The 72,089-nt window shown below is 39.0% G+C and overlaps 1 long non-coding RNA gene across 1 annotated transcript; it reads left to right on the top strand.

The window, feature by feature from the left end:
• Positions 1-20,427: 20,427 nt before the first annotated feature.
• On the top strand, positions 20,428-40,024 carry LOC118571407. The gene is made up of 4 exons (XR_004943364.1): positions 20,428-20,481; positions 25,589-25,657; positions 29,071-29,199; positions 39,705-40,024. It is a non-coding gene; the product is annotated as an uncharacterized LOC118571407 (long non-coding RNA).
• The last annotated feature ends 32,065 nt before the right edge of the window (positions 40,025-72,089 follow it).

Below are 72,089 nucleotides of genomic sequence, written 5' to 3'. Positions count from 1 at the left end.
GCGGCAGTACGAGCCTCCTTCTGCCGCCGCCGCCGCAGGAGAGGGGGCCCGGGCGGGCGGGCACGAAGAGGACGCGCGGCGAGCCCAGGGCCGCGGCTGGGGCTCCATCCCGGAGCTCGGGTAGCCACGCGCCGGCCTCGCCTCGCCCTCCGCGCCCCGCGCCTGCCCTCCGGGCGCTGAAGCCTTGGCAGCCGCGGGTGAGCAGCTCGCACTCAGCACAGCCGCGGGAGCCGGCGGCTCGACCCGGGAAGGTGTCGCCGCCGGCGGATCGTAGAGACCGCGGGCCCGGGAGGCGGGGACCGAGAGCGGCGAACTGCCATGGCTCAGGCGGCCAAACAGCTGAAGAAAGTCAAAGACATCGATCGAGGCGCAGGCCCTCCAGGAGCAGAAGGAGAAGGAGGAATCCAACAGGAAGCGGTGCAACCGCTCCCGTGACCGCAAGAAGAAGGCTTTGATCAAGCAAAGAAATGGCTGCTTCTCAACCCGACCGAGAGGAGGAATTTGTGGGGCTGAAATAGCAGAATTTTTGAGAAGCCGTGGTTGCGCTGTGTGCCGACTGAGTCAGGGTGGCCTGTCAGTGTTGTGTTGCAGCTCTCTGTTGGCAGCTTTGCCCATCCATAGCTTGGCAAGTCTCTTTACTGTTCTCCAGTGGTGTTCCGGGTGATCAGGCAAGCTCCTGGAAGGCCTATCCAGTTTCCCAACATTCCCTCAGGCACCCTAAGAGGACTCTATCCTAGGGAATGTCTTGTGACTTCACGGGTTGGCTTCCACCATATTTGGAGAAGATGCTGACTTTAAGGGCATTACCCATTGGTGCATCTTCACCTCCAGGGATTCTCTGAATAACTCAAGAAGTTCCCTTGAAATTGAAAGTAAAAAATGTCCTCATGTACAATTTCCTTTGGAGAGAGAAGAGATCCGTTGCTTTTATCCCTTTCTCAAAGCAGTGAAGCAAGAACGGGGATGATCCAGCTGCTTCCGTTCTGGAAAGGAAGTTACAGAGAGCGCTTTGATGTGTTATTGACAGCCTGTGGAGCTGAGGATGGCTGTGTGAGGCCATGGAGAGGCTGAGCCACGGGAGCATCTGTAATTTGAGGGGCGTTTGGTGCCTAGATGTCGGGGAGCAGTCTGCAGTGGCAGAGGGAAAGCGGGGAGCATGCAGACTGTGTTTCCTAGCACCTTTTGATCCTGGAACTGTGCAATCTTTTGTGCTGATTTTACCTCCAGAGAACCCTGGATCTGGATCTGAAGGTTTAGAGGCTGGTTGCAGGATGCGGTGTGGCCAGCACTACCTGCTCTGCCACTCTACTTCTCTTTGCTTTTCTTGGGGGGCTGATGAGAAAGGAAGAGAGGGGAGATAGACAGAATCAGGAAGCAACATAGCTCATGCTGTTAATATAGATGAAGACCTGCCAGTTTCCTTCTGTGAACTTTGGAGCTGTGGCACTGGTCTCTGAGTGCTAATGTAGTAACGGAAGACAGACATATCACACTCCAAGGTTAGGCAAGCAGGGTGTCTCCAATGCTGGCAGGAGTTTGAGCGAGAAGACACAGCTAAGATGGCTGTGCAGAGGCCTCTTTCCCGCGGGTCACCAAAGTCCCAGCCAAGGACTTCCTTCATGGCAGTGAGAGGTGGGAAGGCAGCAGGGTAGGGTATGGGGTTTTACTTAGGCCTGTACAGATTGACAGGAGATACAATGTGGATGCTTCCAAACAGGATCCAGAGATCAGTAAGACAATGTTGAAGTTTAAAAAAAAAAAGACCATGCCTCAAAACAGAAAGAGTGGAGTAGAAGGAAGGAGAGGAGGGGGTGTGGAAGGGGAGGTCCATCCATACCCAGACACACTCACATACCTCTGTTCCTGAGTCAAAACCCCACGTTCAGTTGCCACTGATGACTGGCTCAGGAAAGTGACCCTGAGGTACACTGATCAGCCTAGGTCCTGCTAGCTGTCCCTGTCTGCTCCCTGACTGCTCTGCCTGTAGCTTTTGTCACCTACCCCCTGCTCCACAGAGCTAGTACCTCAATCTCCTGGTGTTTCCTCTTCTTCAACAATTTCTGAGCAGGCCAGCTGCACCCTCAGAGCCTTCTTCAGCATGAAGATACTTTTGACAGTTCTGTGATAAGGTGGGGGAAAACACTCTGTGAGTGGCCACACCCATCTAGGCATGCACCAGGGACATCTGCACCTCTACTGTAAAGAGTCACTGATTTACGCCAGTAGCCAACCTGACTAGGGACTTTTATTGGTAAAGCCCAATAAAATAGTTCCTAATATGTCTGGGGAGAAAATCCAATGAAATATCTTTTTTGTAGCCCTGCAGGGATTTGAAATCACACTTTGGCATCTATTAACACACAGCCTTGTCTGTTCACATGAAATTGGAACAAGACCCAATATTGCCTGTAGTCCAGGAAATACTTTGTTTCATTAGCTCTTCAACTCCTGGATATCTGTTGGCAAATCAAGTGAAAACTAGAGCCTGAGGCAGCCTGGCCATGCCCAGTAACCATAATCACCATTTGCATTTTAATCTCATTTTATGGGATGTCCACGGTTAACCTTTGACCACCGCACATGCACATGCACACAAAGAACACACACAAAAACCCAACTGTGACCCTGTGAAATGGCTCAGGGTGTAAAGGCACTTGCTGGCATGCCTGTCTCTACCTGAGTTTGAACCTTGGGTCCTACACGGTGGAAGGAGAAAAAAGATTCAGGCAAGTTGTCCTCTGACCTCCATATATGCCAGCACTGTCCCCCACATTAATAAATATGTAATTTAAAGAACATTAAAATGTTAGGTGGAAAACAGGTTAAAATACTGGCTAATGATCCATTTTGTGTCTATGTGACCTTGTGTGAATGGCCTCATCACTCTGTGCCTATTACCTTAAATAGGGATAATTAGAGAGTACATTAAGGGCTGAATTCTATTACTATGGTTACAATGACCAGTTTTGGCATCCACACCAAGTGTGGCTCTATTTATGAATCTCTTTATTCTCTGTGCCCCAAATTCCCATGTTAGAAATGGTCATAAAACCATTTCATAAGACCATGCCAATGGGTAATATGCTCAGTTCTATATAATGTCAGGTTCATGGGCCATGACTGAGCAAGGTGGGAACCCATCTTCTTGTCCTTATCCTTGGGCCTCCTGGGCATAGTACTGGGGCTAGGATGTTCTCTTGAATTTTGTACAAATCCCATAGTGCTGCATCTAGGCTGTGGTAATCTGAGACTGGGCCACATGCCTCTTCTCAGTAATCAATGACTCATGCTGTGTCTGTGGCTCTAGGTGACACAAGATTCTCTGAATATTGATTGTTCAAATAGGCTTAGATACTGGTGCTCTTCCCACCCTTCATGGGAAGCACATGGCTTTCTACCTCAAGGAAAGTTCTGGGTTCCAACTTGACCCAAGAAATATTCTAATTCTGCTATGCTACCTCTGGCTACTGGCTGTGCATCATGTGATAGGTAGTTAAGCCTCTGTGTGCCCTACCTTACTCACTTGGTGGTGCACACTTGTGAGCCAGGTACTTAGATACTGATGCAGGAATGTCAGGAGTTCACGGGCTATAGTATGAGTTCAAAGTCAGCCTAGGCAACTGAGAGACCGTTTCTCAAAACACACACAAATACTCAGACACACTTCTTTGTAATGAAGTTTTTGGTTTGTTTGTATTTTGTTTTGTTTTGATTTTGAGAAGGTCTCAATGTGCAGCTGTGCACGACCAAGTCTGGTATATCAGTGTTTTCAAGCTCAGGTGAATCTCAATGATGGCCCAGCATGCACCAGGCTTCGATGTAAAAAAGAATTATTCATGGAATTTGTCATCCCAGGAACTGGTGAAAGCAGGAGGGTGAAGTCCTCAAGCTTGGCTGTATATACAAGGGTGCATGTGTAGAGGTGAGAGCATAGTGTTCTGGAGTTGATACCTTTTTCATTGCAAGATTGATCTCAAGTAATAAGGCTTGTCTGAGAGTACCTTTTAACAATCTTGGTAACACAGAAATTGGACTTTTAAATTTCTTCATTTCTTGACATTTATAAGCAAAAAATTTTATTGACATAAAGTAACAAAGTCATAGATTCATTATAATGTTTTTACCTCATTAAGGTACAAGTCCAACAAGTGAAACTTACCATTATAAAGTATTTGGTTCAGTGTTCACATGACCTTTTATAGCCATCACTGCTCCAATTCAAAAGAATTGGAGTATGTGAGACCCTATCTTTATAAAACAAAAAGTTTGCAGGCTGTGAGGGCATACCATTGTCTCCTGCTATAAGCTGCAGAAATAGAGTAAGAATTCAGCTGTATATGGTAAAGATATACCTGGAAGAGTCAAGGAATTCTTCCAGAGGAAAAGCCAAATCTCGAGGAGTATTTAGTATTATTCGGCTTTTAATGTACCAGCTATTTCCTGCTCTGAACTTCATGTGCACCTTCATAGTTTTCTCAATTGATTCTTTTTTCTAAGAACTACTAAACAGTGTGGATTAAGATAATTTTTTTGGCATATACTATTAAGGTATTTGGATACAGTCTCATAGACAAGGTTTCCTGCTCCCAGGCCTTCTGCTTTTCATTTTTAGCATTAGAATCAGATATCTCCTTTAGTTAACATCCAAGGACAAAGCATTTCAGACCACCTGGTCTCCAGAATTAAAGTAAATATCCATATGGAGACACTGCCTAGGTCAGGCAGATGTTAGGTATATAGCTTTGTTTCTTGTGCAAATTAAGCTCAGACACCCCTGTACAACAACCCTAGTAGTATTTCTAAAACTTCCTTTTTGACATTTAACTTAGGACAAGAGGAATTTTTGCATACCAGATACATCAAGCTATGGCACAGCTGTCTAGATATCCCTTCCCTGCCAGTAAACAGCACAACCGAGTTACACTGAGACAGTTTTATAAAGTTTTATTTCACTCATAATTTATACTAACATCATAGACTCCTAACATTTTGCCCAGCCACTTCTAGGAATGTAATTTGAGCACATAAATTCCCTTTTTCTGAGCTGTTACCCAATTTTAGCTCTTAGTTGACCTACTCCTTTAACTACTCCCCTTTTGGGTTATAAAAGAAAGTCTGACAGTCACTGTCTGAGGAAAACTCTTATCTGCCTTGATGACCCTGTAAGAATTCAAGCTTGATGACCTTGCCTTAGCCTGAGCATTACTATTGCATGGGTATGTAACTGTAAACCCCAGAGACTTGGGAGAGAACTAGATTGGAGGAGAACTAGGTTGGAGGGGAAGTAGATTGGAGGAGAACTAGGTTGGAGGGGAAGTAGATTGGAGGAGAATTAGGTTGGAGGGGAAGTAGATTGGAGGAGAACTAGGTTGGAGGGGAAGTAGATTGGAGGAGAACTAGGTTGGAGGGGAACTAGATTGGAGGGGAACTAGATTGGAGGGGAACTAGATTGGAGGAGAACTAGAACTAGAAGGATAAGATGGAAGATGAGGAAGAGCCAGACGAGAGGAAGAACTAGGTGAGTAAGAATGAGATGAGAAAGACCAAGATGGGCAAAACTAAGATGAAGGAGTTAAGACAGCACTAAGAGGGAACAGCTGAAAGATGTAGAGAGAGCAGAAAGATGTAGAGAGACTCAAACAGCGGAAAGATGTAGAGAGAGCAGAAAGATATAGAGAGAGTCAAACAGCGGAAAGATGTAGAGAGAATCAGGCAAGAAAGGAGCTAAGTAACAGAGCAAGATAGAAGGTGTGTAGAAAGAGAACTGACGCAGAAAAATAAAGCATATGAACTAACAGTTCTTGTTAGGAGCCGCCAACCGCCATTCCGAGATGGCGCCGGGCCCGAATCGCTAGTTCATAAACAACTCCATATAAAGGTAATTGCAGAGCTCTGTGGCTGATATACACTGCACCTGCACGAGTGTTGGCATCATGACCTTATGTCCCCAAGCCTGTCCCCAAGCCTATCCCGTGGCGCCCCGTGCTTGAATTCTGGCGGGATCCAATCACAGAGTAACCCATTCGCTTGATTTCCCATATAAGCAGCTGCCCTTTTGTTCTCGGGGCCCCTCACCTCCCGCTCTCCCTTAATCAAGAGGCGCTCCAATAAAGTGTGATCTGAGAAGAATCCTCGAGTGGTGGTCGTTCTTCCTCGCTGGTCGAGGAGCTCGCCGCAAGTTTTGTGTACGCAGATTAATTCACCATTCTTAAAAATAGACTTCTCAGCTGGTTGATAGATCCTTCCATGGACCCTGGGAGAGGGCTGTCAAGGGGCTGGACCACAATAGTCCTCATTAGTCTCTCCTCTGCAGGCAGTGGGACCTGGAAGAATGGAACCTGCAAATGACATGACCAGAGTCTCATGTAATAGCAAAAATTATTCAGAGCCCCAGACAACTTTTACTCTATGGGTGAAGAAAGGTCAGTGAGTAAAGTTCTCCTGAGCTTCAGCTGTATACTATTGTAAGACATGCCACACTTGGAAATCATGATTTTCTGCAGGGTATGTAAAGGATAGTTTAAACATTTAATTGAATAACAATAATAAACAATAATGAAAAATCTGAAATAAACTCATTTCCATTTGCTACACCCGAGAGTAGCACAAAAATACATTCCAATAATAATGCCATGTTTTGAAGAAACTAAAGTCACAAAAATCCTGTCTTGTTTACTTGATGTGTTCTTACAAACACCCAGAATTCCCCTTACATGACTCCAGTCCTGGACCATACTCCACCATTTGGCCCATTTAAAAAAATTTTAAATGCAGGGTATCTAGAGTGGTTTTGACTGCAGATGTAGATAAACTTATTGTCATTTGATATATGAGTATGCTATAGGCAAGCAAATTATAAACTTGTTCTGCAATCAAGAACAAGAATCAAAATTATGAACAGTATTACTTGTTTCATTATTCTGAGGGTCAGGACAATCTAGTGAATAGATTGAATAGAGACCCATATGATAAAAAGTTCTGGTATCTCTTGGAAGTTACTCCGTTTTAACTTTACTAGGAATACAAATGCTATGATGTCCTATGCAAATGTGAAAATCCCAAGGAAAAATTCAGTGCACTCCCTTCTTAAGATAAATGAATGACTCTATTACAATCTCAAGATTCAGTCATAAATGCAGAGACATCATTATTATTATTTTTTAATAAATAATTTTTTCTTTATTATTATGTGTTTTAAATTTTATACATCAGCCATGGGTTCCCCTGTCCTCCCCCTCCTGCCCCCACCCCGTCTTCCCCCCCAGCCCCTCCCCTCCATTCCCATGTCCTCCAGGATCAAGGCACCCCTGGGGATTCATTTAATCCTGGTAGATTCAGTACAGGCAGGTCCTGTCACCTCCTTCCAGACTGAGCAAAGTGTCCATGTGTAAGCCCAAGGTTTCAAACATCCAGCTCATGCACTAAGGACAGATCCTGGTCCCACAGACTGGGTGTCTCCCAAACAGATCAAGCTATTCAATGGTCTCACTTATCCAGAGGGCCTGATCCAGCTGGGGGCTCCACAGCCTTTGGTTCATAATTCATGTGCTTCCATTCATTTGGCTATTTGTCCCTGTGCTTTTTGCAATCGTGGATTCAACAATTCACGCTCTTGCAGACCCTCTTCTTTCTCGACAGTTGGACACCTGGAGCTCCCCCTGGGGCCTGGCTGAGGATCTCTGTGTCCACTTCCATCAGTTATTGGATGAGAGTTCCAAGACGACTGTTAGGGTGTTTGGCCATCTGATCACCAGACTAGGTCAGATCAGGCTTTCTCTCTACCATTGCCAGCAGACTACAGAGGATATATCATTGTTGATTTCTGGGGACCTCTCCAGCACTCTGCCTATTCCTGTTCTCATGTGGTCTTCATTTATCATGGTCTGTTATTCCTCATTCTCCCTTTCTGTTCTTGATCCAGCTGGGATATCCTGATCCTGTAAGCTTTCTTTCCCTCAAATCTTGCCCTTCATTACTCCCACTGTCATCCAGGTTGTTCATGTAGATCTCATCCATTTCTCTGTCATTGAGTGATTCTTGGGTCTTTTCTAGGGTCCCGTTTTCTAGGTAGCCTCCCTGGAGTTGGGTAGCAGTCTAGTCATCTTTGTTTTACATCTAGTATCCTCCTATGAGTGAGTATATACCATGCTTGTCCTTCTGAGTCTGGGTTACCTCACTCAGGATGATTTTTTCTAGATCCATCCATTTGCCTGCAAACCTCATGATGTCATTGTTTTTCTCTGCTGAGTAGTACTCCATTGTGTATATGTACCATATTTTCTTTATCCATTCTTCAGTTGAAGGGCATCTAGGTTGTTTCCAGGTTCTGGCTATTACAAACAAAGCTGATACAAACATAGCTGAGCAAATGCCCTTGTGGTATGATTGAGCATACCTTGGGTATATGCGCAAGAGTGCTATAGCTGGGTCTTGTGGGAGATGGATTCCCAATTTTCTAAGGAAGCCCCATATTGATTTCCAAAGTGGCTGTACAAGCTTACATTCCCACCAGCAGTGGAGGAGAGTTCCCCTTGCTCCACATCCTCTCTGGCATAAGCTATCTTCTGTGCTTTTGATCTTAGCCATTCTGAAAGGTATAAGGTGGTATCTCAGAGTTGTTTTGATTTGCATTTCCTGGATAATTAGGGATGCTGAGCAATTCCTTAAATGTCTTTCAGCCATTTGAACTTCCTCTGTGGAGAATTCTCTGCTTAGTTCTATAGCTCATTTCTTAATTGCACTGTTGGGCATTTTGATGTCTAATTTCTTAAGTTCTTTATATATTCTGGATATCAACCCTCTGTCAGATGTGGGGTTGGTGAAGACCTTTTCCCATTCTGTAGGCTGTCGTTTTGTCTTGTTGACCTTGTCCTTTCCTTTACAAAAGCTTCTCAGTTTCAACAGGTCCCATTGATTGATTGTTTCTCTCAGTGTCTGTGCTACTGGTGTTATATTTAGAAAGTGATTTCCGGTGCCAGTGCATTCAAGAGTACTTCCTACTTTCTCCACTATCAGGTTCAGAGTAGCTGGATTTATGTTGAGGTCTTTGATCCACTTGGATTTAAGTTTTGTGCATGGTGACAGATATGGATCTATTTGCAGCCTTCCACACATTGACATTCAGTTATGCCATCACCATTTGTTGAAGATGCTTTCTTTTTTCCATTGTACATTTTTGGCTTCTTTGTCAAAAATTATATGTTCATAGCTGTGTGGATTAATGTCAGGGTCTTCAGTTTGATTCCATTGGTCCACATGTAGGTTTTTATGCCAGTAGCAAGCTGTTTTTATATCTGTAGCTCTATAGTAGAGCTTGAGGTTGGGGATTGTGATGCCTCCAGATGTTGTTTTATTGTACAGGATTCTTTTGGCTATCCTGGATTTTTTGTTTTTCCATATGAAGTTGAGTATTATTCTTTCCAGATCTGTGAAGAATTGTGTTGGTAATTTGATGGGAATTGTGTTGAATCTGTAGATTGCTTTTGGTAAAATCGCCATTTTTTTTTTTTTTACTATGTTAATCCTGGCTATGCATGAGCATGGGAGATCTTTCCATTTTCTGACATGTTCTTCAATTTCTTTTTTCAGGGACTTAAAGTTCTTGCCATATAGGTCCTTCACATGCTTAGTTAGAGTAACCCCAAGGTGTTTTATAACATTTGTGGCTATTGTAAAGGATGATGTATCTCTGATTTCCTTCTCAGCCTGTTTCTCTACTGTATATAGAAGGGCTTCTGACTTTTTTGAGTTGATCTTGTATCCTGCAATGTTGCTGAAGGTTTTTATTAGTTGTATCAGTTCCTTGATTGAATTTTTGGGGTCACTCATGTATACTATGATGTCATCTGCAAATAGGGAGAGCTTGACTTCTTCCTTTCCAATTTGTATCCCCTTAATCTCTTTATGTTGTCTTATAGCTCTGGCTAGAACTTCAAGTACTATATTGAATAAGTATGGGGAGAGGGGACAGCCTTGCCTTGTTCCTGATTTTAGTGGTATTGCTTTGAGTTTCTCTCCATTTAATTTGATGTTGGCTGTTGGCTTGCTGTAGATTGCCTTTATTATGTTTAGGTATGTTCCCTGTATTCCAGATCGCTCCAAGACCTTTATCATGAAGGGGTGTTGGATTTTATCAAATGCCTTTTCTGCATCTAGTGAGATGATCATGAGTTTTTTTTTTCCCTTGAGTTTATTTATATGGTGTCTTACATTGACAGACTTTTGTATGTTGAACCACCCTTGCATCCCTGGGATGAAGCCTACTCGATCATGGTGGAAAATTGTTTTGATGTGTTCTTGGAGTCTGTTTGCCAGAATTTTATTGAGTATTTTTGCATCAATATTCATGAGGGAGATCGGTCTGTAGTACTCTTTCTTTGTTGCATCTTTGTTTGGTTTGGGAATCAGGGTAATTGTAGCCTCATAGATGGAGTTTGGTAATATACCTTCTGCTTCTATTGTGTGGAACAATTTAAAGAGTATTGGTATTAAGTCTTCTTTGAAGATCTGGTAGAATTCTGCAGTGAAACTATCAGGTCCAGGGCTTTTTTTGGTTGGGAGTCTTTTAATGACTGATTCTATTTCCTTAGGGGTTATTGGACTATTTAAATGGTTTATCTGGTCTTGATTTAACTTAGGTATATGGTACCTATCCAGAAAATTATCCATTTCTTTTAGATTTTCCAGTTTTGTGGAGTAGAGGTTTTTGAAGTATGACCTGATGATTCTCTGAATTTCCTCATTATCTGTTGTTATGTCCCCCTTTTCATTTCTGATTTTGTTAATTTGGATGCTCTCCTTCTGTCTTTTGGTTAGTTTGGATAAGGGCTTGTCTATCTTGTTGATCTTCTCAAAGAACCAACTCTTTGTTTCATTAATCCTTTGTATTGTTTTCTTTATTTCTATTTTATTGATTTCTGCTCTCAATTTGATAATTTCCTGGCATCTGTTCCTCCTGGGAGACTTTGCTTCTTCCTGTTCAAGGGCTTTCAGGTGTGCTGTCAAGTCACTAGTGTGAGATTTCTCCAGCTTCTTTATGTGGGCATTCAGTGCTATGAATTTCCCTCTTAGCACTGCTTTCATAGTATCCCATAAGTTTGGGTATGTGGTGTATTCATTTACATTGATCTCTAGGAGGTCTTTAATTTCTTTCTTTATTTCTTCCTTAACCCATTGGTGATTCAGTTGAGCATTGTTCAGTTTCCATGAAATTGTAGGATTTCTGTAGTTTTTTTGTTTTTTGGTTTTTTGTTGTTGTTGTTGTTTTTTTGTTTTTTTGTTTTGTTTTTTTTAAATCTAACTTTAAACCATAGAACACAGTGGGTTATTCCAATTGTTTTGAATCTCTTGAGATTTGCTTTGTGGCCAAGTATGTGGTCGATTTTAGAGAAGGTTCCATGGGGTGCTGAGAAGAAGGTATATTCTTTTTTGTTTGGGTGGAATGTTCTGTAGATATCGATTAAGTCCATTTGAGCCATAACATCAGTTAAGTCCATTATGTCTCTGTTAAGTTTCAATTTGGCCGATCTGTCCAGAGGTGAAAGTGGGGTGTTGAAGTCTCCCACTATTAATGTGTGGTTGTATATGTGATTTAAGCTTTAGTATTGTTTCTTTTATATATGTGGGTGCTCTTGTGTTTGGGGCATAAATGTCCAGAATTGAGACTTCATCTTGGTGGATCTTTCCTGCGATCAGTATGTAATGTCCTTCATTATCTCTTTTGGCTGATTTTAGATTGAAGTCTATTTTGCTAGATATTAGGACGGCTACACCAGCTTGCTTCTTAAGACCATTTGATTGGAAAGTCTTTTCTCAGCCTTTTAGTCTTAGGAGGTGTCTGTCTTTGAATTTGAGGTGTGTTTCTTGTATGCAGCAGAAAGATGGGTCCTGTTTTTGTATCCATTCTGTTAGTCTGTGTCTTTTTATAGGTGAATTAAGTCCATTGATATTAAGGGATATTAATGACCAGTGATTGTTTGTTCCTGTTGTTATTTTTATTTTTTGGTGGTAGTGTGTGTGTACTTCTCTTCTTTGGGGTTTACTGCTGTGGTGTTATCTATTGCCTGTGTTTTCATGGGTATATCTGCCTTCTTAGGTTGGAATTTTCCTTCTAGTGCTTTTTGTAGGGCTGGGTTTGTGCATACGTATTGTTTAAATCTGGTTTTGTCTTGGAAGGTCTTGTTCACTCCATCTATGATGATTGAAAGTTTTTCAGGGTATATTAGTCTAGGCTGGCATCCATGGTCTCTTAGTGTCTGCATTATATCTGTCCAGGTCCTTTTGGCTTTCAAAGTCTCCATTGAGAAATCGGGTGTTATTCTGATGGGTTTGCCTTTATAAGTCACTTGGCCTTGTTTCTTTGCTGCCCTTAATATTCTTTCTTTATTCTGTACGTTTAGTTGTTTAATTATTATGTGCCAAGGAGACTTTTTTGGGGGGTCTAGTCTGTTTGGTGTTCTATAGGCTTCTTGTATCTTCATAGGCATTTCCTTCTTTAAGTTGGGAAAGTTTTCTTCTATGATCTTGTTAAATATATTTTCTGTGCCTTTGAGTTGGTATTCTTCTCCTTCCTCTATCCCTATTATTCATAGGTTTGGTCTTTTCATGGTGTCCCAAATTTCTTGAACATTTTGGGTCTTGACTTTGTTGGTTTTAGTGTTTTCTTTGACTGATGATTCTATTTCTTCTAAGGTATCTTCTACACCCGAGATCCTCTCTTCCATCTCTTGCATTCTGTTGGGTATATTTGCCTCTGAAGTTCCTGTTCATTTACTCAGATTTTCTATTTCCAGCATTCCTTCTGCTAGTGTCTTCTTCATTTTTTCTATTTCCCTCTTCAGGTCTTGGATGTCTCCCTTGCTTTTTCATGATTTTCATTCAAGGATTTATTGTTTTCTTCTGCTTTAATTGTCCTTTCCTCTAGTTTTTTATAGCGTTCTTCCCATTTTTTGTTTGTCTTTTCCTCTACTTTATTTTTGATTTCTTCTATATAAGGCTCTAACCTCTTCATGATGTTACTTATAAGGTTGTTTTCTTCTTCTTCCATTCCGTGATGTTCAGGTCTAGCTGTTGGAGAAGGGCTAGATTCTGGTGATGTTGTATTTTTCTTTATTTTGTTGTATGTACTTCTGCCTTAACATCTGCCCATCCCTTCTTGTGTTCGTTCTTGGTCTTAGCAGTGTACTTGGTCCAGAGAGAGTTGACAGATTTAGGGAGTCTCTCTCTGGTCCAGATGGAAGCTCTGGGCCAGATGGGAGTGCTGGTCCAGATGAGAGTCATGGCTGGATAGGAGCTGGGGGGATGGACTCTGAGTCTTCGGAAGTCTCTGGTGTCTCCTTATTTTGTCTAGATGGGAGCTCCTTTTGTCCAGATGGGAGTTCCTCTGGTCTCTAGTCCAGATGGGAGTTCCAGGGCAGGATGGAAGCTGGGGCTTGGTCTCTGAGTCTCACGAAGTGGCTGGGGTCTCGGGCAAATGTGTGTGGGGGCAGGCTATGGAGACTGCAGTGTCTGCCTGCAGTCTTGGAAAAGGGGAGCCTTCCCGCAGGGCCTGCCCATTGGCAGACAACTGGGGCCAGGTTGGTCAGGTCCTCCAGGAGTGGCCTGTGTCCAGTGGTGGGACCCAGGCGCAGTTGCCTCTCTGACTATATCTCAGGCACTCATCTCTGGTCCAGATGGGAGTTCTTGGTCAGGCGCAGTTGAGACATCATTATTAATAACAAGAGATGCATCCATCCAATCCACAATTTGATGAGTAATACATACATACAAAGGATAAGTAATGTTAGACCAATACACACACTCATGGTTCCCACTGTGGATACACTGTTTAAAGCAGCTAACACTTGCTGAAAAATTTTCTCAGATAACATAGGACTCTGTGTTTCAGAATATTTTCTCCATGGATGTATAGGGTTTTATCTTGACCACTGGTGGGACAACTTGAGCTCTGATGATATGCTCAATATCTCTGTTTTCCCTTTATCTAGAGGGTTGCTATCTTTCTTGTCACTTCCACTGTCAAGTTGCTGTGTACAGTTGTTCTTGATGGCTCTGGGCTGGAAGGACTGAATGATTCAGTGGATCCATATGATTCTGTGGATCCCCCTACAGTGACAGAAGCATATCCCTTTCTAAATCTTTATCCAACTGGAATTCTAACTATCAAGTTTTTAAGCCATACAGCCCTATCTAAAGGCGGTATAGAATACTCTGTGGAGAAATGTTTTGGGATTTTGAACACATATCAGCTTGAGGCAAATTTCAAAACAAGACTAAATGAGGAAAACACAAGTCCCTTGTGGCTCTTTCTCTTTTATTTTTTAATAATTGTTCTTTTAATGTTCAGTGTGCACTTACATTTATGCCTCAGCTCTGATGATTTTAAGTAATGCCTATAATATGATTAACAGTCCACTCTTTACAGAAAGGTTAGAGTATGGACAAGTTGAGTAATAAACAAAGGATAGTTGTGGTTTTCTATCATACATTATAGTCCATGTAGTAGTGAGCACAACAGGATTTGAATATAATTAGAACATTTTCTATTGCTGAAAATGTTCCTACAACATGAACGGAATCTGAAACAGTATTTAAAGATTGATAATTACTGTAATACATGAATCAAAACAGGCAATTTTACCTGTCAAGCTCAGGAAAAAAAAAGTAATAATAGATGGGTGAATCTCTGGACCATGAATCCCTCCTAATCCATTAGAGGTACTACCAATAAGTTAAGTGTTTGTCTGTGGAATAGGAGAAGGTTGTACAATTTTTGTAATTTCAATGTCAATTAGCATAAGAAACTCCCATAATTTTCCAGCTAGATAATCATTTCCTATATATCTCTGGTAATCTGAAAATTATTTGAAAGTCCACAGGGTTCTTTAATTTGTTTAAGCCCAGTTAGTTTAGGGTAATGTAATGTGGCAACAATCAAATCCATATAATTGCTGATATAGGGTCCTGTCCTGATTTACTAATTGAACAAGAAGAGTAAGGAAAGCAATTAGTATGTTCTGACCATTATCCATCCCAAAGGTTTATCTTCTACTGCTATAATTCTTGTAGGAGACATGTTAGTAAGGGAAATAAGTAAAGGTAGGCTCAACATGCTACAGAAATGCCTCTTTTAGTCTGGATTAAAATAGTTGTAGCTGTTATTTTGTCTCTCTAGGCACTATTTGAGGATGATCCAATGTTGTCTCTCTTTCTACAGTTTTAAGTAAACCAGTTAGTGTATAGGAAGGTATTTCTAAAGTATGATGTAGCCAATTAATATGCCCTAAGAATTTCTGAACATCATTGGGTGATTTTAAATTATCTTATCTAATAGACATTTTTTGTTTATCAGTTGTTCTAGTAACTAGTTGTACCAAATATTGTACAGTGTCTAATCTTTGTGCTTTAATGAACCAATTTTATGTAGCATATCCTGATTCATGTCATATATGAATTGTAGCTCTTTTGAAATGGCTAACAGGATATCATCTATATAATAAATAATATAAGCCTGAGGGAAGGACTGCCTCACAGGCTCTAAAATCTGTGTGACTGGGCTGGCATAAAACTTGTAGAGATCCACCTGCCTCTGTCTCCCAAGTGCTGGAATTACAAGCATGCACCACTACACCCAGCTGAAATGTTTTTGAATTGATATTTCTTTGAATTAGATATGAAAGGAAAAAGTAAGATTTATGCTAGAACCATCGTTGTTTGAATGAACAGTGATATTTCCTGTAGCCTATAATATATTAGTTTCAACTGGTAAATCTTGTCCTATGTTATAAATATTTTGGTTTGTTAATTTTAACTCTATAAAAATTTAACTCTTTGTATACACCTGTAATGCAGTGTGTATGTGCCAGTCATAGGACAACTGTTCTCTATTTTCTCCATGTGAGTACTAGAGGTCAAACTGAGGCAGACAATTTGGTTGCAAGTTCCCTAATCCAGTAAATCCAGTAACCCATGGGCCCTTATTTCAAAAGTATTCACATAAGTGAAGGTATGTGGGTGTACATATGCAAAAGCCTAAGTGTCATAATTAAGAAAAACTTTTATGATTAATGTGGATCTCACAGAGACTAAATTCAGGTCATCAAGGTTAGCAACAATCACCTTTATCCCCTGAGACAATTCTTGCTATTCATTTGTGTTTTTGTGAAAGTGGTAAGAACAGGTTTTTAGTCCTCAAAATGAACTAACAATCCAAATAAAATGCATGGCAGTATAAACATCATTTTCACTTATGATAAGGGTTTGTCATTCAAATTCCTAAGTTCCTGTATTCTTGGATGGCAATATGTTTATGATCTTTAAATGAGACAATATTTTAATGATGGAATAGTTCTACTAATATTACTTGAGCCTAATGAGAGGGCTCAGTTGGAAAATGCATGTGTTGTACAAGGCATTAGTTCATTTAGTAGGTTCATGAGATTTTTTTCACCTGAATGAAGTCTTTCATGTTTGAAGGCTACTTTTCTTTGTGCAAAGGCTTTATCACATTAATTACATTCATAGAAATTCTCTGCTGTATGACTTTTTTCATGAATTTGAAGATTACTATGATATGGAAAGACAGCACCACATTGTTTGCCTTTATAGTGTTTCTCTCCATTATGAGTTATTCCATGCCTTTGAAGACAACTATTACATGCAACAGCTTTAGCACATTGATTACATTAATAGAATTTCTCTCCTGTATGACTTCTTTTATGTCTTTGAAGGTGGCTGAGAAGTACAAAGGCTTTAACACATTCTTTATACCCAGAGAGTTTCTCTCCAGTGTGACCCCTTTCATGTATTTCAAGATATTACTGTGATATGGAAAGACCTTACCACATTGATTACATTCATAGGGTTTCTCTCCAGTATGATTCTTTCAATAATGTGAAGATTACTTTTATGTGCAAAGGCATTACCACATTGATTATATTCATAAGGTTTCTTTACAGCATGACTTCTTTCATGTACTTGTAGATAACTTTTAGGTGCAAAGGCTTTACCACATTGATGATATTCATAACTTGTCTCTCTAGTATGAGTTCTATGTACTTGATAATGACTGTCACATGCAAGGACTTTATCACCTTGATCATATTCATAGGGTTTTATTTCCAAATAAGTTCCTTTGTGAAACTATGAAGAAGAGTCAGGTACAAAGCATTATCATACTGCATACATTCATAGAGATCTACTTCATTATTGGTTGATTTTTGTCTATGAAGATACCTGTGATGGTTAAAGTTTTTAATACATGGCTCACCTTTATTTCTTCCATTTCCAGTACTGTTTTTTCATGTCTTTGAAGAGAAGTGGAAGAACTAAGAGCTTTACCACATGGATTGCATTCCTGACATTTTTATATCATGTGAGTCATACTACATGTGCTAAGTGAACCAGAACAGACAGAAGAATTTTCATATTCCTTAAACTCAAAAGACTTTTCCCAGTGTAATTTTGTTGATGTATTCCAATTGAAGTTAGAAAACTAGTTAATTATAAACTTGTATCAAATTTACAATGTCTTATCATAGTGGAGACTACTATATATCTTCTGACTTTTGTAGAAGAGAGAGTGGTACATTGCTTCTTTCCATATTTCTTATGCTCACATGGCTTATATCCAGTATGACAGATAATATACCTATTAGAGGATGAATAACAAATAAAACGTTTTCCTGGTGCATTGACAGAGTTTAATTTTTTGTTACTTATAGAGATATGGTATAGGAATTAAGGTCTCTTCTGATAACAACCTTTTTGACTCTTACAAACTGCCCCTCTCAATAAAGTAGAGTAAGTTACTTCAAGTACATGAGTGACACTTGTTTTAATATGGAAGATTTGCTTAGAAAAGATCCTGGGCATATGCTAAACCCCTAATCAATGTGTATGGTTTTAGGATACTTGAAAGGCATGAAACTAAATAGATGGACAATTCTACAACATGGCTCTCGTGAGCCACGATTAATATTGTAGCATGTTATGGTGTTGTTCCTGTGTCTTATTTCTTTAATAAATGTTTTGCAAACACTGGTCTGTGGTGGTATTGTGTTCCCCAAAATATTGTGTGTTCCCTGAAATAAACATATCTGGGGGCAGAGAACAGACAGCCACTAGAACAAAGCCAAAATTGGTGGCTAGAAAATGGGAAGAGTAAGCTATAGCAGAAGTTGGGTGGTGGTGGTACACACCTTTAATCCCAGCACTTGGGAGGCAGAGCTAGCTGGATCTCTGAGTTCAAGGCCACTTTAGAAACAGCTAAGCATGGTGACCCATGCCTTTAATCCCAGAAACCCAACCTTTAATCCCAGGGAGTGGGGGCAGAAAGAGAAAAGTATATAAGGCATGAGGACTAGGAATTAGGGGAGAAAAAAAGCATGTAGTGAGTAAAGCATTCAGCTGGTTAAGCATTCAGGCTTTTGAGCACAGTTCAGCTGAGAGCCATTGGGATGAGGATTCAGAAGCTTGCAGTCTGAGGAAACAAGACCAGCTGAGGAACTGGTGAGGTGAGAAAACTGTGGCTTGTTCTGCTTCTCTGATCTTCCAGCAATCACCCCAATAACTGGCCTCGGGTTTGGTTTCATTAATAAGAACTTTTAAGATTCCTACTATACTGGTCAGCTACATGACAGTGATGAACATGGTATTGTGATAATGTAATCATCCTCAGAAGGTTTTACTTATTTACCATTGTTGTTTCTCATTAAAACTTCAGGACACATTAAAATTTCTTCAGAGTTCAGCTTCTTCATTGTATCAGCTTGCACATGAAAATTACCATGCATGTCTTCTAGAACTTTAACCATTTTTTTTAAACATTAAAGTCTTCCTACTTTTAGCCTAAAATACAGTAAAAGTATGATGCAATATTAGAAATTATGAAAAACTGAAATTAGTATCTCTGTTGAACCTTAGAACAATGCCTGACTTATTGACAACATCCTTTCTCTTTCACAGTCAAAATTACAGAAGACCACCAATCTTTAAAAAATCTTGTCCCATGAAGTTAAAAAGTAAAGTAAAACTCCCTTTCTTACTTATGGAAGGAAGGTTCCTGTAGGTTTCCACCATCACATCTTTTAGATACTCTTCTGGGAAGACTCTTCATGAGTGAAGTTCACACATACATCCTCATAGTTCATGCCAAAATATCCCATAGATGTATGTAATAGAAGTGGTGAGACTGACAGCATTGTAAATGTACACTTCAGTGAGAATATTTACACGATTCTGTATGCTCATTACTTTCATGTCACACAATTTCAAATGCAGTCCCCACCTCATTTTAGAAAGAAAACAGAGAAGGAGTATCATATTTCTCATGTCTTTGCTCCTGAATAAGATATGGCACTGCAAACACCATGGCTGTTAACACGTATGGAAAGACATGCAAACAGAGCAACACTACTGAGTATATATCAGCAAAATTGTTTTGAAATTTCTAGCTTCAAAAAAATACAGATGAGGTGGGTATGGTAGCTTATAACTTTAATCCCAGACCTTCAAAGGAAGAGACAGGTCAAACTCTCTGGTTTCCTGGTCAGCATGGACTTCATTTCTAGGACATCCCAAGGTATGTACAAGACCCATCTGAAACAAAGCAATGAGAAAAGGTAGAAAGCACTGACAGACTCACTCAAAATTCCTCCAAAGACTTAAATATTCACTTCAAGTCTATCTGTTGGTGAAGTGAAAAGCCTATTCCAGATACTGAAAAGGTTCATCCTGACACTTTTGTTCTAGAAGAGTAGTTCTAATCCTGTGGGTCATGATTGCTTTTTCAAACTTCTGTCTCCAAAAATATTTACTTTATGATCTATAACAGTTAAAATTATAGTTATGAAGTAACAACAAAAATAATTTTATGGATGGGTGGTCACCACAACATGAGGAACTGTTTTAGAGAGTTACAGCATTATGAAGGTTGAGAACCACTATACTAGAACTACTTCTGGTGCCAAAATGTGTATGAGTGAGAGTTCTGTATAGGAACAGAACTTATATCCGTCTATCAGAAAACTGGAGTGCCCTGTTTAAAGTATAATGCAAATATATTTTTATACATTACTGATCAGTTCTCAAAATCTTTAATAAATTAAATGCTGATCTTAATATATAATAAAACAATAACACCACCAATAAAAATGATAGAGTATATAGAGAAATGTTGCTACACTGAAGATGACTTGTTGCTTTTGTAGATGATTTGTATCAGTAAAAGCCTTTAATACCAGCACTTGATAAGCAGAAGAGGCTTATCTCTGTGAGTTTAAGGCCAGCCTGGTCTACAGAGGAAGTTCAATGGCAAATGGTACACAGAGAAAAGAGACACTGTCTCAAAAATTAAAACTTTAAATGAATTGATATGTTTGTCTTTTTAACTAAATTTTGATTCAAGGGTTCTCTATGTAACCCTGATATAGGTGCTGACGTGCAACTTGACTTCCCTATAACAACAATGTGTGCTCCTAATAGGTGAGTCATATTTCTAGGAAAAATATGAATATTAAATCTTTGTAATTTTAGGTTTACTTTTTCAGAGAAAGTCACTCCTGTTTAAACAGACACTGAAATATTAATCTCCTCAGTCAAAGGTGAAAAGGACAATGTTTCAACAGGTGGTGCTGAAAGTACTACTTCCTTAGTTGAGATAAACTCTTGAGAATTGGAGGGTTCAGAGTCCCCCCCCCCCCACATCCCAATCCCAAGCTACAGGACCCCATTCTTTAACAATTAATGTCTTTACTTTAACCACTGACAAGCTCTGAGGCTGAGACCTCAACATTTACTGTAATTCAGTCAACGTTATAATGAGAGTTCAATTTTATTTTCTAGAGCTTGAGCTCCGTGGCAGCTAGAAAGAAGATTTTCTTTTAGGGTATACTTAGAAATCTTTAGTCTATTTGTTCAGAGCTGGAGCTTGTCAATTTTATCATTAAGTTCATTGTTCTCCACCACCTTGTGAGATGGTAGAAGTTGGTTAGTATTATCACAGAGCTTATCTCATCCTTTGTCAATTTAACTAGAGATACTAAGAGAGCAACCATCCAGCATTATCACTTGCCTTACTTATCCCCAAACTGTAGAAAGTTTCATACAGATTGTCACCAAATGTATTGCCACTAACAATTGGTGAATCAGGATAATCAACTGTATTTATCTCCTTAAGTTTGTAATATAGTTCACACCATGGACTTTCAGTACTCTCTGAGCTCCAAGGAGAAGTTTCAATAACTGGAGAGTCTTTGGTAATAGTACATGTTGGTGAAGTGAAAAGCCTATTCCAGATACTGAAAAGATTCATCCTGACACTTTTGTTCTAGAAGAGTAGTTCTAATCCTGTGGGTCATGATTGCTTTTTATCAAACTTCTATCTCCAAAAATATTTACTTTATGATCTATAACAGTCAAAATTATAGTTATGAAGTAACAACAAAAATAATTTTATGGATGGGTGGTCACCACAACATGAGGAACTGTTTTAGAGAGTTACAGCATTATGAAGGTTGAGAACTACTATTCTAGAACTACTTCTGGTGCCAAAATGTGTATGAGTGAAACTTCTGTATAGGAACAGAACTTATGTAATAACCATATTATATAATATATGTATGCTTATATAATGAATATTTACATATATAATACACAAACATATGTGTGTATATAAGGGATTTTTTTAGAAATTCTTGCAGGTTACAGTCCAGGTAATCAAACAATGGCTGGCTGTAAAAAGAAAGTCCAAGAATCCAATAGGTGATCAATCCATAAAGCTAGATATATCAGCTGGTATAAAGTGTAGGCTGGAATCCCAAAGAAGGAGCCTCTGACTTACTAGCAAGGTGAGCACAAGCAGGCAAAGAGCAAAAGTTTCTGTTATTTTGTTGTTGCTGTTGTTTTTCAAGACAGGGTTTCTCTGTGTAGTTTTTTGATGCCTGTCACTCTGTAGACCAGGCTGGCTTCAAACTCACAGAGATCTGCCTGACTCTGCCTCCCAAGTGCTGGGATTAAAGGCATGTGCCACCACTGCCTGGCTAGTTTATGTTATTTTTATATAAACTTCCTGCAGAAGATGTGGCACAAAGTGAAGATTTGTCTTCCTACCTCAAAGATCAAGATGAGTGGATCTACCTCCTTCAAATTAGGCAAAAACCAGTCAAATGTATGCTCCCCACTTTTAGATTTTAGTTAATTCCAGATGTATTTGAGTTGGCAACCAAGAATAGACATACAGGAAGGTACAATATGGGGGCTAGGGCAGGATCCACTCAGTATATGAATGTTGAACTCAGGGCATCATGCTTTGCACTGTAAGTTTGCTTTTCCCTGTGAGCTGTCCCGCAGCTCCTGATCATTGATAGGTTATTTACATAACACCCATTGTTTCCCTTTATCCCAGGCCTTACATGTGTTGTTTGTTTCCAGTCTGGCAGGGAAGTTTCCAGTTTTTCCTTTCCACTTGGCTTTTCTTGCTTATTTTTTGTTGTTGTTCTGAGACAGGTCTGATGTAATTCATCTTGGTTTCAATCCAGAGCCTCCCACAGCTACCTCCTTAGTGTTGAGATGGCAGGCCTGAACTACCATACCTGGTTTATGCCATGCTGAGGATGGAACTGTTAATCCCATTGAAAGAGATCAAATTAAGTAGGCTTCATTTTCTGTTAGGACTATCTTTCTAAAGCAGGATTTAAGAAAACAGCATAAAACAGGAGAAGTGAGGGTTTATTTAGTCCCCAAACTGGAAGACTATGGATATTTCAAGAGTTGGGGAATTTCCAGGTGAAATTTGGTTACATAAGAACTTGGATGAACATTCTAAAATTCCAGAAACAGGTTAAAGCATGGTCAACTTGAAAGTTGCAGAAAAAAGAGTATAACTTATGAGTTATAAGCTGATCTTGCAACAAAGGGGCTTTTATCCTTAAGATAGAGCCAGGCTGGTCCTTTAGCATCCAGAGCATTGTGCATCCTAGACTAGCAGTCTGCCACTGAGCCTCAGCCCCAGCCCTTGGCTTCTTACAGATGTTAGTTTTGATGCCTCTTTCTTCACACCTTCCATTCTTGATACAGTGTTAATTTACCACACTTTGTCATTAAAGGGTTCATTAAAATATTGACATTGACATTTTGGGGTTGTTTAGGTAATACATAAATGATAAAATCTAGAAGTGGTGCTACCTCAATCCGTTTCTTTGAAGAGATGGAAACTGTGCATCTTGGTTCATGCCTGCAATCTCACCACTTGGAACACTGAGGCAGGAAGATGCCATGAGGTCCAGTCCACTCAAGGGTATATTGGAAATTCAGGACAAGTTAGACTACATTGTGATATCCTTTGTAAAAATCAATGAACTGATGGACACAATAGAAAGAGTTCAACCTTTCTGAAGAATGAGTTCAGAATTCATGTCTTCTTGGTGCATTGTCATTGATGTGTCAAGACTATTAGAACTAACTGGATTAAAAGCATTGTCATTACTGAACACAGGAATAAGAACTCAGTATTTTTACACTATTCATTTATTAATTTATTCTGGGTAGGCATATATGTGTACATACATGTTACAGGGTGGGAAATGGCTGTACATGCAACAATGAACAGAAAATGTACTTTTAAATTTTTTCTTTCCTTGGCATTTATAAACAAAGAATTTCAATGAAATAAAGTAGTAACATCAGTGATTCATTACAGAATTTTTGCCTAGTCAGCCTGACATATTGTTTTAAAATCTAAAGAATTGGATAAAGACTTCCTAATCATACAGAAGCACTGACAGCAGAATGCATTTACATTCCTCTAGCCTCAGGAGCTAAATCCAGCAGGACATAGGCTCTGGCAGTTCCTTCCTGTTCTTCCCCACTTCAGGGATCACTCATACACGTTCCCATTTAATCCAATTAAGGTGACTCATCCATGTCCTGGATTGTTTTATCTCACCTTGACACAAGCTAGACTCATCTGAGAAGAGGAAGCCTCAAATGAGAAAATGCCAACAGAGAATCATTTTGTAGTCAAGCTTGTAAGGTATTTTCTTAATCAGTGATTGACAGGGAGGTGCCCAGCCCATTGTGGATGATGCCATCCCTAGGCTGGTGATCCTAGGTTCTAGGAGAAAGCAAACTGAACAAATTATGGTGAACAAGCCAGTAAGCAGTACCTGCCATGGTCTGTGCATCAGCTTCTGCTTCCAGGTCCCTGCCCTTGCTTGAGTTCCTGTACTGACCTCCTTCCTGAGTATGGGGAGCAGGAGCCTTTGTCTGGACACATGATTATTGTTGACCTCACTATGTAGTGAGCAAATCTCAGTTGCTTTTACCATCTCTATGGAAGGCAGTTTTGATAACTAGCAGAGCCTTACTTTCTCTATTATCTTCTCAAAGTTCTGCACTTGACACTTAACATGCAGGTGTAGGATTCTACTGGAGTTAATTTTGTACAGAATTTAAAGTCTATGTTATTAATACATTTGTATATAAATGACACAATGTTCCAGTCACCTGTGTTAGTAGGATTTAATTACTGGGTATTCTGGTCACATTTATCAACACTGAGTATATTTTGTGGTTTTATTTATGTTTGCTCTCATGTTCTGGTGATCTCTTTATTCTTGCCCAAATAGTACAAGTTTATGGTAGTTGTATGTGAAGGTTTGAAGTCAGATGATGTCACCATGTGTGCTGTTTATTCAATTTTATGTTAATCATTTTTTTATTCACGATGACCTTCTGCCATCACTTTTCTGTTGTTGATAGCATACATTATTAGACTTTATTGGATTTTTATTGAATCTATAGTTCTAATTCTGAATTATACTAATTCTGAATTATTTGTAATATACTATTGACATAATAGCCCAGATGGCAGCAAACCCCAGGGTTGCTTTCTTCTTAAGACTGGCTCAGCTCCTTGCTAAGACTAGCCCATCCTCGGTTAGACACAAGTCTGGTGAGATCCACACTCAAAGTTTAAATGTGCATTGTTGCCCATTTCCTTAAAAAGACAGTTTAATTAGCTTAGCATGAATATAGGAGGACATTCTACCTATGGTTTAGGCAGGTAGGCCCCACACAGCAAAGGAATAGAGGAAAGAATTCCATGACCCTGCCCAGAGACAGTTGAGTCTATGCATGTGTATTAACACACATATAGTACTCTGAAAGCCAAGAATTGTCACTCAGATGTTACACCTTCTCATTGGTACCCAAACTCAAAATGTTGCTTGGCCTCATTTTATCCAAGTTGAGCATGGTCTGGGCTGGGTTCAGACAACTCTCCATGTTGGCTGGAATTTAAGACCTTCAGAACCCACCTTGCTAAAATAGTTAGATTGAACTTAAAACCTTAGTATCCTTAGATCGCACATCTACTCAGAAATGCAGGTTGCTCATGGCATCATCTACAACAGTCACAGTTAAGTACACAAAGAGTTCATCTTTATTTTTTCCAACAGACCCGATCCAAGGTTTCCAATGTTCTCTGCGGGAACTGGGTAGGGAGGAAAAGAAGGGATAATGCCATGCACTCACATAAAAGACAGGACTCAAACATAAGTTTAGAGGTCTTGTATTGTTTAATCTCTTGTAGATGGGGTAGGGAAGATAATGCTGAAGAAGATTGTAACCTGACAAGACGTACTGGCTCTCCATTTTGGGGGTAAATATTTTCTTCCTTTTGTTACTCTCTGTCTCTATGTCTTTGTCTCTTCCTCTCAAAATTCTCATTCCCTATTTTTACTCCATTTCTTACACTCTTTTCCTTTAGAGCTCTTCCTACTTAGGTTATATTTCTTCCATTGTTCATATTTGCTCAAGACTTTCAGGCTCATATATTTGAATGTTCCATCCCCAATTAATGGAATTAATTGCTAAAATTTTGGAAGTTTGCCCTTCTGGGAGGAGGTGTGTCTTTTTTCTTAAAGGTTTGTCACTAGGGGTGGGCTTTGCATGTAGGCAGAGTTTCTCTGTGTCCCAGCAGCTGCTCCCAAATAACCAAGGCTTATTATTAATTATAAATTCTCATTATATAGCTCAGGCTTATAACTAAATTGCTCTTACAACTTAAATTAACCCATTTCTATTCATCTGTGTGCTGCCCCAAGGCTTGTGACTTTCACCTTTCCTGCATGTTCTGCTTCTTTCACATCTGCCTGGTGATTCTCCTCACTTCACTCTCCTTCTTCCCCGTATTCTTTCTGCCCTGAAAATCCTGCCTAGCCATTGGCCAATCAGCTTTTTATTAACAATGAGAGGAATGCATATTTACAGTGTACAAAGATTGTTCCACAGCATTTGAGACTTAAAAGCGCCAAGCCAAGTGTTTCTTTCTGCTTGCCTTTCTATGTATCAGGATGTTATATCATCAGCCCCATGCATGTCTGCCTTGATGCTGCCATTCATGATGATAATGGAGTAATCCTCTGGCATTATGAGAGTCACCTTACTCATAGTATTTTTTCATAGCAATAGAGCAGTAATTAAGGGGTTTTGTTTAATATTTTGGCATGTTGTCTTCATGTAGTCTTCTCATGTACTTTGAAAACAAGAAAGCTAACTTAAAGAGGAATGGATTGTCTTGAGGAAATATTTAGTCTATGACATGGTTATTACTGATGATTCATGCACACCCATAGAGTAAAAGAGCAACAGTAGGGGCAGATATTAATGAGACCTCTATATATTTTGGCAAGAAAACAGCACTAGGTAATTTCAGATTGCAGGCACATGCTGAAACAGAGGCTGTAATTATCTGAGACATTAGGGCCATTAAAGAGAAAGCACCTGCTACTTTTTGGAAATCTAAAAAAAAAGTGTTGCAAGGGTAGTGTACCACCAGCAGTGTTTAAATAGAGGAAGGAAAGGCAACAAGATTCCTAGTCCCAGAAACCAACTTCATAAATAATTACTGCTACATTGTCCCAATGGGGCAGGGTCAATGCAAAACTGGAACCCCATGTAGACATGACATCTATGTGTCACATTTTCTTGAATAAAAAAAGATGCAAAAAAATTAAAGGTCATTGTTCCTCTGTGCTTTCAGCTCAGCCCTGTTGTAACCACCTTTTTGACAGAGTCAAGGGCCCAGTGAGGAGATTGTGATAGTTCATTTTATGAAGGTGTGAAAATGAAGAGTTGGTTGCATTTTGAGACCATTACATGTTGAAATACCCAAGCTTTGGGACACATGGGCAAATGGATGCATGTATGGAGTGGAAGTAGTCAAAGGAAGAGATGTGTGAAAAGTTGCAGAGATAAAGAGCCATCTAAGCCCTTTGAAATTGAAGCCCCAGGTGTCAGACACAGAACTGCAGGAGTTGGTGTTTGTCTTGCAGGGTTTCAGTCTTGCCTTGATCCGCTCTTTTCTTATCTCTTGGCAAAGGAAATTCATATTCTGTGCCTTGCTGTGCTGTGTAGATATAATTTGGTTTTTGATTTCATAAGATAACACAGTCTAGAGACTGCCTTCAGTGTGAGAAGCAACTTCGTACATTCTAACAGTGTAGGGACTGTTACAGAATATGAAGATCTTTAAGGTTAGACTACATGCATTTTGCATTATGGGATGAGTATGAGCCTATCATGACTTGTGTCAAAAAGTGGTGAGCTCAGTGAAAAATATCTCAAGTAATGAAGATGTATTTGTGAGTTTGTCTGCAGTTTGTGGTTTTCATTGGGGTGCATATGGTACTTCTAGGATGAGGGGCCTTTCCAGAGTATGATAGTCTCTGGGGATTGGGGTTGAGTGTTTATAGCAGGACCACACTTGTCTTCTTTATGTTGTTGAAACTGAGCAACCCTCTTTTTTTCTCATGCAGCCACAAAATTACCACCATACCGGACTTCATCCCTAAATAACATAAGATAAAATAGAATCAATTGCTTTTCTTTGCTAAGCCTTTTTTCTTCCCTAATATTTTTATTTTTATATTTTTGGTTGATAGAGTTATGTTTTTGTACATATGAAATATTAGTTCTTGTGCTGAGCTTTACCCACTTCTTTACATTTAAACTTTGGCAGAAAGTATCAATTTTTTTTCATCAGGACGGTATGCACTCCTGACATTAATACTGATCTCATGAATCATTACATGTGTATATGTGTAACATTCTCCATATTTTTATTAACATCATAATTTTTAAAATTTTTTTATATATGTGCATGAATCCTTTGCCTATACATATGCATGTGTACCATTTGTGTGGCTGGGTTCCACTGAAGTCAGAAGAGAACATTAGAGTCTCTTGAACTGGAGTTACAAATTTTTGGGACCTGCAAGTGAGTGCTGGGGATTGGTTCAGGTCCTCTACAAAAGTAACAGGTTATCTTAACTGTTGATCTATCTTTATACTGTACTGAGGTTTTCTTGTTTGTTTGTTTGTTTGTTTGCTTGCTTGCTTGTTTTCATTTTTAGCACGAGCATTTAATTCACTTATGTTTTTGAGAACCCTTTAATCTGCCAGTCAATAACTTATTAACATGCATTCCTTTGTAAGAATATCATACTAACCTTAGAGTTTAAATGAGATACTCCAGTTCTCTGAAAGACAAGTGCATTTCTAGAGTGAATGTTTAACTCACTGGTGGAATTGAGAGTAAATTTCTGAGAACTCTTTTTTTCTTTAACACAGGTTTGCACTGTCCTGGAAATCTCTACACAGACCAGGCTGACTTAGAATTCACAGAGATTCACTTGTCTCTGCCTCCTCAGTTTGGGCATTAAAGATGTGCACCACTATCCCCATCTAGCCCATCCTTTTTTGATGTCAGTAATTTTGATAAAATTTTTCTGATGTTTACTCAATACTATTGCTCTGTTTGCATGTCTCTCTATATATGTAACTCAGCTTTTCTCTTGAAATTCCATTTATTATTCTGCAAGCGCAGAAATGAGAGTCATAGTCCTCCTTTTCTGTTTCTTTATGAATTGACTTGGTGATTGCATTTGAAATTCTGTGATATGAAAAAATTGTCAAGCACACAGAATTATGTAAATGTATTCTCCATGAAGTGTACATTTACAATGCAGTAAGTCTCACCATTTCTATCACATTCATATATGGGTGTTTTAGGATGCAGTGACCTACAAGGATGTTCATGTGAACTTCATATTCACGAAGTGTGGGTTTTTCTTGGTCCTTCCCAGAAGAGTCTCTACAGAGATGTGATGCTGAATCCCCACAGGAAACTCATTGCTATAGGTAAGAATGTCAGTTCAGTTTTCCTTCACTTTTTAACTTACAAGAAGAAGCCTTTCTTAGAGATTGATGTTCCACTGCGATTTCTACTGTGACAGAGGAAGAATATGGTTTTTAAGTCAGGTATGGTTTTTCAGATTCACTGAATATAATAACTCAAATTTTGCATAATTTCCTATAACATATCATATATTTTTGGTATTATATTTTAGGATACAAATGGGAAGACCAGAATATTAAAAAAACATTGACAAAGTTTTGGAAGTTATGGAAGGCAATTATTATGTGCAAGGTTATTTATTTGTGCCTTTGAAGAAAATTGAAAGTGCCATGATATTTAATGAAAAGCACCAGTATAAATAATTACAGCTTTGTGATGATTATTAAATTCATACAACATTATGTACTTCAATTTCAGGTAACTGATTTGTGTTTGCAAGGTGTTTCTCTAAGAAACAATACAAACAATGCCTGAACAGATGTTACCATATTAATCATAGCTTGTTGAGATCCCTATCATATTTATCCATTTAGTTTCATTTCATTCAAGTATTTAAAAGGCATTCACATTGATTAAGGTATTCCCAAGAACTTTAATAAGTAAGAAAATTGTCCCTTAGATAAGCTAGAGTTACTCATATACCTGAAGAGACTTACCATAATTTAATGAGAAGGGTAGTTTATGAGGGACAAGAATGTCATTGTGGTGGAAAAACCTTAATCCCTATACAACATCTCTATGACAAAAAGTTAAACTGTAAATGCAATGTGAAAACCTTTTGTTGTTACTGTTCCTCAAATAGGTATATCATCTGTTGCTCTGAATACAAGCCATGTGAGCATATGGGATATGGATAGAAGCAATGTACCCTTTTCTCTCCTAGAACAATTGGAAAATATGTACTAGTTCCCACTATGAGAAGACATGGTAATTGTGATAGAAGTGTAGGATTAATTGGATTTCCAACTTCAGTGGGAATACATCAACATACTTACACTGGAAAAAAGCTTTATGAGTAGAAGGATTATGGAAATTCTTCTTTCTCTCCTGGTTCACAATGCACATGTTATGTGATTCACCTTACAGAAAAACACTATAAAGGCAGTGTGGTAAAGCTTTGAGTTCTTCCATTTTTCTTCAAGGAGGTGAAAAAACTCATATGGGTGAAGGAAATGATAAATGTGATCCATGTTTAACCATCATTGATATATTCTAATACACAAAAGATCCCATATGTTTATCCCATAAATGTAAACAATGTGATAAATCATTTATATCTTATTACTCCTTACCATTACACCAAACAACACCTTTGAAAATAAAAGCCTATGAATATAATCAAGGTTATAAAGCCTTTACACCTTCATCTTCGAGTACACAGAACCCATACTAAAAATAAACAGTAGGAATGGCATAAATGTAGAAAAGCCTTTTCTTTCATCTACAGGATATCTTGAAAGGCATCAGAGAAATCATATTGGAAGGAAACATTATGAATGGACTCAACGTGGCAAAGCCTTTTTGTAGCATAGTGTGTCACAGTACAGGTGTGTGGGTTCATGCAGATCTGAGTCTAGTCTTTAGCAGCTGGAGGGGGACCCAGCCTCTAAGGACTGAAGCACTTTCCTTTCACTCAAGGCACACTTATTTTTCTCAATATTTACACTTTGGGCAGTTGATTTTCATATGTTCAAAACAACCTGGAAAAAGCTTTCATTAATACAATGCCAAGTGCAAAGTTCTCAATCCATCAGGTACCACAGTTTTCTGGTTTCCTGAACCAAGTTTTGCATAGGCTTTTGTATCCTTGGGAGTCTCAGAGAGAAGAGAAACAAAGGATAACTGAGAAACAAAAGATGAATTAAGGCTAGGTGCTAGCACTCTAGAGCCAGATTAGGTGTAGCCCAGTGGGAATTTTCCCACAGATTCCCCCTTTCTTTTATGTAACAATTAATTATTTTGGAAGTTATGTAGCCTCACGGTAAATTCAGCCTTTTTTTTTCTATGTATCTTACAATATTACATAAGTAGACCAAAACACCTTTTAAAGCCAGTAAAGTTACTATTGCTAGAACAAGAGCAAAACCTGCTAGGATAATAAATCTATTAACTGGAAACATAGGATTGAATGAGGCCATGGTATCTGCTAGACTTTCCATAATTTCTATTTCTGTCCTATCAGGTAACTATTTTTGCAAAGTTTCTGTAATTTCTTTCTGTAAATCATAAACCTTTTGAGAAGAATTAGGGTGACTCATCAAATGCATCTTAACCTTAAGCCAATCATACTTGCTTTCATTAAATCTTAAGCATGTGATATAATAAGAAGACATTCCAATCACATTTCAATTTTATCTGCTCCTTCAAAATTTCTAACTGATCCCCTATCAATACAACAGCTTTCCTTAACTCAGATAATTCATTTACTATCTAATTATCAATCTTACTCTTTTTAGTCCAAAATTCTCTGAATGTCTATGCCAGTCTCTAATGAATTTAGTGGTTTAGATTTCTTTATGAAGCAACACTCCAGCTGTTACTGCAGTAGACATCATTGCAATGATTCCCATAATAACTGCAACAACCAGTCTAACCATTTGATGTGTTCTTTGTAATATTATTTCAGCAAACTTCTGTACCAGGATCATCACAGGAAAGTCTTGCCATGGCCTTGACAACTTCACTGGTATCCAGATTGTTGGCCTTGATCTAAGAATATATAAACTTTCAAAGGTCAAATTTAATAACATACTAGACTTAACATAGGTATGAAGGGTACAGCATTCACAAGTGATGCTGTAATTATTAGGGTGCCATTATGCAGGCCCTTTCAATAGCAAGTAAGGTATTGGTATACATGACATTAAAAGATGGCTTTGATTTAGTTTAAAAGGCAGAATGTGCTTATCATCCTTAATGTTTAATTTTCCTTTCTGTTCCTTAAGAGGGTAGAAGGAATTTGCCAATTTCCACAAGTTAGGCAGAATTTAATTACCAAATTTCAGGAGAGGACTTGCCATCCAAAACCAAATCACTGAATAGGTTCATTAAGAGAAGCACTGATTTTCACAGCTCCATTTAAATTATACTGTTTCCATTTTAATTCTGAGTGAGAATATTTACCTTGAGGGGAGCCATAAGGGCTCCAGTCAATGACATCTCCTTAGGAGATACTAATTAGCACTTGAGGCCTCTCACTCTTACACTGTTGTCAATGCACCCAGTCAGATTCCTTAAAGGTATCTGTCATCTCACTAGTGGAATTAACCTCTTGTACTTTAAAACCAGATGCATGAAGCATATAAAACTTATTATGATAGCCTTGGGTAGTATTGACTAAAGATAGCCATATGTGAGAGGTTATATTTAGTCATTGAATTCCATTTCCCATGCAAATAGGAATTCCTTGCACTCCAACAGTGTAATTGTTAATCACTTTACCATCCTCCATTGGCTGAGCCAATGTGCAATTATAGAATCAGCCTTTTCAGAACTTAAGGCAGATGCTCACTGAAACCCTGAATATGTAACAATGGTATGATGAATATATTTTAATATTCCAAATTCTGCTAAATGAAATACACCCATTTGTCTAATTTCATTCCTGTGTGTACCTTTAGGATTAGTTCCTGTAGGTAAAGGAATTTGATTATAAAAAGAACAAGCAGTTTTTTTTTTGTTTTTTTTTTTTATAATTTCCTTATCTTGTTGCCTAGTAATGGACATTTTTTCTTTAACCCCCTACTATTTACATGGTGCTTTTAAATAAAATTCCCAGGCTTCCAACACATTTCCTATCAATAATTGATCAATATTCTCATTTCCCTTTGCTAAAGGTCCAGGCAACCCAGTATCATATCAAATATGGGTAATAAAAAGTAGACAATTCCTTTCTTGGATTGCCTGTTGCAGTTGTACAAATAAAAAAGTTAATTCTGAATTGTCAGGAATAAATTCAGCAGTCTCTATGTGTAATATGGCCCTTTTTACATATTGAGAATTTGCAATTATGTTGAAAGGTTCTTTAAAGTCTAATAAAACCATCAGAATGTCATACAGCTCTGATTTTTTAACTGAGTCATATGGACTTTGAACAATCTTACTCATGTTCTCTGCTTTATAAGCAGACATTCCCACTTTATTTGCATCAGTATAGAATGTAAGAGCCCCAGAAATAGGTGCCCTTCTCACTATGTGGGAAAGAATCCATTCAGTTCTTTTTATAAACTGAATTCTCTTACTTTTTGGATATTTGTTGTTAATTTTGCCTAAGAAATTACTACAAACTGTAGTTGGGGATCTTCTCTCCAGCCCCCACCAAGCCCTGTCGTCTGACAGCCCACTTAGAAAATAAACACACAGACGCTTATATTATTTAAACTGCTTGGCCATTAGCTCAGGCCTACCATTGTCTAGCTCTTACTCTTATATTTAGCCCATTTCTATTAATCTATACTTTGCCACGTGGCTCATGGATTACCTGTACCTTACACCTTGCTTGTTATGGCGGCAGCTGACCAGTCTCTCTTCCCCAGCCTTCACTTCCCAGAATTCTCTTCTCTGCTTGTCCTGCCTATACTTCCTGCCTGGCTACTGGCCAATCAGTGTTTTATTTACTAACCAATCAGAGGACACATTTGGCATACAGAACATCCCACAGCACTTCCCCTTTTCTTCTTTTTTTTTCAAAAAGGAAGGTTTTAACTTTCATATTGTAAAATTACAGATAACAAAACAATTATCAAGCAAGAATTACTGTTATAATATCTAGTCTATTTGTAATAACTAGTCTATTTGGCAAAATTAAAGAAGATATCTATCTTATATTTGTGAGTTTAAGGTTTCATATCTAACTTATCTTTTATCATAACTAAGGAAAAATGTAACTATCTAGCTTCAACTACATCAAAAACCTCAGAAGGATATAATATTACCTAAGAAATGGGAGAAGGATGAAAGCAACTTTGGGGAGTCTTGCAGGGTAGACAGAGACAGCTGGCAGCCTGGACAAGTCATCCAATGTTCCTTTGTAAAGTTGGGGCATCTGTCTTCAGCCCACAGGGCTAGAGTCTCTCAGTCACTTTTCTCTGTGTCCTGTAGAATGTCTGGCAGTTTCCTCTGCGAAACAGGTAACTGAAGGACCATTTTGACAAGCAAAGATCAGTGGTCATCTTCCTATGGGTCCTGCATGTCTAGTTGGTCAAGCAGTCCACGCAAGAACAGTTTCTTGCCCAAATGGCTATTTTGCCAAAGTGAAGATAAACTCTATATAGAGTGTCTTTGATGCCCATCCTCCTCTCTGAAGTAAATCAGTGCTGCCAGGAGCAGACATGTCTCACTGTCCAGAAAGTCTACATTTTTAAAATATTTTAAATGCCATATTCTATAGGTCTTTGAAGTATTTGAAGATTACCTATCTATCTGAAATATATCTATGTATACCTAGAAGACTTAACTAACATAGCTACAAGTATGATTATCATAGACAACTAATTATTAATCTATTTTTAATTATCCATTACAATTTTAAATGAGCTGCACAAACATAATTCCTTAAATAAGAATAGAAATATACAGGCAGTATAACAAAATTAACTTTAAGTTTGTATCAATGGACTAAAATCTATAGCAATGTAAAACACTTGAAACAAGTTGTTGCTCTTTAAAAGTAAGTTCAAGCCGGGCGGTGGTGGTGCACGCCTTTAATCCCAGCACCTCGGGAGGCAGAGCCAGGTGGATCTCTGTGAGTTCAAGGCCAGCCTGGTCTCCAAAGTGAGTTCCAGGACAGGCGCAAAGCTACACAGAGAAACCCTATCTCGAAAAACAAAACAAAAATATCATATCCCTTTTTCTTCTTTAGAAAGAGATCGCATTTATAATCAACCTGATTTAAATAAAAATATTGTTTTTTCTCTGTCCCACACCAGAGGGCTCTTCTGATTTGGGACACAAGAATCTCTTAACCTTTTTTTTTTTTTTTTAAATCAATATGTCTGGGTTTAGAGAAGGAATGAGCCAATTCCATCTCCAAAGCCAGCTTGATACATTTGGGAATTTGGGCATAGTTGGTTTTTTTTTTTTGTTGTTTTGTTTTGTTTTTTTTTACTACTTCCTGCTGGAGGGAGACACTATATCTTATGGGGACACAAAGAAAATTTTAGGATTATGGAGTAGTCTATGAGGTTATATCTTTTGAGCCAGTTGCCTCGAAACTATTCTGGATGTTGGATCATCTGAGCCACGGTGTTACTGGAGACCTTTCAGGTGGTCTTGGGTGGTCAAACCTGATGTATCTTAATCTGGAACAAATCCATAGCCTACTGCTTTCTGTGGAAACAAAAGTAGAGACTCTTTTTCCAAAGCAACATATCCTTATATCTAAATTTTACAGTCAAGATACCTTTAAAATATACATATTAGTTTATAATCAAATATCTCTCTTCAGTTAAAAATCCAAAAGATAACACAATCCAGATTCTCTGTGTAATATCCATCCTTACATGGCTTATTTTTTATACTACCTTTAATGTCTCTTTAATGACTTTATTTTTAAAATTATCTATTTGTTTATATAACTGTATATATTTCTTTTTTTCTCTCTTCCAAGCCTACATACATTTTTACACACATTGTAAAGCATTTAAAGTCTTGTTTTTTCTGAATCTGTCTTATTGTGAATCTACTGTTTTAAACTGCAGCATTACTAGGGCTAAAATAGCAGCTTTGGCTAGTGGCTCCACCCACCTCAGCTTTCCAATATATGGTGGCGGTATGTTTACTGCCAGCTCTGGGAGGCACCATCAACTCTTAGAAACAGTGGTTCTATGCTTTCATCAAAGCAGCGTGTATCCCAGAAACCTCTTTTTTTTTTTTTTTTTTTTTTACTAGCAAAGGCTAAATCCATCACACAGCAGCGTAATGTGCCACTTGCAGATGCCTCATTCCTGCCATACTGCTGGTCAAACACACAAGCTGTTTTTTAGCTCTGTTTTGAATTGGTTATTAAATATTCTCAGGATTAAGGTGGAAATTCGAGCCGTTGGGCACCATTTGTAGCTGGAGACCTTTTCTCCAGCCCCACCAAGCCCTGTGGTCTGATGGCCCACTTATAAAATAAACACACAGACACTTATATTATTTAAACTGCTTGGCCATTAGCTCAGGCCTACCATTGTCCAGCTCTTACTCTTATATTTAGCCCATTTCTATTAATCTATGCTTTGCCACATGGCTCATGGATTACCTGTACCTTAAATCTCAATTGTCATGCTGGCAGCTGGCCGGCTCTCTTCCCCAGCCTTCACTTCCCAGAATTCTCTTCTGTGCTTATCCCGCCTATACTTCCTGCCTGGCTACTGGCCAATCAGTGTTTTATTTACTAACCAATCAGAGGACGCATTTGACATACAGACCATCCCACAGCATCAAACTCCTTGCCAATTGTGATTAATCTCCCACAATTGTCTAATTTCAGCATTGGTATAAGGTACCACAATCTTAGCTGGATCCATATCTGACAATTGATGAAGTCTTAATCTTCCTTTTATGATTAGTTTAGAAACTTTTTTTATATATAGGTTTTTATTTTTTTATTTTTTACTCTGTGAGCTAAAAAAATACATTCTAAAATATAATCCTCTCTCTGAATAATGAGTCCAGTAGGGGAATGACTTTAAGGTAAAATTGGACCTCCTTGTGAGGTCTAATCTATCCATATAGGCATTTTGTAATTTTCATTCTTCCTGGGCTAATTCCCTTTCAGCCTCAGTTTTTAACTTTATTGGACTGTTTAAATCTGATTTGCCTTGCAATAACAAATTACTCAATTCTGGAGTAGACAATCCAATTGTAGGCCACAACAGTTAATATCAAACAATAATTTCTGAAAATCATTAAGAGTATGCAACTGACCTATCCTAATCTGTAACTTTTGTGGCTGAATTTTCTGTTTACTTAATTTATAGCCTAACTAGCTAAGAGAATCTCTTCTTTGTATTTTTCCAGGAGAAATTTGTCATGCCCAACAGGGTAAATTTTTTTGTACTACATTAAACATTCCTTCTAAGGTATCTGTATCAGAAGCAGCCAATAAAATATCATCCATATAATGATAAATAATAAACTAAGGAAATTGTTTATGTACCATTTCCAGTGGTTGATTAACAACACATTGACATAAAGTTGGGCTATTTAGCATTCCCTGTGGGAGGACATTCCAATGATATATTTCCTTAGTAGTTGAGCATTATTATTAGTAGGAATTGTAAAAACAATTTTTTCTATCCTGTTCTTGTAAAGAAATAGTAAAGAAACAATCCTGCAAATTAATCATTATAATAGGCCAATCTTTAGGTAATAAAGAAGGTAAAGGGATTCCAGGCTGGAAAGATCCCATAGACTAAACTATCTTATTAATAGCTCTCAAATCAGTCAACATTCTCCATTTTCCAGATTTCTATTTTATTACAACACAGGATGATTCAAAGGGCTATTAGTTTCCTCAATGTGCTTAGCATCTAACTGTTCTTTTAAAAGTTCTTCAAGTACCTGCAATTTTTCTTTAGTTAAAGGCCACTGATGTACCCATACAGGCTTTGTTGTTAGCCATTTTAAAGGCAGAGTAGTTGGGTTACTGGCAGTGGCCCCTACTCTAAATTTGGATAGCCAATTCCTGTCCTATCTTGCCTTTGTAAAACCTGCATAGCCTGTGACCTTCCCTTATAATTCTTTCTGATTATGTTTCCAGGAATATATCACATTTTAAACATCAATTTACAAGCTGTTTATGAAATTGTAGGAATATTAATTTGAGCTCTCCATTGTTTGTAACAAATTTCTCCCCAATAAATTCATGGCTATATCAGCCACATAAGGCTTGATATTGTTTCCAGTACTTCTGGCCCTATACATTTAATCTACTCTACACTCTTGTTTTAGTTGAGATAAGGTTCAAATACCTACAAATTGAGTGAAAACTTCTTATAAAGGCCAGTTTGGATGCCAAAGATTCTTGTAAAATTATAGATACATCAGTATCAGAATCCAATAATCCTTCAATCTCCTCCCCATTTAATTTTAATTTAGGCCATTTATCATTGATAACTGTTTGCCAAAACATCTTTTTTTTCCCTCATATTCTTCCAAAGCCTCTAGTTCTAAATACAGGTGTCACTTGGTCCTTAAGATATGGAAGCAGCAATAATTGAGCAATTCTATCACCAGCTTCTATTTCCATGGTCGTTTTTACATACACCATCTATAAAAGCATTAAAGATAATGTCTACAGGATTTTAAGAGGTAGCTTTAGGCAATACTCTGGAGAATTTTTAAAATCTTAAAAAGAGAATCCTTTTTTATAAATCCCAAGTAAAACATTAATGCAACTTGCCAATTATCAACAGTGTAGATCAAACCATCTACCTGTATTTTATTAAGTGGAAAAATAATTTTGTAAGCTCTTTATCAGTAAGAGATTATTTTCTTTGAGTTTTTATTCTAGTAACCATATTATTTAATAAGTTAACACCACAATGTGTTTCAGATGTTTCATTTTAAAGAATTTAACCAAGAATTTCTAGAAAGCAACTTAAAGAGTAAAGCCACATTCTCAATGATAAACAGATGAAAGCATACCCAATGTATGGTTTAAAATTATAAATCCTGTTCCTTTATTTAATCTACAATGAAAACCAAACATGTATTAGACAATCAAAAGAAGAGAACATCCTCTATACAATGAATAGTTAATATCTCTAGAAATTTAAACAGCATCAACTTAGCATTCCATGTCCTGACAGCAACCATTCTTTACCAGAAGTTGGATCTGTTTAAACTTTCTCCCATGAAGGTACTACTAATAATGAGTTATTCCCACCATTGGGGAGAAACAGAAAACATTTCCCATGAAAGGATCTTTAATAGTGAATTATTTCTGGTCTGAGAGAAAAATAAAAAACATTTAAGCCAAAGTTAAGCAAACAGACAACACAATTCTAAGCTCTGGGCTTGCTGTGCTTGTTCAGACTGCAGCAATGAGGCCACCTGTTGATTCTCAGTAATTCAGATGCCACTGCTCTGTGCTGGCGGGCAGATCTGTGAAAGAGCTGACAGGCAGAAAGCTCAGAGTTTTAGCTATCCTCAATTTCTTATATCAGAAAGAGCCTTTTTTTTCTTCTTCTTCTATTTTTTCATAATCTTCAAAGGCATGAAAGAAGTCATATTGGAGAGAAACCTATGAATATAATCATATGGTAAAAAAAAATTTGCACGGAAATGTCATCTTCACAGACATTTTGGTGATGCCAGGACCATGGGGTGTACACCAAAAACAATCAACAATGATGAAGCAGAATCAGTAAAAGCCTAGAAGAGAGGTTGGGTGTTGTTCAGAGGGCAGAGCCAGAGAAGTGACCCAATCCTTTTGAGAAGCCCTGCAATTGTGAGTGGATCCCAGTCATCAGATATTGAGTTATTTATACTATCAAAGTTTGTGTTTTGCTTTTTTCAGATTGTGACAGCTCTGCTTCCTCCCTCTTGAAAGAAGAAAGAGTTTAAATTATTTTTGGCTTTTACGTAAGCTGTACCTGGAAGACTTTGAGCTTTTAAAAGACATTTTGGATTTTTAGTGAAAGTGGACATTAATAAGGAAAGTTTTAATGTGTTAGAATTTGTAAAGATTGTGGGACTTTCATAAAGTTATTTTAATTTGAGAGCTTGTGAATAAGTAAGAAATACAAGGTTTTAGCTCAGTAGTGATGTGTTTGTTTGTGTGTCAAGTAAAATAAGCGCTCAATTGTAGTCTTATGTCAACTTCACATACCAACTAGAGTTATCTGAAATGAGGGAACCTCAGTTGAGAAAATGCATCCATAAGATCCAGTTGTAAGGCATTTTTAAATTAATAATTGGTGGGAAACGATCCTAAGATCTATAAGAAAGCAGAATGAGGAAGCCATGGGGAGTAAGCCAGTAAGCAGGACCCCTTCATGGCCTCTGCATCAACTCATGCCTCCAGATTCCTGCCCTATTTATGTTCTGTCCTGACTTCCTTCAGTAATGAACAGCAATATGGGTGTGTGAGCTAAATAAACCCTTTTCTCCCCAGCTTGCTTTCTGTTCATGGTGTTTCATTTCTAAAATTCTAACTAAGATATCCTATCAGAAAAAATCCAAACAATGAATTATGGAAGATAGCTCAGCAATTAAGCACACTTGCTGTTCTTCCAAAGGACACAGTTTCAATTCCCAGCACCAACATAGAAGTTAACAACTATCTGTAAGTCCTTTTCCAGGGTATCCAACACACACACACACACACACACACACACACACACACACACACACACACAAATACATACATACATACATATAAAACACCTATACAAGTAAAACTACTAAATTATTAGAAAGAAGAGAATACTTCACATTATGGAAATTTCCTGAACACAATCTGGACTCATCTCTACTCAACTAAATCTTTTGCTGTCTTCATTCACATCAAGAGAACAGTTTCCAATTACAATAAAAAGGAAAGTGTGCAGTCCATTCATAGAGGGACAGAATTACATTCAATCCTTCAATGATGATATAATGTGGAATTTCACCCTCTCCAAGTGATAGAAGACAGAAAGAGTAATGGCACATCTTTATGTTCTACATTATGACATATTTAAGAGTTGGGGGGTTGACTCAGTAGTAAAGCTGTTGTTAAGTACCCATTTGGTTTCTAACACCCACTTCAGATGGCTCAGAAGTACCTGTGAATCTTAGTCCAAGAGATATGAAGCATTCTTTGGGATTCCTTGAGCACCAGGTATTCAAGTGTTGCAAATACAGATATATATGTTTGTATGTATGACTCTGTATTTTGTTTTTGTTTTTGTTTTTCAAGACAGTGTTTCTCTGTGTAGCTTTGCACATTTCCTGGAACTCACTTGGGAGACCACGCTGACCTCGAACTCACAGAGATCCACCTGGCTCTCTGCCTCCTGAGTGCTGGGATTAAAGGCGTGTGCCACCACTGCCCAGCGACTCCATATTTTTTCAAAAGAGCTTTCTTCATGTATGTGTTATATTTCTCCTAAAAATAAAAATAAATTTAATTTAGATGTGTTGTCAGAACATGGTACTGAAAGGAGTTATTTTGAATTCTATATGCTTATGTTACCACTCCAAGAAATCAAGACAAGAGTCTTGTGGTTTCAGTTTCTTCAAAACATGAAATTGTTTTTGAAACATGATTTTGTGCTCCTCCCAGTTCTAAGAGATAGGTGTGAGTTAACTTCAGATTACTCATTATTGCTTGGTTTTGTTAGTGAATTAAATGTTTGAACTATCCTTTATATGTCTGTATGGAAAAAACATGTTTTTGTCACTAGTGACTGGTTTTATATATATATATATATATATATATATATATATATATATATATATATATATATATATATACCTTAAATTTTGAGAACATTACTCATGAGACCTTTCTTAACCTGCAGAGTATAAATTGTCTGTAGCATTGAATAAAGTTGGCTATTGTATGAAACTTTAGTCCTCATTATTTTATAGCCCCATTTTCCCAGATCCCACCACCTCTGGAGTGGTAAAAGTGGCACTTAACAAAAACTGCTAGTTGGCTACAAGGTTAAGAAATTGATGACCCTCAGAGAAGGAGGTGAGTGAGAATGATGCAGCAGAAACTGGGGAAGGTTTTGCCTTATGTTGAGCTGGAACATTATCTTTTGAAAGAAAGGAAGAGCACATTCTTTCACAGTGTATCTCAATTCTTCAAGTGGTATGGGGTACTGTACATAGAGCATGTTGGCAGGAGTGTTGATGTTCCTGGTCTGGAGAAGTAAAAATAGGGCAGATTCATGCATCAGGTTGCTTATTTCCTTCTGTGATAAAAACAGGCAGGCCAGAGTATGTGCAAGGATGAGTAATAAAGAAAAGAAATCTGGTGATTTTAATTAGATGTACTAGTTCCTGTAGTAATAGGAAACACAGCAAGAAGTATAGATAAAATTAAAGCAGTTTCTATTGCTTTAAATATTCCTAAAACATAAGCAAAATCTGAAACAATAATTAAAGGTTTATAAATTTACTATACACATGAATAAAAACAGCTAGTTCCATCTCTTGAGGTCAGGAAAAAGAAGTATTAATAGATTAATGAATATCTGAACTATTAATCCTTATAAATCATTAGATGAACCACCAATAAAATAAGTTTCTGCCTGTAATGGGAGGAGGATGGACAATTTTTGTTATCACAAATTCAGATCCTATGAGAAAACCCATATCTTGCCAGCAGGATAATGATTTCCTAACTTTCCATACTAATCTGCAAGTGATTGGAAAGTCCACATAATTCTCTAACATACCTAAACACTGATTGTTAGACAAGAATAATATAATACAGCAACAACCAAATCCATATAATTGTGGATATCAGGTCCTCTCTGATCTACTAATTGAGCAAGGAGCCGGTAGTATTTTTAAACTATTATAGTATAAATAAATCCATTCTAAGGATTTACTCTCTTTGCTATACTAAGTATATGAGACAACTTAGTGAGGAAAATAAGTTTAAAGAGAGCCAAGGATCCTCAAGAAACATAAATGCCTCTTTTAGTCTGAACTCAAAAAGCTGTAGTTCTTACTTTGCCTTTGGAGGTAATATTTAAGGATTATCCAACATTGGTTCTCATTCTATAGGTTTAAATAGAACACCTAGTGCATCATTAGGTCCTCCTCCTAATGGCATATATAGCCAATTAATACCCTTTAACAATTTCTGAAAGTCATAAGTGTTTTTAAGTTGTCTTGTCTTGTGGACATTTTTGTGTTTGTGTGGTTTAACAGTTGTTATAGTTAGCAGTTTTCCTAAATACTGCAGTGTCTGATCTTTGTACCATTTTGGTACAAAAGTCCATTTTTTTTGTTTTTGTTTTGTTTTGTTTTGTTTTGTTTTGTTTTTGCATATCTTGACTGATATCATACATGAATTGTAACTCTTCTTCTTTGGAGCAGACCAATAGGACATAATCTATATATTGAATAATATAAGACTAAGGGAAGGCCTGCTTTACCAGCTCTGAAACCTTTCCTATATAGTATTGACAACTTGTAGGGGACTTTCATGCTTCCGGAAAATACAGCCCATTGATATTCAAGCAGAGGTACTTTATGATTAAGTGAGGGAACAGAAAAGGTAAAAAACACATTATCAGGATGAATACATATACATTAATAGCACTCTTTTAAATTCAAAACTATTGAAGGCCAATCTTTAGGAATACCTGTCAGCCTGAGTAAACCTACTGTAGAGAGCTGCGTGTAGCCGCACCTTAAAGATGGCGCTGGCTTCCTCCCTCTGCCTTCTTGACGGCAAGTACTCTTTGTGGTAAACAGCTCCTTATTTGGCTATGGCTGGATTTGTGTGCCGCTTGCATATGTGTGGACCTATGGATAGTGCCCACATGGCTGTCTGGGGTTGGTAGCCCAGACCTACTTAAGGGCTGGGAGAGGCTTGCCCGGGGAGAGACATCACTACTAACAAGGTCCTGAATAAACTGCTTAAAGAAGAGCTCCGGTGTTGCGTCACCCTTGCTGGTCGAGGCAGTCACAACAAGTGGTGGCCCGTACGGGGAACTACCACGTCTCTCCGTGGGGCTCAGAACTTTCTCCAGTCAGGGGGTATACCAGTAAGTCCTCAGGTAAATTGGGGATCCGTGACAAAAGCGCATTTTTTGCTCTCACCTGTAGATAAAGGGGGAGCGGGACAGTAGAGCCGCGACCATAGCGGACGGGTAATCAGAAAAACAAAATAAGGAAGTGAAACCGGAAGGCTGGGGCTGTTCGGTAAAGGCTCCAAGAAACCTCTCAAATTGAGGAAGAAAGGATATACCAAGATGGACGTTTCCTCTTCGCACCCAATTTTTCTGGCTCTTAATGAGCTGCTTCTCTCTAAGAAATTGAAGATAAGGAAAAGCACCCTAGAAAGGTTTCTGGAAGAGTGTGATGTTGTTGCTCCTAGTTTGCAATTTCGGGAAGTCTTACAGTGTCTTCCTGGGAGAAATTGGGAAGAGACCTAGACTTCGCCGCAGAGCAAGGCACACTTAAGCATGGGGTTAGACCAGTCTGGAAATTAATAAGAGGGTGTTTAGAAGATTAGAGATGCAGTGAGGCAGTTGAGAATGGCCAAACTGCTCTGGAAATACTGCAGGAAGAAAGAGCTGAAAAGGCAACCTCAGAGAAAGCAGTACCTGAAAAGGCAGGGCAAATAAAAAATAAAGAGGCAACAGATGAGAAAAAATATACAAGATTATATCCTAGCCTTTCTGAGTTGGAAGACTCGTGTGCTTCCGATCTCTCTGACTCTGTCTTGGATGATGAGGATGTTGAATCCGTTTGTGAGTCATTGCAACGAGTGAAGGTTAGAAAGAAAAGAAAAGAGAGAAGAGGATCCAAACAGTTAGAAAAGGGCCATGAGAGCGTGGTCCCTTCTGCTCCCCCTCCGTATCCTGGAGCAATGGGGGCAGAGGGCGGAGTGTCTTTTAATCTTAGAGTATGGACAGAAGTTAGAACAGAAATGCAAGTTGCATTCCAAGTATTTCAGAATCCTCAGAATCAGAGATATCATGAACCTCTAGATTTCAAGATTATTAAATCATTAGCAGAATCTGTCCGGACATATGGTATTACAGCTTCCTTTACAGTAGCTCAGTTGGAAGCTCTGCATAGATATGCTATGACTCCATCAGACTGGATGAACCTTGCACAAGCCTGTTTAAGTTCTGGTCAGTATTAGATTGGAAAGCCTTTCTGATAGAGTTCGCTAGTGAACAGGCTACAGCTAACAGGGCTGCTGGTGGAAGCCAAGCTGCTTGGGATATGGATATGTTGCTTGGACAAGGTAGATTTGCAAATCAGCAAAATGGGTATCCTATCCAGGTTTATGAGCAAATTAACAACATTGCTACCAGAGCTTGGAAGGCATTACCCAATAGAGGAGAAGTTAGTGGTAATCTCACTAAAATTGTCCAAGGACCCATGGAACCCTCCTCAGACTTCGTAGCTTGCCTAGTGGATGCAGCTGGAAAGATATTTGGTGATCCTGATACAGCCATGCCACTAATTAAGCAGTTGGTTTATGAGCAGTGCACTAAGGAATGTAGAGCTACCATTACACCTTACAAAACTAAAGGATTGGAGGTTTGGATGAAAGTGTGCAGGGAATTAGGGGGACCATTAACCAATGCTGGGCTGGCTGCTGCAGTTTTACAAATTAGTCAGAAGAGGGCAGGCAGCACTGGGACTTGCTTCCGATGTGGTAAAATGGGGCATATGAGACATAGCTGCCCCCAAGGAGGAAGTAATCAAGGGGGAAGTAACCAGAGACCAGGGAGTGACCAACGCCCTGTCCCAGGACTGTGTCCTAAGTGTAAGAAAGGAAAACATTGGGCGAGTGAATGCAGGCCAATCAAAGACATTAATGGACAGCCTCTGAGGAATAATACTCCTCCAAAAAATGGACAGCGGGGCCCCCGGCCTCAGGGCCCACAAATATATGGGGCAATGGAGGATCAGAGACAGGAAGGGAATCAAGAGCAGTGGCCGACCCTCAGACATCCCAAACACCAAGGTGAGCCACTGCAGGTTCAGCAGGATTGGACCTCCATGCCACCACCAGACTCATATTAACCCCACAAATGGGGGGTGTAAGTAGTAGAGTCTGATTTTCAAGGCCCCCTTGACCCTGGGACAGTGGAATTGTTAATAGGGAGATCATCTACAACATTAAGGGGATTGCGAATCCATCCTGGGATATTGACTCAGATTATACAGGTATAGTTAAAATCATGGTTGAATCACCAAAAGGAATCACTGCCATTTCCCTGGGAGACAGAATTGCACAACTTATCCTGTTACCCAGCTTACATGATTCTCACCCAGCCTATGACAAAGAAAGAGGAAGTAACGGATTCGGATCCTCAGGCACAGATTTAACATTTTTATCTTTAGACTTAGATCAGAGGACCCACATTACAGTTAACCATTAATGGCACCAAGATAATGGGACTTGTGGATACTGGGGCAGATTGCAGTATCATAGCTAGCAAAGATTGGCCTCGAGGTTGGCCTATACAGGCTTCCTCACAAACATTGCAGGGATCGGGTTATGCTAGTGCTCCTAATATTAGTGCAAATTTGTTGAATTGGCAAGATTCAGAAGGTCACTATGGCATTATGCAACCCTATGTTCTTGAACTTCCAGTGTCCCTTTGGGGGGAGGGATCTTATGAAATCCATGGGCTTTCAATTGAGTAATGAATATTCCAAAGAATCTAAAAATATCATGAAAAATATGGGGTGTCATCCTAATTTTGGCTTGGGAAAATTTTTACAAGGCAGAAAGGAGCCGATACAAGTAGTACCTAGGAAACCCAAACAAGGATTGGGTTTTTCCTAGGGGCCGCTGAGGAGGGTATTCCCATATCCTGGATAACGGAGGAGCCAGTCTGGGTTCCTCAGTGGCCACTTTCCTCCGAGAAATTACATGCTGCATATCAATTAGTGAAAGAGCAATTGGAGGAAGGGCACATTAAACCCTCCCTTTCTTCCTGGAATACACCCATATTTGTCATCAAGAAGAAATCAGGAAAATGGAGATTGTTACATGATCTTAGAGCTATAAATGAGCAAATGAGAATTATGGGACCCATACAATGTGGTCTTCCATTGCTGTCAGCCTTGCCTAAAAATTGGCCTATTATTGTGGTAGATATTAAGGACTGCTTCTTTTCCATTCTGCTGAATAGCAAAGACAGTGAGAGATTCACTTTCACTTTACCATCCATTAATGGTGAGGAACCTGATAAAAGATATCAATGGGTTGTATTGCCACAAGGCATTGCCAATAGTCCTACTATGTGTCAACTGTTTGTAGCAACTGCTTTAGAACCCTTGAGAGCACGTTTTCCTGGCCTGAGATGCCTCCATTATATGGATGATATACTGTTAGCAGCTAAGGAGGAGAGCATTCTTCAAGCAGCATATAGCTCACTTGTGGAACTGCTAAAGCAAAAGGGACTCTGTATCGCCCCTGAGAAGGTGCAACAGAGCAAAGTTGTCAATTATCTTGGCTCTAAAATAACTAATTATCATATCATGCCACAAAAGGTAGAATTAAGGAAGGATCATCTTTGCACATTGAATGATTTTCAGAAATTATTCAGATATAAATTGGATAAAAGGAAGTTTAGGAATGGCCAATTATGAATTAAAACCATTATATGATATTCTAATTGGAGATGCAGCCTTGGATTCACCAAGGTAACTAACCAATGAAGCCTGAGAAGCCTTAACAAAATTAGAGGATAGGTTACAAAGGGCTTTTCTTCAAAGAGTGCAAAATAATGATGATATTACCCTGTGCATTCTGTCTACCCAATTACAACCTATGGGGATTTTATGGCAAAAAGGACCCTTATTATGGATTTATGCTAAAATCTCACCTGCAAAATCAATTGAGTATTATCCTACTGCTGTAGCATTACTTGCACAGCAGGATATTCAGCAGTGTTTACAATATTTTGGAACATCACCACAAACGCTAGTTGTTCCTTATGATTCTACTCAAGTCAAGATATTATGTGCTGCCATAGATGATTGGGCAATACTGTGTTGTACCTATCCAGGACACATAGATTGCCATTATCCTAAACATCCACTATTAACTTTCTTTAAAGAACATCCTGTAGTTTTCCCTAAGGTAACTGCTTCCCAGCCCATTCCAGGAGCCAGTGTTATATTTACAGATGGGTCTAAGACAGGCTGTGGTGCTTATATGGTGGATTCTACTGAACCAGTAAAGCATCAGTTCTTGCCAGGTGCACCCCAACAGGTGGAGCTTACAATAGTTCTTGAAGTTTTTAAGGCTTGTCCATTTGCATTTAATTTAGTGTCAGATTCTAGTTATGTTGTTAATGCCTTGAAAAGCCTTGAATGTGCAGGGCCCATCAAATCTTCTAGCCCTGTTAGCTCATTGTTTGGCCAATTACAGAAACTGATCTGGCAACGTAAGAATCCCTTTTTTGTGCAACACATCCGAGCACATACCAGTCTGCCAGGTCCATTGGCTAAAGGCAATGACATAGTGGACCAGTGTACTAGACAGGAATGGATGTTTGTGGCTTCTGCCATACAACGAGCACATGCTTTCCACAAAGAATTTCATGTTAATGCAAGGACATTACAACAAAAGTTTTCTATCTCACGTGCTGATGCATGAAAGGTGGTACTAGATTGTCCCCAATGTGTCATTTTTCATCATCCTTCTAGATTAGGAGTTAACCCTCGTGGTCTGCTCCCCCTAAAAATATGGCAAATGGATGTTACACACATCTCTGAATTTGGACGTGTCAAATACGTACATGTATCTGTTGATACCTGCTCTGGAATCATTCACGCCACCCCAATGGCAGGAGAGAAAGCCTCTCATGTTATTGCTCATTGCTTAGAAGCTTGGGCAGCATGGGGTAAGCCTCAACAGTTAAAAACAGACAATGGTCTTCCATATACCGGACAGAAGTTCGCTTCCTTCTGTCAACAGATGAATGTGCAACTTGTACATGGCCTACCATATAATCCACAAGGTCAAGGCATTGTGGAGCGTGCTCATTGCTCCTTGAAGGAATTGCTTCAAAAACAAAAAGGGGGAATAGGCTATGGCCGTACCCCTAAGGACAGACTCTCTCTTGCATTATTTACTCTGAATTTTTTGAATTTGGATGCTTCCAATTGTTCTGCTGAAGACAGGCATCATGGTCAGCACAGTCCTTCTAAAGGAATGGTGAAATGGAAAGATGCCTTGACAGGTGTTTGGCATGGACCTGATCCCGTGCTGACATAGGCACGAGGTTCTGTTTGTGTTTTCCCACAGGATCAGCAAGACCCAGTGTGGGTTCCTGAGTGCCTCGTGAGAAGAGTCCATTGCCAAGAAGAACATGTCTGTGCAGACAGTGATCTCCCTGTTCGCGCTAATGATGAATCGGCTGGGAATGACGGACCTAAGATGGGGGATACTGTCAGTGTTCCCGAGACCAATGCCAGTCTGTCATGATGCAATATTATTCCCATGGCTATTCAGTAGTAATAAAAGTATGGATGTTCCATACCTCCCCATGGACCCAGAGGAAGCCCCTATAGGAGAAAATAGGTCTTTTGATTTAAACGGAACTCTTTGTTTCCAAATTGTCAGAAACAGATCAAATGTTTCCCCATGTGTTTTGATATATAATCAGACAGCTGGATGGTTTGATTTGCCTGGACCAGGCCCTTGTTTTTCAGCCAATGCCTCTTGGGTGTCTGGATGATGGCCTTCTAAAGTGTTGGGAAATGATACACCTAGTCAACCAAAATGGGCCCCCTTTTGTTGGGGTCAAGATGGAGGGAACGTCTGGCCCTGGACAGGTTGTCAGTCTCGTACTGTGATCTGGGCCAATCAAGGGAAGAGTTTCACTTTTTCTCCTGGAATAAGCACAGACTTTAATCAGACTCTTGCAGGTAGTAATTATAGTGAGCAAAATCCCTCTTAGTTTCATATTTCTAATCCTTTTGATAATTGGCTATTGTGTGGCATTAATGGAAGTTGCATGAATTTAGAGCCCCTAGTTATGATTGCTGTGGGAGTGCATGGGATTAGTCAGTTTTCATGGAGTAGCTCCAAGCCTTGGGGCTCCTGGGATTCTGTGCCTAGCCCGGTATCCACAGACATCACTGCCAGAACTGATAGAGGCTGTGCGTATGACGGAGTTGAGCCACTGGCTAATATTACCTATAATCCTACTCCAGTTTGTGTGTATCCTCCATTCTTGTTTATAGTGAGCAAAGGGAGGCATGTATCTTGCCATAATAATACCTGTTTTTATACTCAATGCTAGAATGCTTCTAAATATGATTATGCCATAATTACCCCTATGCCTCGCTTGGTGCCTATGCCAGTTGATGCTCCTAATGCTATGACCATATTTAGACAAAAAAGAGATTTTGGCATTACTGCCACCATTGTTACAGCTATTTCCTTGGCGGCTGTTGGAGCCACTACAGCCGCCATTGCCATGAGTCATACTGTACAGACGGCACAGACCTTGAATAATCTTTCTGCCAATGTGGCACATGCTCTGGATGTGCAAAAGGGCATCAATGCTCAAATACGAGGAGTATTGATGGTGGTCAACCAGAGAATTGACCTGGTTCAAGAGCAAATTGATACCCTCTGGCAGATTGCCCAACTTGGCTGCCAATGGAAGTATGAAGGGTTATGTGTGACTAGTGTCCAATATAATAATTTTACCCATGCTGCAGATTTATCTAAAAGGTTGTCTAGTTATCTTTTAGGCAATTGGACTGGAGAGTTTGATAACCTGATGGACCAGCTGAGGGTGGCTATTGTCACGGTGAATTTGACCCGAATGGACACCAGACTGGCGGAGGGATTATCTTCCTGGATTGCTACAGCCATGGGTCACCTGAAGGAGTGGGCGGGAATAGGAGCCCTAGTAGGCTTACTGGTGCTCACCTCCCTAGTATGCTTGTGGTGCATTTGTCACATTAGGATCTCACAGCGTCGCCATGTGGCCATGATTATCCAAGCCTTTATGGCCATTGAAGCAGGACAGTCCCCCCAAGCCTGGCTGGCTACTTTAAAAGATATTTAGGCACAGGATGCAAGGCCTGTGCACTGCACTTGAGGCTAAGATACGCTGACCTCAAGAAGAGCAAGTCTGATTGCATGTGGGTTGGTACCCTAACTCCCACCTCTGTGAAAAGGGTATCGGACGGGTCTAGTGTTCTCTGGGTGGACGACGCCTGGACAAACATTAGTACATGATCCATTTTAGCAGAGATCAGACCTCTACTCTTGCCTGTTGCTCTGCAAAACAAAAAGGGGGAACTGTAAAGAGCTGCGTGTAGCTGCACCTTAAAGATGGTGCTGGCTTCCACCCTCTGCCTTCCCGATGGCAAGTACTCTTTGTGGTAAACAGCTCCTTATTTGGCTATGGCTGGATTTGTGTGCTGCTTGCATATGTGTGGACCTATGGATAGTGCCCACGTGGCTGTCTGGGGTTGGTAGCCCAGACCTACTTAAGGGCTGGGAGAGGCTTGCCCGGGGAGAGACATCACTACTAACAAGGTCCTGAATAAACTGCTTAAAGAAGAGCTCCAGTGTTGCATCATCCTTGCTGCTCGAGGCAGTTGCAACAGCCTACCATTCACCAGTTAATATTTTCTGGCCTTTATGTAGAAATAAATCCATTCCAAAGTTTTATCCTTTTGTGCTATAATATTTATAGGTGACAGTTTAATGGGATAAATATGTTTAAAGAAAACAAAGAGTCCAGAGGATGCAAAAATGCTTCTTTGGTCTGGATTAAAATATCTGTATTTATTTTTCACCTCTCAAGATAGTATGCAAGGATAGTTCAATGCCATCTCTTCTTCTAGAGTTTAAATGGATTGGTTAGTGCATAATTCAGTGTTAGACATTTTGATTTTGCCAAAGCTGCACTGAAAATACTAATTACAGCTAAATTAAATTTATTTAATTTTTTTACTAAAAAAACATACACATGACGAATTCTCTTTTATAAATATGGAGTCATACATAAACACATCTGTCTTTGTACCATTAGTATATCTGGTGCCCAAGGAAGTCAGAAGAGTGCATCAGATCTCTAACACAATGCATTAAGAGCAATCTGATGTGGGTGCTGAGAACCAACTTGGTTATCCAACAGTATCAGTACTATGGAGTCAAATGGTCAAGACCAAAATATGTCATTATAGTGCAGAAAATGAAGACATGCCATTACTCTTTCTGTCTTCTAGCACTTGGATGTGGTGATATTTCTAATTTTTTTGTCATTGACGGATTGAATGGATATCTATCCATGTATAAATGGACTCTGCACATTATTTCTCATTGTCATTGTGAACATAATTCTCTTGAAGAGAATGAAGACAACAAAAGATTTATCAGAGTAGAGATGAGTTCGTATTATGTTGGGAACAGTTCCATAATGTGATATGTTTTTTGTTAAATAATTTTTTTTATTTTACATGCATAATTTATTTTTATTTTGTATATATGTCTGTGTGAAGATGTTGGATAGCCTGGAACAGGACTTATAGACAGTTGTGAACTTCCATCTGGGTGATGGGAATTGAAACTGTGTCTTCTAGAAGAACAGCAAGTGAGCTTAATTGCTAAACCATCTGTCCAAACACTTTTTTGTTTGGATTTTTGAGACAGAATGTTATAGTTAGAATTTTATCAATGAAACACCATGACCAAAAAGCAAACTGGGAAGGAAAGTGTTAATTTGGCTTACACATTCATACTGCTAGCAGTTCATCATTGAAGGAAGTTAAGATAGAAACCTAAATGGAGCAGAAACCTCAGTGTGGTTAAAAATGTACATAGGCTTGGGAGAGAAAAAAGAAATGGTATAGTATATATATATATATATTAGTTTTTAGATAATAAATTCCTTAAAAAGGGAGTAAAGTGATATAAAAGAAAAAAGCCACATAAAAATGGAAAATACACAGAATCTGGATTGTGCTTTTTATTGTGTTGTCTCTAGATTTTCTGACTGCTAGTAAAGGAATGATAGTTCTAAGACATATTGGATTAACTGGTGGATTAAAAACTGCTAGATTCAACCAACCTATACATACTTAAAATATCTTGACTTCAAAATGGAAGTCAAAACTTATGTTACTCTGGGAGAGAGGTTATGCTTTTATTTCCATGGGATATGAGAGGTTGTGGACTCATTCCATGATAAAGATGATCAGGTTTGATTGAGGAACACTCCCTGAAAATTCTGACTACAAACGTAAATAAACATTAAAAAGAACCTAGCAAACATGTAATATATTTTACCTGCTCAAACATAAAACCAAAAATCTTCAACTGACTTGTGCATGTCACATATTCCAAACTTGTAATGTATGTTACCTTTAAAAGTTTATTTATTTTCTGAACAAGGGGACCAAACACCAATGCAAATGGATGACCTGGGTGGTCCAGCATCTCAGAATGCCTCTGTTACAGTCTCATCAGAATTCTACATTCAAAACAGCTTCAAGACTGCTGACTGAGAAGATGAAGCCCCACAGACTACTAGAGCCAAGACTTAACCATTATCCTGAATATTCTCAGGGTCCAAATATACCAGCATCTCCAAACAATAGGAAGTAGTCTAGAGAATGATGCCCACATTCCAAAACATGGGATATGGATGTTTGTTATTATTTAAGAGGATGCAAGTTCTTATTGGTAATAGGAAAAATGCTAAACATGAGTTGAATTCAAAGATCTCTCTCTAAAGGAAAAATGGGAATATAATCTAGAAATGATGAGATAAAAGGATACGTTACTCTGTTGTGATATTTTATTTGTGCTCTAACAAATAAAGCTTGCCTGAAAATCAGAAGGAGGAGCTAGCCACTAGTTAACCATAGAGGTCTGAAGGTCTGTATCAACAGATAGAAAGTAATAGAGCTGGGTGGAGAGAAGAAATGATAAGGTGAGGTAGAGAGAGGAGCTCACTCCCTTTGGACAGATGATTTCATAGGGGTAGGAACTAGTGGCTTGCTACTCTGCCTCTCTGATCTTTCAGTTTTACCCCAATATCTAGCTTTGGGTTTTTTTTTTTTTTGTTAATAAGACCATTTAGCAATTCATGTTACATTATTGAATCTACTTTAATCCAAAAAACAGCCATTAATCTAAAAATATTTTACATTGGTATAGATTTTGGTTTACTGATACAAATTTAAAGTTAATTTTGTTTTATTGAAAGTGTAGTTCTAATCTTGTTTGCGTCTCATTTAAAACTAATGTGTAATTAAAAAACCAGATTAATAGTCATCTGTAACAGTCAAACATACTCATGCTAGGTATGATTTAAAGGTCATTTACAGATATATTTATGTAGACAGATGGTCTTCAAACACTTCTGAGACATATAGAATATGGCATTTAATATGTTTAATAACATAAGGATTTTCATGATAGTGAGACATGTCTGCTCCTGACAGCACCAACTTACTTCAAAAGAAGATGATGGTCATCAAAGAACCTCTGCATGTAGTTTGCTTTCTTTATGGCAAAAGCTAGCCATTTGTGCAAAGAAACTTCCCTTGCCACAATTGCTGACAGTATACTGTCCAAAATGGACAACCAAGTTGCAAAAACAGACTGTTGAACTTTGCCAAGATAAGGTAGGACAGTCCTTCAAAATTCCATGCTTCTTTAAAAAGTCTGTCAGATATACTATGCCCATAAACCAAAAAGTGGATTCCCCAATGTTACAGAAGAACTCTGGGTGACTGTTCAGACAGCCAGATATCCCTATATAACATTTCACCCTTCTGGAGTCTTTGGTGAAGTTGAAGACTAGCTAGCCATAGTTAAACTTTTTCTTAATTATGATAAAGTGTAACATGTATAAACCTCTAGACTCATAAAGATAAATAATAGATTATTTTATATAATTTTGCAAAATACAAATGGCCTGGATATTGTAAGTGTAATTCTTACTTGATAACTCTTTTCTTGTACATAATTTTACTATGTTAAAGGTAAATCCTTCCTTTTTAATTATACAAAGGGGGGAAATGCTGTGCAACCATCCTTTATATGCTGTAAAATATGTATTTCTCTCATCACTAATAAAATAATAAGAAAATAGCTGATTGATGGCTAGGCAGAATTTTTGAGGCAGCAGAGACAACACTGAAAAAAGATGGGTGGAGTCACAGAAGCTGCCAGCCAGGTACAGAAGAGAAGCAGGAGGTACAAGATGAAAGAGAGGTAATGCTACCTGGTAGAATGTAGATTAATATAAATGTGTGAATTTAAGTTGTAACAGTTAGCTAATACCAAGACTGAGCTATTGGCCAAAGATTTATAATTAATATTAAGCCTCCCTGAGTGTCTATTTTGAAGATGGTGGTCCCAAAAAGAAACTCTACCTAAATACACATCTCCATCTGGCAACTTCAACTACCTTAATTCATCTATTCATTATAGCTGTTGTAATGCTTGCATATCTCAACATCTAGTGGGCTCAAATTGCAACCCAGTTTTCATTTTCACACTTTTCATACAATGAACTATCACAGTCTACTCACTGGGGCCTTGATTCTGTCAAACAGATAGCCACAATAGTGTTGAACTGAGGCACAGAGGAAGAATCCATGGACTTTAAATATTTCATCTTTCCTGTTTTAAGAAAATGTGACACATAGATGGTACATCTACATGGTGTTCTATCTTTGGATTGATTCTACCCCATTGAAGCAGAGCAGCAGCAAGTTCTTTATGTAGTTGGTTTCTGGGGGTAGGAATCTTGTTGCCTTATCCTTCCTTATTTAAATACTTTTCTGGGTGGTACACTATCCCTGCAACACCTTTTCTTATATTTCCAAAGAAGAGCAGGTGCCTTCTCTTTAATGGCCCTAAGCTCCATGATAATTACTGCCTCTGTTTCAGCACAGGACTGCCATCTGAAACTATCTAGTCCTGTCTTTCTTCCAAAACCATACAGGTTTCATTAATTTATGCCTCTATTGTTGCTCTTATTCACTATGGACCTACAAGAGTCATCAGTCATAACCATGCCACAGTCTGTGTGTTTTGTCAAGACAGTGCATGAGTCTTTCATTCAGTCTTAACATTACAGGACATGATCACAGAGAGAATATTTCAAAATATTACACATGCAAACTATCTTAGTGACTGTTCTATTGTGTGGAAGAAACATTATTACCAAGGAAACTCATAATGGAAATCTTTTAATATGTGGCTTGATTGTAGTGACAAAGGGTTAGTCCATGATCATGAATGGTAGCATCATGATGGGCATGCTAGTCACTGAGACTTACATCATGAGACACAGGCAGACAGAAAAAAAATATTTGCTTTGGTGTGGACATTTGAAACCTCAAACCCCACCTACAGTGACACACCTTAACTAACAAGAACATATCAACTCCACATGGGCATACTGTTCAGTTGGAACTTCAGTTGAGAAAAGCTCATTCCTGCCTCTTCAAACCCTACCTTCTCAGAAAAATCATCAAAAAGTCCAGTTCCACATTCCTGGTGGTTGTGGTGGCTCCTCCCCTGAAAGGGCCATCTGCCCAATCCCTGCATAAAGCATTATAATATATAATATATAATATATAATATAACATGGTGGACATGCCATCACTGCTCCTATGTTGTCAACCAGAAAGGCTAAGCGTCTCATTTTCAGCACATGCCTGTTCTCTCTTATGGCATCTACTGATCTAACACTCAATAAGAGACATGCCAGTTCCTGGCAGTACCCCTGTCTCCCCCAAAGTAGAAGTATGGGTGCAGAAGAACTTCCACCTACAGCTTGCACTAAATATAGCAAATCTAGTCATGAAAATGGAGGGGAAAAAAAACTGTATTGGTGAAATTATTAAGGCCACTCCACGTAGTTAAAAGGGAGGTTTATTTTGTGGGGTAACTTACAAATGAAGGGAAAGGTTGTAGGGTCTGGCAAAGGTATGGCACAGTCTGGCAGTGTTCTCTGGAGAACTCTGCTCAGTCTACCTCCTGTGTCCAGTGTCCCAGAACCAAGAGAGCGCCCTCCTCCAGATCCTGGGTCTTTCGCTTCCTCCTCCACCCTGCCTTGTGGGCATGACCATTACCGAAGCCTCAGTGGGAGTTGGAACTTCCAGGCCAATGCTGGGATGACTACCCACTACAAAACTACCTTTCACCTCAAATACTGCCAAGATCCCTGTCCATATTGTAGCCAAGCAAGATACTGGAGAATTAACTGCCATAATTTGCCAAGACAAGTGTGACAGTCCCCTCAAATTCTACTCCACAGGAAAGTCTCAGATCTTCTGGACTTGGCGGGTGAAGAACGATACTGCCTTAGAACCACAGTCCCCAATGAGCATGGAGAAACCAGAGGAGGCTGACTATGTAGCCAGCAAGTCCCTGCCATTTTAATAAATTCAAAAGCTACTTGGTCTTCATTTGTGCTTAATTAGGTGAAATTTACCCTTCTCAGATCTGACAATGTTTTGATGACTAGGGTACTTGTAGTTTTGCCAGTTTAATAGCTCTCCCCCTGGAACCCCAAGGTTACAACCCCGTTGATAGTTCATTAGTTCATTATTTAAAATTAGTTTCTTGTTAAAACTACAGACAGATTGCCTTGTTCAAAGGCTTCATAATAAAGGATAAACAGGTTTCAGATGTAACCTCCCACAAAAGGAACATAGAGAATGATTTAAGATATATAAATGTAAATTATAAAAGTATAAGTAAATGATTTAAGATAGGTAAAGAGGTTTTGGACTTCTGTCCCCTTTCCATGCTACTATTACACTGGAATTTCAGAGGTTCAGAGTTTTAGCATTGATACATGGAGTTCTGATAAACTGATAGAGCACTGACTACTTACTAATCAGTCACAAGCTCAAGATTTTAAATTTCCTCTGGTTGTCTTCTAAATATAGACTTTAAAGGTGTGTTTCCTCTAAAACCAGATTCTCTAGTCACGGGAAAAATGTTCATGCCTTTTAACCCAAACCCATAGCCTTTGCTAAAACACCAAGGTGTAAATCTATTCCAGGTGTTTTTATAGATAACTGCATGTTCCTGGAGCAAGAGTGCTGCTACGGTATCAAGGAATCTGGCTTGGTGGAAACTAATATTGAGTCACTTTCACAAATTGAAGAACTTCATCAATACAACAAGGGCACATCTCCATTTTATTCCTACTGGCAATTTTCACTCTTCCCATGACTAGCCCCATTCATAGGGCCAGTGGTAGTAATCTATTTTTTCTCCTAGCAACTTGCCTACTCTGCTTCCTCCAGGAACAGATTCCTGAGGTCTCCAGGATTGCAATAACCAAATGCTTCTTTACTCATCCGACCTGCTGAGTATGAGCCCACTAACTCCTGACTCTTGCTCCCCTTATCATGCCATGTCAACAGGAAGTAGCCAGATTTGAACTGGCACTCATATACCCAAGAAGGTCGGGATGTTCAGCTGGAACTTCCAGTGGAGAAAGCACCATTCCTGCCTCTCCAAACCATGCCCTCTCAGAAAAACTGCCAAAAGTCCAGTTCCGAATTCCTGGCAGTTGTGGTGGCTCCTCCCCTGAAACTGCTCACTTCCCACTTAAAGTGTTATAATTAGCCACAAACCCAGCTTGTATCAGACACATCATCACTATTCTATTTATGCTTTGCCACATGGCTCATGGCTTGTTACCTCATTTTTACATGTCATGCTGGCTCAGTGGCTGGCTGGTGTCTCTCCTGACTCCACCCTCCTTTTTTCCATCATCCTCAATTTGGCTTTCCCGCCTAACTTCCTGCCCAGCTAGTGGCCTGCCAGCATTTTATTAACCACTGAGAGTAATCAATATTGATAATATAGAAAAATGTTTTTCCACAGCATGCTTAAGACTGCTGTAGATGAAGCCACCCAGAAGCTGCATTTCTAACTGGATAGAAATGCCACACAAGGCTGCTAAGGTTTTCAAGTTGGTTTAACTATTTTAACAAGTTGGATTCTAAATGTCTTAAATTCTACCCAACAGGTAGAGTCACAATTCTGTCTGTTCTCAGACCAGACAATATCTGCTGGAATAAAATGAGACCAAGCAACATCTTGTGCCTAGTGACTGAGACAGAAAGTCACCTGGATGATAATGCTTGGCTTGTACAGTTACAATCTATGTGGTAAGATACATGGATGGACTCAGCTGTCTCTGGTTGAAGCAATGGAATTATTTCCACTCTGGGTTGGTCCTCAAGTCCCAGAAGGTGGAAGGTGAGGGCTGGGTCCCACAGACTGCCATCTGACTCTCACATTGTGCTATATGTGTGCAAACACAGACAAGAATAATGAATTAAATTTTAATACAAATATTAATGGCTAGAGTGATAACTCAGCAGTTCAAGTACTATGTGTTTGAGTTTTTGATAGTCAACTTCATTCCTCATTGTACATCTGTCTTCAGCACTGGCCAGACGGAAGAGTTAAAGGGAGTTTGTGGTGGGAACCACCACTCTGCATCTTTCAAGTCCTTCATGATGGAACTAATTTCTACAATTCCTCCAGGGCTTATGGAATGAAAGTATGTATGTGTGTGTGTGCACATGCGTGTGTGTGCATGTGTGTGTGTGCGTGTGTGTGTGTGTGTGTGTGTGTGTGTGTGTGTGTGTTGGGATTTATTATAAAGACTTATAGGTTGCAGTCCAGCTTATCCAGCAATGACTGGTTGTGACTGGAAAGTCCAATACTGCAGGAATTGCTCAGTGTATAAGGCAGGATGTCTCAGCTAGTTGTCAATATATAATGGAATCCCAAAGAAGTAGGCTCTAATTCCAGCAAAGAAACTTGACTTGCTAGCAAGGAGAAGGCAATCAGGTAAAAAACAAAATCTTCCTTCATCCTTGTCCTTATATAGACTTCTAGCAGAAGGTGTGGCCCAAATTAAAGGTGTGTCTTCCTATCACAAAGATCCAGAATAAGAGTGGATCTACCTGCTTCAAGTTTGACAAAAAATTCTCAGAGTTGTGGCTATCTGTTTTTGGATTTAATTAATTCCAGATGTGATCAAGTTGACAACCAAGAATGGCTGTCACAGTGAGGTAGGACACAAGGTCTGGGCCAAGATCCACTCAGTGGATCCAATTTGAGGTCAGGGCCTCATGCTTTGGGCAGTAACTGTACTTTTCTATGTGAGCCATCCCCCAGCTCCTGATCCTTTATAGGTTATTTACACAATCTCTCATCAATTTACCCATCACCTCCCTTTGTCCTAGTGCTTTCTTACATGTGTGGTTTGGTACATGGAGTTTTGGTATGGAAAGGTTTCTAGTAGTTGTTTTTCCAACAGGCTTTTGTTTGTTTGTTCTGAGACAGCATCTTATGTAATCAGGTGTCCTCAAACTCAGGGATGTAGTTGAGGATGACTTCAAATTCCAGAGCCTTACACTGCTGCCTCCTGAGTATTGCAATGACAGACAAGAGCCACCACACCTGCTTTATGTTATGCTGAGAATGGAAGTGCTAATGGAACGCCAAAAGAGATTACAGACCATTACCAATTTCTTTGGTCTAAGCAAGTAAGTTTTATTTTCTGTATATATAACAGAGTTATCTCCCTAAAGCAGGGTTTGAGAAAGTAGCATCAAACACGATAGAAGGTAGGGTTTCTGTAGCCCCCCCCCAAAAAAAAAACTACAGGACTAAGGAGTTTTCAAGGGTTAGAGGATTTCTAGGGTTATTATTATTATTATTATTATTATTATTATTATTATTATTATTATTTTGGAACTTGGTTGAACATTTCAAAATTATTTGGTAGAACGTCTTATTATCATACACTCAAGATGTGAGTTAAACAACATAGGGTAGAGAACATGTCAAATTACAGAAACAGGTAAAATAGTCAACTTGAAAGTTACAGCAAACAGAAATTAATTTATACTGACCTTATAACAAAGGGGCTTCCATTGTTAATTTTGACTCGATCTTGTCCATCAGTACCCAGGGATCTGTGCAGCCCAGGCCAGCCATCTGCCACTGAGCCTGAGCCTCAGCCCTTGACTTCTTTCCTGTGGTAGTCTTGATGCTTCTTTCTGTACATCCCTCTACTGCTGACACAATGTTAATGCACCTCACTTTGCCGAGGAGTTCATGACAAATTTGTCATTTTTATCCTGGACCTGTTTAAGTATTACACATAAATGATAAAATCTAGAATTTTTTCTTCAGGGAACTAGCCTCCAAGGCTGAATAGGGTTTGAGAGAAATCCATGGCATTTGGTGTAAATTAGGATTTTTCTATCTGAGGGGTTTTAGGGAATGAAAACACTCACACACTCTCTTGTTGGTTTTTTATAAATTCTTTATTATTATTATTATTATTATTATTATTATTATTATTATATTATGTGTTTTAATTTTACACATCAGCCATGGGGTCCCCTGTTCTCCCCCCTCACGCTCCCACCCCCACCTTTCTCTCAGACCCTCCCCTTCATTCCCAAGTCCTCCGGGACCAAGACACCCCTGGGGATTCATTTAAACCTGGTGGATTCAGTACAGGCAGGTCCAGTCCCCTCCTTCCAGGCTGAGCATGTGTCTCTGTGTAAGCCCAAGGTTCCAAACAGCCAGCTCATGCATTAAGGATAGGTCCAGGTCCCACAGCCTAGATGCATCCCAAACAGTTCAAGCTATTCAATTGTCTCTCTTATCCAGAGGGCTTGATCCAGCTGGGGCCTCCACAGCCTTTGGTTCATAATTCATGTGCTTCCATTCGATTGGCTATTTGTCCCTGTGCTTTTTGCAATCTTGGATTCAACAATTCACACTCTTATAGTCCCTCCTCTTTCTTGACAGTTGGACACCTGGAGCTCCATCTGGGGCCTGGCTGAGGATCTCTGCATCCACTTCCATCAGTTATTGGATGAGAGTTCCAAGACGACTGTTAGGGTGTTTAGTCATCTGATCACCAGACTAGGTCAGATCAGGCTTTCTCTCAACCATTGCCAGCAGACTACAGAGGATATATCATTGTGGATTTCTGGGAACCTCTCAAGCACTCTGGCTATTCCTGTTCTCATGTGGTCTTCATTTATCATGGTCTGTTATTCCTCATTCTCCCTTTCATGTTGTTCTCTCCTTTGTTCCCTTCCCCTCTTTAAATACCCCAACAGAATCTTTCAGGCAATATAGGAGTCATAAAGAGTTTACATACCATTTATCAAGTGAATGATTATAGGTAAAAAAATATGTGCCACTGGCAAGACAGTTGTGTAGCTTGATCTGCTTGGGGACCACCTGGTGGTAGGATCAGATTCCATCCCTGGTGTATGACTGGGCTTTTTGGACCCCATCTATGATGGAACACCTGGTGTAGACTTGATGCAGGGGGAAAGACTTGGACTTGCCTCTACTGGATGTGCTTCCCCATGGGAGGCCTTGCTTTCTTGTGGGGAGAGTGGGGGATGAGTTGGGAGGGGGAGGCTGAGGAGAAGGGGAGGAAAGAAGGGGATCTTTGGTGTGTAAAATGAATGAAAAATTTCTTCTTAATAAAAAAATTATATGTCCCAGGCAGGGAAAAGGCAAATCAAACTAACCTATGACTATGTAAACATTTTGAACTAGCACCATGCAATTAGAAGATATCTAAAGCATATTGAGTCTCTGGGCAAGGAGATGCCATAAATCCTCTAATTTAGACTCAAGTCAACATTTCTGAGATACCATATATATTTTAGCATCAGCTCAAGTCTGCCCTTCTAAGATGCTTTTAAATCTCAAAATGTACTTTCTGCCCTGTGTGTGTCTCCTGACTATCAAAAGAAATCTGTAGCCCTTACTTTGGGGCTAAAGAGTCATTTTTTTTTGTATCCCTGACTAGTCAGAATTTGTTTTTACAAATTGAGGTCAGGAATGGGTGCAAAGAATTAATCATTTGCCATCTTACAATAATCAGGCTGTTTCATATTTACAACTTATCCAAACAGCTCAGTTATGTCCTTGTGAATTACAGCTTGTTTTTCTTGGAAAGTTTATCTTAAAAACCATTAGCAAGGCATCTGGTCTAATCTAAACCTATTTTAAAGCTTTGAATCAGCTAGTGGTGCTCAGCAATAAAAGTAAAGGAATTTGAGCCAGGCTGGATCCCAGTTAATCATTAATTTGAGCTGTGATCTGAAGCAGCTCCTCAGGAGACACTCTTAGGCCCTGACTGCATAACATTTCCTTGTATTCATTTTCATTCACTCATCAAAATGTTGTATAGGTTATCATGATTATTATCAATTTACACAGTAAAGCTTAAGGAGAAATCATCTTCCTCACAATCCACATGTATAAGTGCCCAGTATATTATGTGAGAATATAGGTGTGTAATATAATGAAAACTGTCATAATGAAAACAATAGTATTTTCTATGTGAAATGACAGCAACTGTGAGGTAACATGCACAGTGAACAAATTCATCAGGGTCAGAAAAAAACAAGCATAGGGCCTGTTGGATGGCTTAGCAGGCAAGCTACTCACCACTAAGCCTGGTGACCTGAGACTGATGTCCTGTCCTCATATGTTGAAGGAGAGAATCGGCTCCTGTAAGATATCCCCTGATCATGCTATGTGCACTGTGGTTTGTGCAGGTATATACATACATAACCCCCCACCCCTGAATCAATCACAAAATAACTCCTGCAAGTTATCCTGACTTTGAGACAGGTGTGCTGAGAGGTATGTGTGCACCTACATACACAAATAGATTAATGTGATTTTAAAATAAGAAGGTAAACAAATGGAAGAAGCAGTGCTATTATATAAGCTGTAGTATACCCACAGTGAGGTCAGACATTAGATAAAAGCTTTCAGCAGAACATCTGGTGGAGAGGTCACTAGGGCCTTCTATACACAGAGAAGCACTAAGATAACTTTGAATACTAATCATACAGGGTTGTCTCCTCATTGGAGGAGATAAAAATAAAATACCTGCATTCCATCTAGAAAGCAGAGAGTGGATTTTGTTAATGGTCTGGTGAACATTTTGCTGTCTGTGGAGGCAAACCTCACCCACCTTTTGCTATGGAGGTACACCTCACCCAATTTCCCCATAATGATTATTCCAGAATCTTCCCTCCCTAAACCATTACTTATCCTTAGAGGAGCTGTTACAGGAACTTCATGGCCTGTTGACCTCTATGCTATCTTTGTCAGAGACCACATTTGATTCTATGTTTTTTAGCTACAAAACCCAGATTCATGGTCACATGTACTTTATCAAAAGTTTGCAAATCTTGTGTTACACTCATTTGTCCCAGCACTCAGGAGGTACACACACGAAAATGTTTATAGCTACAAGGCCAGCATGGCCTACATAGTGCATTCCAGGCCAGCTGGACCTGTATAGTGAGACTTTATCTCAAAAATAAATAAGTTAACCAATAAATAAATATAAGGAGGAAAAAGTTAAATCCTAAGATGTATAATTTTTAATCTTATTTTTCAAACTGCCTTGTATCAGGGTCCAACTCAGTTCTTTCAAATTTTATAGCTTTGAACTTTCAGGGACCAGACTGTCCTGATTTTTACAATTGTACATCTATGTATACCAGCTTAAATTTAGTAAAATTTCCCCCATATAATATGATTTTAATTTTGTCTGTCTTTTTCTTTTCAATGTATTTTGGAAGCCCAAGCTAATGCTTACAGCAATGTGATCACCAGTTCTATAGATAAGCTGTGCATAACATTCTTTGCTTTAGAAACTAAGACACTGAAGGCTGCTGTTATTTACTCTGCAGGCATATGCAATGCTTTTTCATTGGAATAAACTGTGCTGTGCTCTTTTGAATGTCATGTTCTTCCCTTTTTTAAAGCCAGTCTCATACTTCCAATCCTTTCACTAGGGCTCACGCTGTATCCAGTGGTATTCACATGGTGGTTAATAAGGAGAGTCATAGGAACAGCATCACTACCAAAGGAAAGATCATCAGACAAAGACAGTGGACTGGAAGCTTATGTTAGAATTGTAGGAGGATATAGTTTGGTTTTTTGTTTTTTGTTTTTTTTTGGTGTGTGTGTGTGTGTGTGTGTGTGTGTGTGTGTGTGTCTGTCTGTCTGTCTGTCTGTCTGTCAGTCTGACTGTCTGTCTATGTGTACATGCTGCTGGGTAAGCATGAAGGTCAGAGGACACTTTCAGGAACCCATTCTCTCCTTCTCCCATGTGGACAAGAGACATTGAATAAACTAGGTCCTCAGGCTTGACTCCGACATTTTTACTTTGAACTCTCTTGCTAACCCTCATTAATGTTTTTTTCCTGAATAGTGTTACATTCATTGTAAATTTGTATTTAATCATAGCCTAATATTTTTTAGCACCTGGATTCGTACTTATTGTACTCTGGTAATCTTTTAACAAATTGTACTGTGTTTTAAATATGGTAACAATAATCTGCCTGGTATTACACTCCTAGAATTCTGGTCCAGGTTGACAAAATCAAGCTATCCTGGATTTTCATTCTTATCTCCTCTTGGGTCATGGCCCACATTGACACCTGCAGGGTCCTCCACAGCATGAGACCTCCTTTAATAGGATATCTCTGAGTAGGCCTGTAGGCAGTACTTCAGTAACAACATCCTGATTATTTAGGCTTGATCTGTGGGGCTCCTATCCAGATTCTTAAGGTGACAGTGTAGCATTTTGCTGAAAAGTAAGTTTTTTGTTTGCTCGTTTTTTGTTTTTGTTTTTGTTTTTGTTTTGATACATGGTCTCTCTACATAGTCCTGGCTGTCCTGTAACTCACTATGTGGACAGGGTTGGCTTTGAATTTACAGAGAAATTCTCTCCAGCCTTTGCCTCTGGAGTGCTGGGATTAAGGATGTAAATTATCATGACCTACTGGAAAAAGAAGTTTTATGGCTTGAGTTGACTCTATTTTCTTTTTGTGAAACTATTATTTCATCTGCATTGATCTTTTTTGCCTCTATACAGGTCTGTGTACTGTGTTCATGCTCAGTATCAGGGAGGCCTGAATGGGAGTCAAATACCTCAGAATTGGAGTTACACAACAGTTGACAGCTACCATGTCATCCTGGGCATCAAACCCGGGTCCTCTGAAAGAACAGCCTGTGCTCTTAACTACTGAACTGTCATTCTAGCCCAAATTCTCCATTCTTGACAATGTTTCCTGTCCAAGGCAGCAAATTCACTAAGGGTCAGACTCCTGTAGGTCATTAAAGAGAGGCCTCCTCCTGCTTGAGTGAGATTCATCTTCCAGCACAGATGAGCCCCATACATGGTTATTATGAAATACAAAGTGGTCAGGCATAAAGTCATATACACACAAACACAAACTTCATTGCTACTGTGCATACTTAATCATATATATGTAAAAAAAATAAGGAAAAAGGGAAGTGGAAAAGTGATGTAATTTAATTTGAATGAAAATATATAATAAATAAAATTTAAATTAAGTAATAGAATGAAATTTGGTGGAGCGGCAGGGCCACAGAGGCAGGCAGACCCAGTAGCGGGACAGCAGCCTAGATGTAATTATAATAAAAACCAGGAGCCAAGCTGCCATTGGCTGAGAAGTTGATGTAAACAAGCTCCTGATCAAGAGCTTGGAACAAGGATGCCTTTAATACCAACACCTGGGGAAGGAGCCATCTCCATGGGAGGAGACCAGAATGGATCTGAACAATGTCTGAGGCCAACCCAGGGCCCAGCTACTGATCCTGCAAAACCCAACAACTTGGAGGTGTTAATGAGACTACCCTACTCAGCTGAAATCCATCTGGGAGAGGAATCAGAAACCTACAGTCTGCAGTCTGAGGGAAGAAGAATAGCTGAGGGGTTCACAAAAGAGCAAAACATGACCTGAGCACACAAAAGAAGGCAACACCCAACCACCGAACCAGATCATCAGAATCAGACCAACAGGACCAATTTAACAAAGAAATCCTACTGAACCAAGACTAACAATTAGAACAAGAGAGGCACCTTCAGACATAGACACTGCCTGCACCAAACAGAGGAAGAGATGAGTAGATGCCAGTGCAAAAACACAGGCAACAACATGAAGACCTATATGATAACATCACAACGTAGTGCTTCTACACCTACAAGACCTAAACATACCAAGCCAGAAGAAAGAGCAGAAATCGACCCTAAAAATGACTTTAAGAAGATGATAGAGGCCCTTAAAGAGGAAATGAAAAACTCCCTTAAAGAGGAAATAAATAATTCCCTTAAAGAGGAAATGAAAAACTCCATTAAAGAGGAAGTGAAAAACTCCCTTAGAGAGGAAATAAAAAGTTCCCTTAAGGAGGAAAGGAAAAACTCCATGAAAGAGGAAATAAAAAATTCCCTTAAAGAGGAAATGAAAAACTCCATTAAAGAGGAAGTGAAAAACACCCTTAGAGAGGAAAAAAAATTCCCTTAAAGAAATGGAAGAAAAACCAAACAAAAAATTGGAACAAATAAAAGAAAGCCAAGAAAAAGTAATTAAACAGAGGAAGGAAACAATCCAAGATCTGAAAAATGAAATAGAAATCCTGACTAAATGAATAGGAACTACAGAAACAAGCATAACCAACCGAATTACAAGAGATGGAACAGAGAATCTCAGAAAATGAAGACACAATAGAGAAAATAGATGTATCACTCAAAGAAAACACTAAAGACAAAACAGTCATAACACAAAACATCCAAGAAATATGGAACACCATGAAATGACCAAACCTAGAATAATAGGGATAGAAGAAGGAGAATACCAACTCAAAGGCACAGAAAGCATATTCAATAAAAAAATAGAAGAAAACTTTCCTAACCCAAAAAAAGAAATACCTATGAAGATACAAGAACCTTACAGAGCACCAAATAGGCTGGATTTTTAAAAAAAAGTCCATTTGCCACATAATAATCAAAACACTAAACATACAGAACAAAGAAAAAATATTAAGAGCTGCAAAGGAAAAAGACCAAGTAACATATAAAGGCAAACCCATCGGAATAACACCAGACTTCTCAATAGAGACTTTGAAAGCTAGAAGGTCCTGGACAAATGTTATGCAGACACTAAGAGACCAGAGATGCCAACCCAGAATATTATACCCAGCAAAACTCTCAATCAACATAAACGGAGTAAACAAAATATTCCATGATAAAACCAAATATACATATATACATATATATATATATATGACATGGAGGACCTTAGGATGAATGTTGCCTATAATAAGATCTGGTTTTACTCAATTACTGAGCAACCCTCAATGAAACAAAACAATTTTAAGAGCTGCCAGCTTGGGTCGTGCTGGGATCAAGAATAATGGGCCTCAGTGGTTCGTGTTCCTGGAGTTGTGTCTATGCCAATTAATACCCACATTCTCCAGAATAGAATTTGACATTGCTGCTGCCATTGTTGCTGGTATAACAGTGGCGACCACAGCTACTACTGTTTCTGGGATTGCCATTTCATAATTGGTTACTACAGCTAGCACCGTGGAGACCCTGGCAGCAAAAGTAGCTACCACAGTTAATTAATCTTTCATTCTATTGGGCATGACAAATTGAAATCAATAGTTATATACATTTCAATTTGCCTTGAAAGCTATATAGTTACAAACTCAAGTTCCACTTGCTCTCATGATACCATCTTACAAGGTCTCCAACTTGCATTAAAACTCGTTAAGGAAGGGAGTGTCTCAGTTGCCTTTAACCTACCAGCTATGGGTGGATTAAGACTTGTGTTGGTCTTTTCTGTGTTGATCACACAGATTGCAAGCCTGTCACCACTTAGAGATCTTTGGCAACAGTCAACTCTGCAGCTCTCACACAATTGAGCCTGTATGATAATGAGTATTCAGAGATGGGTAATGCCTGGAGGGCACTCACCAACCTAAGAGGGAACACCTGTGTGGCCTACAGGTGTCTCCATGATGGGTAAGGTGACCTGCTGAGGTCCCATGCAACCTAAGTCAGAAGCTCATTTTTTAGTAAAAGGGGGGGACTGTAGGTCCCTGGCCCCCATTTTGGGTAACTGTTGCCTGGCTTGCTGACCTTGACCTTGATATCCTCTCTGTGTTAATTTCCCTGCGATATTCCACCCTCCTGAATGTTTAAGGGAAGCTCCTTGTCAGTGAATCCAGCATATTGGGAGTTAACTGCTTAGATGCAAGATTGTAAAACATCTGGAGCAGGGGGGTGTGGGGGGTGGGGATTTAGCTCCATTGTAGAGTGCTTGCCTAGCCTAGCACAAGGCCTGGGGTTCAATCCTCAGCTCAAAAAAAAAAAAAAAAAAACCATCAGAAGCGAACTTCTGCCAACCAGGGTTCCCCCATTGTGCTTTAAGTCTGTATTTAAAACCTCCTCCCTCCTTTAATAAATGACATTCGACATTCAAAAAAAAAAAACAAAAAAGAAGAAGAAGAGTGGGTCAAGAACATGATGGGGAAACCCACAGAGATAGCTGACCAGTGCTAGTTGGAGCTCACTGACTCTAGACTGACAGCTCAGGAACCTGCATGGGACCAAACTAGGCCCGCTGAATGTGGGTGACAGCTATGTGACTCGATCTGTTTGTGGGGTCCCTGACAGCAGGACCAGGACTTATCCTAGATGCATGATGTGGCTTTTTGGAGCCCATTCTCTGTGGTGGGATTCCTTGCTCAGCCTTGATACAATGGAGAGGGGCTAGGCTCTCCTTCAAGTTGGTATGCCAGACTTTGTTGACTATCATGGGAGTGGATGGGGGCAGAGTGGGAGTGAGGTGATGAAGCAAGAGAAAGGGAGGGAGGGGGAACTGGGGTTGGTATGTAAAATGGGAAAAAATTTAATAAATATACATATTTAATAATAAAAAGGAATGAAATTCTCTATAATTCTGTCACTTACCTAAGCCACCCAGCAGTACGTGCTATTTAGGATGAATTCTTTCTGATATGGCATGGAAGCTGCTATAGCATCCCTCTAAGCCAGTCTGCTCAGAGGCAGATCACCCTTGTTCTGATGTTAGAATAATTCAGCAAAGGTATTCATCTCAGAAATGGCATCCATAGTGATGAGATATAACTCTTTCTTGATGTTTTCTCTATTTGTGCTCTCTGTCTCTTATATTTGTGAGAATTCTGGCATTGATACATTGACCTGTAGCTCAAACATTTTGATTAACAGGTAACACTGGCTCCTAAACAGTCAAATTTCACAGTATCCTTTTCTAGATTTTCTCCTAAGACTTTATGTTACAAGCTGCATATTCCAGAAGCATTTCTGTCCTTCATTTATATTCTATACACTCATTCTTGCATTACTTTAAGCTAAGACTGCCCCTAACCCACTGTGCTTTTGTATTGTGGCCATGTTCAGAAGTAGACCTGCTAACAGAGCATCCTTAGGCATAGGCAGACCTCCACATGAATATGTCCAGACTCCCTCAGTAAAATCCTCATCTTACTTTCCTTTGCTGAGGAAAAGCACAAATTTGGAAATGAGTCTCATGCTATCCTCATCCTCTACAGGAAAAAATACCTATGTCTTGACTGTGTTTGATTTGTCTTCACACACAGAGGGATGAGAACCACTAAAACTGGTTAACAGTAGTGCTTATAACAGCACCTCCATTTATTTTCATTTTCAACTGTACTTTATGCTATCATTCACTTTTCAACAGATTGAGGGAAGGATACACCGGTGAATTGGAGGCCAGCATGATCTACATAGTGAGTTTCAGGCCAGCTAGGGCTTAATAGTATGAGCTTTTCTAAAAAAAAAAAAAAAAAAAACAAACCAAATAGGAAAACAACAACAATAACACCATTAAGAAGGTGGGTAGTAGTGGCTCAAGCCTTTGATCTCAGCACTTCATAGGTACAGGAAGATTGATCTATGTTAGTTCAAGGCTTATCTGGACTACAGAGCAAGTTCATTGGCCAAGGCTACACAAAGAAAAGCGTCTGTGTTTCAAAAAAGAAAAAAAAACTTCAATAAATGGATATGTTTATTTTTAAATAATTTTGATTTGTGATCTCTCTAGGTAACTGCCTGATATAGATATTAGAATGCAACTTTAGTTCCTTGTAGCAGCAGTGTGTTCCTAACAGCTGAGTCCTCTCTCCATCCAATTATTCATGTATTTAATATGCATAATTTTAAATCAACGTGTTTACTTTTCAAACAGTTGAAATTTGATTATTTTATCAACACAAAACTATCCCCCCAAAATGATGAGAAACATCCATAACACACTGAAAGACCCAAAACCTCCCATACCACCTCTTGAGAATGTGAGCATTGTGTTCTCTAGACTGCTCGCTGTTGTCTGTGGACAGCGGCATCTTTAGGGAACCTGAGAACGTTGAGATAATTGTCATGTCCTGGCAAAACTATTTGTAACATTTGTTGTCTGGTCTCTGTATAATAGGAAAGTGTAGGGTTTATCTAATTTCTTGCTGGAGTAGTCTATGAGGTTAGACCATCTCACCTAGGAGCATTGAAGTTTTTCTAGATGCAGATTTTTTAGGAATCTTTAACGGGGGCATTTTGAGAGGCTGGACCACCCGGGCTACTTGTGTTTATTGGTGTTTTGTCCCTTTTTTTCTGAAAGCACACAAAAATTTAAAGGTAACATATATCTCTGCATTAATACAACTATGGAATGTGTGGTGTGCACAAGTCAATTAAAGATGATTTTTTGTTTTATGTTGAACCAGGTAAAATGCATCTATCAGTCATCTATTTGGACTATTAACCAAACTGTTATAAATATTATGTAGCTAACAAGATTAATCATGTCTCATACAGTCTTAGAGCTATTCTAATATAGAGGGATCAACATATATGTCCCCTGTCTTGTAGGTTTTTCTTGGTTTATTTTCTTATGTCTCTAGTCAAATATTTTCAGGGAGTCTCCCCTAACCAAACCTGATTTCTATTAACTTTGAAGGCATCCACAGACCTTTATTTCCTGTGGAAACAAAAGTATAACCTCTCCCACAACATAATATATTTTCTGATGTTCATTTTAAAGTTAAGACGTCCCTTAAGTCCCTTAAGTATCTAGGCTGGTTTAATTCAGCAGTTCCCTTTACAATCCAATGTCTCTCAGCAGCTGTCATTTGCCCATCAGCATTAAAAAGATTCAAAGTCAACACAACACCATATAGGATCCAGACTCTCTGTGTATTTCCCATCTGTAGCATGAATCTCAAAGAGTTCTTATTAATAAGAACAAACCTGAGGCCAGTTATTGGGGTGATTGCTGGAAGATCAGAGAAGCA

This window comes from Onychomys torridus, chromosome 21, assembly GCF_903995425.1.
Source record: "Onychomys torridus chromosome 21, mOncTor1.1, whole genome shotgun sequence".
Taxonomy (NCBI): Eukaryota; Metazoa; Chordata; class Mammalia; order Rodentia; family Cricetidae; genus Onychomys; species Onychomys torridus.
Note: the sequence above shows the minus strand (reverse complement) of the source record. Positions and strands in the feature narration are given on the sequence as shown.